This window comes from Centroberyx affinis, unplaced genomic scaffold (assembly GCF_046629955.1).
Source record: "Centroberyx affinis isolate AG114_WGS23_722 - 3 ecotype Tasmania unplaced genomic scaffold, CSIRO-AGI_Caff_v1 ptg001738l_1, whole genome shotgun sequence".
Taxonomy (NCBI): Eukaryota; Metazoa; Chordata; class Actinopteri; order Beryciformes; family Berycidae; genus Centroberyx; species Centroberyx affinis.
The window spans coordinates 543823-614565 of NW_027280142.1; the positions used below are offsets into that span (position 1 = coordinate 543823).

General features: G+C 43.0%; 4 protein-coding genes across 9 annotated transcripts in view; 3 read left to right on the forward strand and 1 right to left on the reverse strand.

Moving 5' to 3' along the window:
- Positions 1 to 8080: 8080 nt before the first annotated feature.
- Positions 8081 to 14078, reverse strand: LOC139652004 (keratin, type II cytoskeletal 8-like). Its single transcript, XM_071528918.1, has 9 exons — positions 13562 to 14078; positions 11523 to 11731; positions 11319 to 11379; positions 11081 to 11176; positions 10746 to 10910; positions 10382 to 10507; positions 9815 to 10035; positions 9656 to 9696; positions 8081 to 9236 (listed from the first exon to the last, which is right to left on the reverse strand). Exons 1-9 carry the CDS (start codon positions 14027 to 14029, stop codon positions 8902 to 8904), a joined length of 1722 nt encoding a protein of 573 aa, XP_071385019.1. The 5' UTR covers positions 14030 to 14078; the 3' UTR covers positions 8081 to 8901.
- A 6599-nt stretch (positions 14079 to 20677) lies between these two features.
- On the forward strand, positions 20678 to 25205 carry LOC139652006 (keratin, type I cytoskeletal 18-like). Of its 2 annotated transcripts, none has more exons than XM_071528926.1 (7): positions 20678 to 21196; positions 22833 to 22915; positions 23437 to 23593; positions 23756 to 23920; positions 24028 to 24153; positions 24464 to 24701; positions 24932 to 25205. In XM_071528926.1, exons 1-6 carry the CDS (start codon positions 20744 to 20746, stop codon positions 24686 to 24688), a joined length of 1209 nt encoding a protein of 402 aa, XP_071385027.1. In that variant the 5' UTR covers positions 20678 to 20743; the 3' UTR covers positions 24689 to 24701; positions 24932 to 25205. The 2 variants fall into 2 exon arrangements, with proteins under 2 accessions (XP_071385027.1, XP_071385026.1); XM_071528925.1 differs by having other exon boundaries at positions 24464 to 24684.
- Positions 25206 to 26635: 1430 nt separating this feature from the next.
- Positions 26636 to 39020, forward strand: eif4ba (eukaryotic translation initiation factor 4Ba). Of its 5 annotated transcripts, none has more exons than XM_071528919.1 (15): positions 26636 to 26673; positions 28904 to 29044; positions 29306 to 29511; positions 30412 to 30528; positions 30837 to 30891; positions 31157 to 31303; positions 32445 to 32603; positions 32934 to 33101; positions 33285 to 33555; positions 33848 to 33936; positions 34289 to 34541; positions 34791 to 34828; positions 35691 to 35820; positions 37641 to 37713; positions 38038 to 39020. In XM_071528919.1, exons 1-15 carry the CDS (start codon positions 26661 to 26663, stop codon positions 38113 to 38115), a joined length of 1938 nt encoding a protein of 645 aa, XP_071385020.1. In that variant the 5' UTR covers positions 26636 to 26660; the 3' UTR covers positions 38116 to 39020. The 5 variants fall into 5 exon arrangements, with proteins under 5 accessions (XP_071385020.1, XP_071385021.1, XP_071385023.1 ...); XM_071528920.1 differs by having other exon boundaries at positions 32934 to 33095; XM_071528922.1 differs by lacking the exon at positions 35691 to 35820.
- A 23725-nt stretch (positions 39021 to 62745) lies between these two features.
- Positions 62746 to 70743, forward strand: part of LOC139651969 (tensin-2-like) — a 13685-nt gene continuing 5687 nt past the window's right edge. Inside the window, exons 1-16 of the mRNA XM_071528876.1 lie at positions 62746 to 62778; positions 62886 to 62935; positions 63078 to 63261; positions 63726 to 63776; positions 64005 to 64127; positions 64224 to 64288; positions 64908 to 64991; positions 65154 to 65266; positions 65457 to 65517; positions 65807 to 65882; positions 66758 to 66887; positions 67820 to 67885; positions 68002 to 68118; positions 68255 to 69640; positions 69850 to 69973; positions 70166 to 70743. The exon at positions 70166 to 70743 is cut by the window's right edge and continues 357 nt beyond it. Coding sequence (XP_071384977.1) covers positions 63100 to 63261; positions 63726 to 63776; positions 64005 to 64127; positions 64224 to 64288; positions 64908 to 64991; positions 65154 to 65266; positions 65457 to 65517; positions 65807 to 65882; positions 66758 to 66887; positions 67820 to 67885; positions 68002 to 68118; positions 68255 to 69640; positions 69850 to 69973; positions 70166 to 70743 — 3136 coding nt within the window. The 5' untranslated portion in view covers positions 62746 to 62778; positions 62886 to 62935; positions 63078 to 63099. The remainder of the gene's footprint in view (positions 62779 to 62885; positions 62936 to 63077; positions 63262 to 63725; positions 63777 to 64004; positions 64128 to 64223; positions 64289 to 64907; positions 64992 to 65153; positions 65267 to 65456; positions 65518 to 65806; positions 65883 to 66757; positions 66888 to 67819; positions 67886 to 68001; positions 68119 to 68254; positions 69641 to 69849; positions 69974 to 70165) is intronic.

The following is a 70743-nucleotide window of genomic DNA, read 5'->3' on the forward strand; positions in this document are numbered from 1 at the left end:
TTCACTTGTCACAACACATGCAGCATGGCCAAACCTATCTGTTACAATAAACAAGCAGACCTGCTTGCAAACTCCCACCAGCAGCAGCATGTAGGTGTGTCTGTGTAGCAGAGGCTGTCACTCGGCCTCCCTTTAGTTTATAAGAACATAGATTCCTCTGAGGGACAGACGGACACATGGCTTGACACATGAAACTCAAAGATTCAAACCTTCCAGTGGTTATATTAGACTAGATTAAAGGGGTAAATGAGCCACATCTAAAGTAGGAAAGGTACATATTCTGACTGTTATATTCAAATTAGATAAATCTCCTGCTAAGTGTCCCTACCACATATGCAGCACTTCAGAAAATATTAAGTGTTGGAACAAACTTTAACAAAGGTGTTATCAATCATTTTACTGCAGAGTATAAGCCTCATGGACAAGAATGCTCAACTCAAAGAGCATGTTCAGAGCAGCAAGATAAACATGAATTTACATTTGTAAGAACTGACAGACATCTATTGTAATCACATTCTCTGGACACCATTGGCATGCATTTTATACCTTTAAGCTGAAACTGATACCAACATGGGCATCTGCACTGTTCATCAGCTGAGTAGTTAACAGTTTGAATGGAGTTTGCTTTGTACAAGTTGACCATATTATACCATACGAGTCTATATAAACTTTATTTATTTATTTTTATTTATATAGCACCTTTCAAAACAATTGTTACAAAGTGCTTTACAATAAATAAAAGCATGGAATAAAAACACTAGAAAAACAGAACAACAACAAAGAGTAAAAAGTAAGCACAAATAAATAAAATGAAATGAAAATCATTATAAAAAATGGCTACAGCAACAAGATCAATGGAGTAAAAAAAAAAAAAATAGAGCTAAGACACAAGGAATACTAAGAAGAACTAAGAAATAAAAATCATAGTAAGAAAGCCTTTACATAAAAATGTGTTTTGAGGAGAGACTTAAAAGAAAACACAGAGGCATTCCAAAGCTTAGGAGCCCTGACGGAAAACGCCCGGTCACCTTTAGATGCAAGCCAGGAGGTGGGAACGGTCAGAAGGGCCCGGCCTGAGGATCTCCGGCTGCGCTTCGGCTCATAGGGGATTAAAAGGTCAGAGATATAAGTAGGAGCCTGACCATGCAGCGCCTTGAAAGTTAAAAGCAAAATCTTAAAATCAATTCTAAATCTAATAGGAAGCCAGTGAAGAGAAGCTAAAATGGGGGTTACATGGTCCCGCCTTTTACTCATAGTTATAAGCCTTGCAGCTGCATTTTGCACTAGTTGCAGGCGAGAGAGGGACTTTTGGCTTAGACAGGAATAGAGAGTGACAGTAGTCTAAGCGAGATGTAATGAAGGTATGGATAACCTTCTCAAGGTCGGCAGAGGACAAAAAGGACCTTATCTTTGATATGTTCCTCAACTGAAGGAAACAGGACCGTACCACACTTTTGACTTGTTCCTCAAAACAGAGGTCAGAACCAAAAATTACACCCAGGTTCCTAGCGAAAGGTTTAATATTGGCTGACCAGCTACTAAGTTTACATTTAATTAGGTTGCCTGAGTTTTGAGGCCCAAATACCACAATTTCTGATTTGGTATCATTGAGTTGAAACTGAGGGCTGAATCAGTGAGCCCCACCCAGTTTTCCAGACGATCGAGTAGTATTGCATGATCAACCGTATCAAAAGCTGCGCTAAGATCAAGGAGTATTAGGATCGAGCAGAGACCTTTATCTGCAGCAAGCAAAAGATCATTAGTCACCCTTAGGAGGGCTGTCTCTGTGCTGTGGTGGGTTCTAAAGCCCGACTGAAATTTCTTAAAAATGTTGTTGCTATTCATGAAAGAAATCATCTGCACGGATACAACTTTCTCAAGGACTTTGGCTAAAAACGGTAATTTAGAAATAGGCCTATAATTGCAGAGGGCATGAGGATCCAGGTTAGGTTTTTTTCAAGAGAGGTTGAACAATGGCATGTTTAAAGTAAGAGGGGACCAGACCAGTAGACAGAGAGATGTTTATGATTGAAAGGATGTATGGGGCAACAGTACCAAGTATTTTAGCAGTTTTATTGGGATTATATCTAAGGTGCAGGATGAGGATTTCATGTGGGAAATAGTGACAACCAGGATCTCAAGGGAAATGGACTCAAAACAGCTAAAAAGGGTATGACAACTAGGTGGGGTGGACAGATCTTGCCCAGGGGGTGGGATCTGTCCACGAATAAGATCCACCTTCTCAGTAAAATATCTGAGAAAATCCTCACATCTTTCTGGGGAAGCCTGCATGGCAGTTTGACTTTGGTGTCAGAACAGAGTCTAATACTGAAAAAAGGATTTTAGCATTGTGACGATTGTTGGATATCAACTCAGAGAAATATGCTGCCCTTGCATCCTTAACTGCTTTTTGACAGTTTGACATGAGATCTTTTAAAATGTCCAATTTAATTTGTATTTTCTCTTTTTTCCAAATGCGTTCAGCATTTCTGCAGTCTCTTTTTAGAGGCCGAGTATGCTCATTTAGCCAGGGCAGAGCTTTCGGTTTTATTGGTCTAGCTTTGAGGGGAGTTATAGAGTTTAAAATGGTGAGACAAGTATCATTAAAAACAACAACAAGTTCCTCAACGGAAGAGTAAGGAAGCTGTGGCAGGCTATTGTAAGTGGCAGTAGAGAAAGCCTCACAGAATTTGGAGACAGAGGAAGTGTTGAGGATGCGAGAGTGGACATTGTACATGGAGTAGAAATGGCGGCAATAAAACATTAAAAAGAATGCATTTGTGATCAGATACAGGGACATCATCAAGAACCAAATTATTCGGGGTAAGACCAGCAGACAGCACTAAATCAAGTGTATGGCCTTTGGAATGGGTAGCACCTGTAACTGACTGAACAAGATTTAAAGACTCAATAAGATTGGCAAAATCATGAGAGAGAGTGAGGGTAGGACAGCACACATGGATATTAAAATCACCAAGAATGAGTACTTTGTCATAGATGGGCATAATAATGGAGAGGAGCTCAGAAAATTCTTCAATAAAAGTACTGTTAGGTTTAGGTGGTCTATACAGTAAAATACATAAAATAGACTGGCAACCAGGAAGCTTAGATGTTCAAAGGAGTTAAAATTACTAAAAGAAACTGGGGAACATTTAAACTTATTTTTATGAATGACCGCTAAACCACCTCCTCGCCCAGAAGGTCCAGGCAGATGGAAATTAGAATAACCAGGGGGAGTGGCTTCAATCAATGGCGCAGCATCTCCCTGACTCAGCCAAGATTCTGTCAGCATAAAAAATTCTAGGTCATGTGACATAATATTCTGACAGATGAAGGATTTGTTGGTTAAAGATCTGACATTCAGCAAACCAAACTTTATAGATATGTCTACAGAGACAGTTTGTAAAGAGGTCAGAGGCTGGATAGTGATCAGATTATTGCGAAAGGCAGCGGAGAGAGGCACAGGTGGAATAAAAGGTCTAGCAGTGATACGTACTGGGATATGGTAGGAAATGTAGTCAGCAAGAAAGTGGGGGGGCGGGGGAGGTAAACAATGGAAACCATTTCCTACCTTTCTAGGCTGTCATGCACCAAGGCAGTCACTGATGTTGTCAGACAGCATCCGAGCACCCATTCTGTTGGGGTGGAGGCCATCTCATTTAAGTAGGGAAGGTCTCGCCCAGAACAGGTCAAAATTGTTCACATAATCTAAACCTGTGGCTGTGCAATAATTTTGGAGCCAGGAATGGAGGGAGAAAAGTGTGGACCACCTCTCCATGCCTCTCCGATGGGTGGGGAGGGGGCCGAAGACAATGGTCCTAAGAAAAGTCTACGTCAGATTCATGACATGTTCTTAAACCGCAGAATTGTTCGCACCTGTGTTCTTATAATGATGAATCCCATTGTCCTCGTAAATTGAAAGCGCGTGCCAGGTGATCCTAATTAGCATAGGTAAACGCCCCGCCAATCCCCATAAAAGGGCATGAGACTGCAGGGCCGTGTGCACACAGAAATCACACACAGAAATTGAAAAGAAAAGTTGAGAGAAGTCAAGAATGCCCAAACAAAAGTCTAAAGAGGGTGGAGCACCGGACTCCAAACGTAAAAAAAACTTCAATAGTTCTGAAGTGGAGGTACTGCTGCAGGAAGTGAACACCAAACGAGCTGTCATATTTAGCAGGGTCAGTAGTGGATATAAAATAACAGAAAAAAAAGATGCATGGGATCCCAATTAACATAATTGATATTAATTGAAGTGTAAGTGTAGTGTTTATTTATTTTAAAAGACCATAATACTTTGTAAAATAATGAAAATAATTATTAAAAAATATTATAAATGATACAAATATTATTGTAATTTAAATCCTATAATATTATACAACTGTAGAATTGAAGGAAACGCAATAACCACTTATTTTGCACGAACATGTCAGCACTCAAATGTGCGTAAGTGTGCTCTTGAGTGTGCGTAGATTCTGTTCTTATCTAAGAACAAATCCCAAATAAGAAAACATTGGTGAATGTCAGAATCTTCGTGAAAACTGCGTAAGTGGGTTTTAAGAAGAAATTTATTTTTAAGAACGGTTGGTGAATGAGGCCCAATGTTTTTCTTTTACACAGACGGATTGCACAAGAAGGTTTTGTGCTCTGAACGGGCCTGAACATGAAATAGGGGGTGGTGGAGCTGCACCCAAGGCTATGGTCTCACATGAAGTCCAAGACACAAAATCCCACAAACCCACCAATCCCTCTCGTCCAGAAAACGCAGAAACAGCCTCCAACGCTGTCGACAGAACTGTGGCTCCTGGCATGTTACCTGTACCGACAGGCTGGGACATTCTCAGGTTTCAAGGGCTGATCGCCCAAAGACATCTTCTACACACACGTTTGCATACATCACGTTGTGCACACACACACACACGCGCATGTACATATATGCACACACGCATATGTACACACACCAGCTCCTTTGTAGGTTTACATGCAGTGCAGGAAAAGTGTAAAGTTTGATGCATCCTTCAGCCTAGCAAGGTAGATCTCCTTCATTGCAAGGTGTAGAAAGATGAAAAATTAATTCATTTCATTCCCTTCAAAGCTTTGTGGCTAATTGGGTGTTAAAGGAATAGTTCACCCAAAAATGAAAATTCTGTCATCATCTACTCACCCTCATGCCAAATGAAACACAGGTGAAATTTGTTAGTCCATATAACACACAGGGAGGTTGCCAGCACAACTTGGTAGCAGCCTTCTCCAAAACAACTGAAGTCAATGGGGACCAGTTCTTCAGAGTTCCAAAACAAAAACAGCCAAACAATCACACTGTAAATAGAAAGACCTATACACCATTATTTGTTGCAAATCAATCAGCTGTAGTTAAGATTTACACTAAATTATGGTGTAAATATACTGTAGGTCTTTTTGGAACTCTGAAGAACTGGTCCCCACTTACTTCAGTTGTTTTGGAGAAGGCTGCTATGGAGTTGTGCTGGCAACCTCCCTGTGTGTTATATGGACAAACCTCACCTGTGTTTCAGCTGGCATGAGGGTGAGGAGATGATGACAGAATTTTCATTTTTGGGTGAACTATTCCTTTTAACAATTTTAATGTAGACTGTGGAATTTGATGCCCAGTCTGCTATCAGGGGGAGTGATACCTGCAAGAAGGAGGAAGGAGGAGGGCACATATTGACTGTGAATGTGTTGGTTAGGTCAAAGTAGCTTCCCAGGTAGCTTGCACCCTCCTTTGATAAAAGATCAAACTCAAGATAGTCTTCCATGGAGCTTGCATCAAATGATAACAATTCCCCACCCTTCTTCAAGAGCAATGTTCGACCGATTGTCTCATAGATTGATGTGCATTGTTGCGGTGAGTCTGAACCAGCAGCGGTTTCCACTGTAATTCCTCCCTTCATTCATAGCACCAAGTTCATCCTTCCGCGTAAGATTAAATAGTTGATTGGCATCATCAAATCAAAGAGACCGGAGAATGTCTTTCCAAAGAACAATACCTGACCTGAAATGACTGCGGTAGCTGAAAGCTCCACCTCTAGACTTCCACCATGCCTTGAACAATTTAATAGAACACAAAATATTTAATAGAACACAAACCATGCACCTATGAAAGTAGGTCACAGCTGTGGAGGCTCACAATGACTCCACCTTTACTTCAGGAATCATAAAATACATAGTGGCCACTGTAGATCATAGACTCTCCCCCGGTCTGCTGGTTCATCGAAAACTCTCTGTTTCCCGGGTGCTCGGGTCTCGGATCTACAACGGAGACTCCCTACCATCCTGGAAAAACACCCCAACCTTCATGCCATCATCTTCCACATCGGCACAAATGACATCAGGTATCATCAGTCCGAGGTTTTAAAATCTGACTTGTTTAATCTGATTTCCCTTCTTCTGGACTCAGGTCTCAGGATCATTGGGCCTCATTCACCAACCGTTCTTAAGAAGAAATTTCTTCTTAAAACCCACTTACGCAGTTTTCACGAAGATTCTGACATTCACCAATGTTTTCTTATGACATGCTGACATGTTTGTGCAAAATAAGTGGTTATTGCGTTTCCTTCAATTCTACAGTTGTATAATATTATAGGATTTAAATTACAATAATATTTGTATCATTTATAATATTTTTTAATAATTATTTTCATTATTTTACAAAGTATTATGGTCTTTTAAAATAAATAAACACTACACTAACACTTCAATTAATATCAATTATGTTAATTGCATGCTAATTGCATGATCCCATGCATCTTTTTTTCTGTTATTTTATATCCACTACTGACCCTGCTAAATATGACAGCTCGTTTGGTGTTCACTTCCTGCAGCAGTACCTCCACTTCAGAACTATTGAAGTTTTTTTTACGTTTGGAGTCTGGTGAATTTCTGTGTGTGATTTCTGTGTGCACACGGCCCTGCAGTCTCATGCCCTTTTATGGGGATTGGCGGGGCGTTTACCTATGCTAATTAGGATCACCTGGCACGCGCTTTCAATTTACGAGGACAATGGGATTCATCATTATAAGAACACAGGTGCGAACAATTCTGCGGTTTAAGAACATGTCATGAATCTGACGTAGACTTTTCTTAGGACCTTTCTCAAGAACAAATTTAAGAAAAAACTTAGGAAGATATTGCTGAATGAGGCCCATTGTATTCCTCAGAAAAATTACGTATGTGTTACCACTATTTTGCCTGATTGTTCCACCCACAAGCAAACACACGTACACTGGTGTACACACACACACACACACACACACACACACACACACATACATATACATATATATACATATACATATACATATACATACACATCTCTACCTAACATGTATTGCTGTGTGGTATTGTATTGCTCAATCTTGGCTCATTTAAATATGTCTGATCAGTTTGTGTGATTGTGTGATTTGAAATGTTGCAATCATCACAGTAAGTGAATAAGGGGGTGGGAATATGACAGCCAATGACATTTTACAGGAATGCATGACCTTCAATCCATTTTGTCAACGACAAAATTACAAGTACTCTAAGAGTTGTGCTCTTGGTTTCTCACTCTGGCTCTGTAAGTAACCCTAAACTTCAGACCGAGGCAGGCTGGGACCTGTCAGGGGATCCAGAGATCCAGAGAATAGGTTGATTTTGTGGAATATCAACAGTACATTAGCTCACTTTGTGTCTGTGTGTGTGTGTGTGTGAATGAGAGAGAGATCTTGTGTAAAATTAAGGTTTATGATCTATCTTTCTATATATGGAATGCCTATCATATCTCGTGCCACTGATTGTGTCTCACACATCCAGACTAAATGGACCAGAATGTAATTATTAGGAAATCTCTCAGGCTGACTGGACCTAAGTGTTTTATTTTCATTTTTCATTTCAAAGTTTATATTAGCTTTTTTTTTCAAAGGTAAGGTGTTAATCGAAATTTCCAATTAGGAGATCAAGACTAATTGACAGATTACTCTTTTAAGATTTTCAGTAAAGTGCATTTGACTACAACTGACAAATGACAATCTAACATTTGGCATCAAAACAACCATGTACAACCATGCGACATACTGTTGGGAGAAGATTTATTGTTGAGCAAACAGGACACCAGATGTTGCCAACAGCAGAGCAAAAGCTTCTTCACAGTTGAAGTCATGGAGACTTTGCTATTTGTGTTTTTTTACACTCAACTGTCAACCTTTTGGTGCAGTCGGTTCAGCATAGCGATGATTTAATTTCCCCCAAATAAGTCACACTCAGTTCAGTTGACAGCAGTAGTAGGTCATTACACTGAGTATAAGAAGGTGACCTGTACTTACAGACACAGTGTAACAGCAGTGCTTTGCATTGGCCAAAGAGCAAGAGGGAACAGCAGAGGAAAACACATACTGCAGTGCCACCTGCTGGCTAAACAGGTGTGGTGCTGGTGCAGCGATAACTGACCCATCAGCAGTGACTGAGACTACATTTGACAGTAAATAACTGATTAACCTAAACTGGTTTTCAGGAACCTCAACAACAAACCATGCCAGCATCATCTCACCATTTAACTGGCTATTTTCGGAGGTGACAATGCTGAAAGAAAAGTAAGTGTTCACTAAAACATAGGCTCCCTAAATTTGGGTATGCATCTCATACAGTACGATCACACCCATTCTTTGGTGAAGGCACTTATGATTTGCCTGGTGTCCAGCCCCCATGAATTGCAGTCTTTATCACTTAAAGACTGTGATCCATGGGGACTGGTTCGACTGGACACCAGGCAAACTTATGATATTACAAACCTGAATGAAATGAGAAGCACTGGATAGTAAGCAAAGTATGGTTTACGTGTACTGTTTCTTAACCTCCAAAACCAAAACCATCAAGAAAATTTTCAGTGAATGGGAAGGGAAAGCTTCACTCTTCTGCCACCGCTTCTGCCTCCACTTGCTCCTGCTCCTGCTCCTGCTCCTTCTCCTGCTCTGTCTCCTGCTCCTCCACAGCAGCGGCACTGGCTGCGGGTTCCTCGGATGCTACCTGCTCCTCTTCCTCCTTCTCCTTCTCCTTCTCCTTCTCCTTCTCCGCGGTCTTGGCGACAACAGTGTCAACCTTCATGACTGTGGCGCTCTTCACTGCCCCATCCTGGCCACTGAGACAAGTGCCACTAACCTTGACTCCCCCAAAAGAGCTGCTGCTGCTGACGTATGAGGGGGTGCGGTTGCTCTCCAGGCTGTAGGCATTGTAGTTCAGTGCTGTAAGTTCAGCAGCGGTGGAGAAGTTGACAGTTGAGGGAATGCATTTTATTCAAATAGGACAGTTACATAGTTACATTTTGTATTGATTTGAATATACATAAGTGCCAGAAACGAACATTGGAAAAACCTATTCCCTAAAGAAAAATCACTTTATAAGTATTCCCATAGGAACTAGTGTGTTTGTAACAATAGTGAATCTATAGTGACTTTATCATACTGACATGTTTTATCTCCTATTGGGCAGTGTGCATGGAGTCTCTCCTTTCTAGGGACTTGTACAAATATGCTGTGATATTTGTATACTATCTTCCTAAAATGTAATATGCGATTGATATAGTAAGGGTTAAAATGAGAAAAAAAAATCTAGTTTAAACAGTTCAAAGGTTTTTTATGTTAGAGGAAGCGCATGAACTTACAAGTCTGTTTGGACACACTGGTCTTGATTCCAGTTGCTAACCTGTAAAGAGAGATGGACAAAGAAAGAGCGAGCAACATGACATAAGATACAAAATGTTGCTAAAAACAAGAAATGTTTCTCATCATTACCTGGTGCACAACTACTCCCAGCATCTTACCTGCTCTCCTCTCCCTCCAGCAGCTTCCTGTAGGTGGCGATCTCAATGTCCAGGGCCAGCTTGACGTTCATCAGTTCCTGGTACTGGCGGACTTGCAGGGCCATGTCCTGCTTGGCTCTGTGAAGAGCTTCCTCCAGGTCCCTGATGCGGAGCTTGGCGTCCTTCACTGCCATCTCACCACGCTCCTCGACCTCTGCAAGCTGACCTTCCAAGTTGTTTCGCTAACAGTGGAGAAGAAAGAGCAGAGTGAAGTGTAGTGCAAGCATTCAATAATCCACATATCAAATGATCCGTAACCTTGTCTGAGATGAGAAGACAAGTTGCGTTCATCAGCTGCTGCCAGGTATTAACTAATTGGGCCAAAAGCGCACTGTTTTCTGCTTTACTGATGTATATTGATGAGGAAAGAGATTGTGAAGTCAAATGATGGTGAAAGACAAACGACTAGACAAAAGCTGTTTAAAAATACTCAACAACTCTCAACTAGTCTCCTAGCTTAAGCTGTATAGCTTTGTAGACAAGAGCATTGCCAGTGGGAGATACCAAATGTTCCAAGATGGTCCTCACCTGTGACTTAACAACGTCAATTTCAGACTGGAGCCTCATTATCCTGCGGTTCATGTCGGCGATCTCAGCTTTGGAAGCCTTCAGGTCATCTCCATATCTACCTGCTGACTGCTGCATCTCCTCATACTGTCACAGATAGGGACAACTCATACTGACATCATCAAAACACAACACTGTGATCTTGGTATGTTTTGGTGGTCTTGTATGCCTGGACTCATTCATGATGTTGTGTTGATGTTTGTGTTTTCAGATGTTTGATAACAGTAAGCCAGGGTATCGCTGAGCTGGAGGGAATGTCCCCACAAAGGATGGTAAACTTTGGTTGTAGGCTTTAGTGTCTAATATTGGGAAGAGTGGGTCTCACCTTAGTCTGGTACCATGTCTCTGCCTCGGCTCTGCTGCGGTTGGCGATGTCTTCATACTGAGCACGCACTTCAGCGACGATGGCGTCCATGTCAAGGTTGCGGCTGTTGTCCATCTCCACCACGACAGATACGTCCTTGATCTGGCCCTGCAGCTCACGCAGCTCCTACTCCAGATAACAGAGGAACATGAAGGAAACAGGAAAAATGGACGTTGAGCAACATTATTTTGGTACAAACAAATGGCTGTGACTCTTTGCTTTTGGATGAAGTTAAATCTATCATTCATTAGCCTACAGCTGAAAAATACAATGAGATAATGGATAGGGTTCTTCACCGCGTCGTAGATCTGCCTCAGGAACTCAACCTCATCCGAAAGGCCATTAAGTTTGGCCTCCAGCTCCACTTTGATCATGTAGGCTGCATCTGTGTCCTGCATGGGAAAATACAGCATTGAGAATATTCATTGTTGCATGTGGCCCTGGCCTTAAGGTACAAATGGCCATTGTGTCATTGGCTCACTGTGCTTGGAATCTAATTAAAGTTTTGAGATGATGAATTTGAACTGAACAGACCTTCTTTATGAGGACAAAGTTATTCTCACACTCATTGCGCTTGTTGATCTCATCTTCATACCTGAGAAATAGAGGATATGAAGATAACATTGAGAAGAACAACATCACAGTTATTTTGTCAGTACTCCCACTGAATCACAGTGAAATGTTATGATTGGCAATATTGACAAAACTCTATTTTAACCTAGCTTCAACTCCACTTACTTGTTTTTGAAGTCCTCAACCAGGCCCTTCATGTGATACAGGTCTGACTCCAGCTTGACCTTTTCATGACCCAGGTTGTCTAGCTGCTTACGCAGGTTGGCAATGTAGGCTTCAAACATGGAATTGATATGGGAGCGGGAGGTGGTCTGGTCCTTCAGGAGGCCCCACTTGGTCTCTAGCATCTTGTTCTGCTGCTCCAGGAAGCAGACCTGCAGAGAGAGAGAATCAAAGTAAATGACTGGTCGGTCACAATGAGTGAAAGATACAATCCTGTAACTTGGTGCATAAATTAGTGGTTTATGCACCAAGTGGAAAGTGGTTGACTTTCAGAGTGGATGGATGGATTGATGGATTTATGGATGTGACCAGGCAGGAGATTAATGAATCAAAGAATAGATAGGTGATACTGCAATAATGACCAGTTCTTAATTTTCCCTTAGTAAAAAATACACAACTGCATAGTTTGGGGAGGGGGTGGCCAGATGGACATATGTGGTGTGGACAGAGAAACAATGTATGTGGTGTGGATAACTGCACATGGCTGAAAGTATGAATAGGTTCACTGTGTTTGCTGATGGACAAAGAAACACATGAAGATCAACTGAAAGACAAATGACTGATTGAAGTTCTTCCACCTCCAACTCACTCCAAAGGTCACATCAATTACTCCTCATTCAGTTCCAACCCATAATTGCTGTGTTTCAACACAGAGTGGCACTGTTTCCCAATCCTGGCACAAATCTTTCCTGTACAACTTTTCTGTTCAGTCCCCCGACCCTGGGTGGGGTCCTGCTTCCACACGGCAAACATGACCAGAAAAACACTGCTCTGTGTGTGTGTGTGTGTGTGTGTGTGTGTGTTTGTGTGTGTGTCTGTGTGTGTGTGTGTGTGTGTGTGTGTGTGTGTGTGTGTGTGTGTGTGTGTGTGTGTGTGTGTGCTGTATAACAACAGTGTGAGGAAGAGGGGGTGCAATTGGTCTTAGTTTTATTGATTTACAGGCTTAACCTGTGTCCTACATAACTTGTAGGTATCTCCTCAAACAAGGCGCCCCATTAAGGAAGTACAGTGAAAGATAACTAAAGAATTCAGTCATTAGGAGATAACAAGCATACAGTGCATGCTTCTGTCTGTTGACTGACCAGATAGCCGCTTCATACAATTCAGCTGTTATCTCTGATTGATAATGGATTCATAACACAATGATTTATGTCTTGCCCTCAGCCCTCAGTGGCATCATAGGTCATTAGACAGTGTCTAATGTTCAGACAGCCATGCTAGTTTTATGTATATATTTAAAACTATACTCAAAGATCTGCTTTGTTTAACTAGCTTGCCTTGCTTCATGCAAAACTTTTCCCCCTGCTACTCCCACTCCTTTGTGTAACTGCTCAGGGAAGGATAGGCTGTGGATATTCAGACAGGGTATTGAACCTCGAAGCTTTGAAAAAACACAATATCATCTCTGTGATTCTATCTAGCAAAACTTTAAGCTTTAGCAAGAATGAAATAACACACCTGGCACTTTGTCTACCTTCATAACCACTAAATACTATCTTATTGCAGGATATTGCTTGCAGGGAGATGCACCCCTTCAAGCAAAAATACTCTGTATCATTGCCCGGTATGTAGTCAGTATCCAGGTTGATCCACTCATCTGAGCTCTATGATCTCACCTGGTACTGAAAACATATGAGGAAGCTAAACCATTACTCGAAACAGCCAATATCCTTTTGGTTTGGAAGACGGCATACTATACATATCCAATTTTCACAGTGAATGTCCCAAGGAAGACCTGTATCGAATAAAACCCCTATCACATCAGGGCTTTTTGGCTTGTGTTACAATAACTTCTTCTCAAGTTCCTGAATTATGTTTCTACTCTATGTGAAATAAAATAGTTACATCTTAACAGTTACAGCTGTTTGTTGTCATTTTCATGTCCTTGGTGTTGCAGCTTCAAAGACAGATTCCACTGCAGGGATAATAAAGTTTATCTTATCTTATGTTATCTGATCTTATCTTATCTTAAATTAACCAACCTTGTCAATGAAGGAAGCGAAGCGGTTGTTGAGGGTCTTGATCTGCTCTTTCTCCTGGGTGCGGACTGCTTGGATGTTGGGGTCGATCTCCAGGTTCAGGGGGGCCAGCAGGCTCTGGTTGACTGTCACTGCGGTGATTGGGGCCGGTGCTACACTGACCATGCCACCCCCCATACCCATACCTCCGCCGATGCCCATGTAGCCAAACTCTACTGCACCCCCTCTTTGGCCAGACCCCCCAGCAGCGTACCCACCGACCATCTTGAACCCCCCCACACCCATGCCAGCACCACTGCTGCCCACTCCCCCATAGGAGCTGCGGACGGCGTAGCTCTGCCTGGCACCGCCCACACTGCGGCCACCATAGCCGGAGAAGGAGCGACTGCTGAAGCCCGGGGTCGGGCCCATGCCGGAGGAGGAGGATGACAGAGTGGAGAAGGTGGTGGTCTTCACGGCTCTAACAGACATGGTTACAGAGGGAGTCTGTAGCACTGAGGTGGCGTGTGTGGAGGCTGAGAGACTCTGCTGAGAAAGAGAGAGTCAGGCAGATAGACCCTCCCTGGTCCCTGGTGCTATTTATCTGAGCAGGGGAGGGACCCCGGCGAGGTGTGATTGGCTAGTTCCCTCAGCAGGGGAGTGAAGGATGAGGGGGAGAGAAAGAGGGCGAGAGATGAGGGAATCTCAGGGAAGAAAATAGCATTGTGTTACACATTTACAGCACACACAGTGTGCTGGAGAGAATACAAATCTTACATAATAGTCAGCGTGCCAGTTTCTCCAAACCTACAGTGGAAAACTGGTAGTGGAAACCAGAAACCAGAAAAGTTTTATTGTCTACCTTCACAATGTTGTAATTGTGTTTGCCGAACTTGAAGCATTAAGTTGTGTTTTGCTGCCTATTTTGCATTCATAAGATCATGATTTTGCATTTAACACTTTAAACAGAATCCAGATCTTGTTTTTTATTACTTTTACACACACACACACACACACACACACACACACAGTGCCAAAATATAAAGTCAAACCTTGGGTATAATGAACGGGCAGATCATTTTATGACCTCCTCTTTTACTTTACAGCAGTTCTCATAGACATGATATATTGCAAAGTAAATTACGGTTGTGCAGTGTGATATGCTTTATGTCTTTGTGGGCAGTGACTGTATGTCTCATAATTGTGGCAGAACCAGATTTTAGTGCCAACTTGAACAATATGTTCCACTAACTTAAATAAATCTTTTGTCACTCATTTAAGCAGCCGTGTTGCAATGAATCCTCACACCAAAACAATCACAGTAATGAGAAAAAGGAAAAAAAAGTTAATTACATTTTTAAAATCATGTAAAACATCCGTGTAACTGCCCAAGTCTTTAGAAGTCACAATTATTAGATGCATAAAGACAAATTATGTGGGATGGCAGGATGTTGCAATAATCAGCTATGATCAGTGGACCAAACGGCACTACATTCTTTCTGAAAAATAAATAAATAAATAAAAAACTGTCACATACACTATTGATCAACATTCCTCCCATATCAGCCAAGGGAAGAGCAAACAACGCTTGTCTTGTTCTGGAGAGAATGTTTAAGAGAGAATTGTAAACCCCACCTAAGTCTTCAAACACTTCCCCCACCCGAACATAAAAAGCTGTCCTTTCCACCTCCTGCATACTGAAACTGCACATCATATACAGACATAGATCGACACAGAGAGAGAGAGAGAGAGAGAGAGAATTCCTCTGTAGCATTTCACTTTTACAAGTTGCAAGAATGCATTTCAGATGATTCAGATGACCGATGGCAATAGTAAGCTCTTTGTCAAAGCAAGAAAGTAGCTCAAAGGCCTAATATTCTGACTTCCTGTGGGAAGGGTATAAGTGCATAGAAATGCTCCTATACAGCCTAAATCATTGTTGCACATACCAGTGGAGAAAGGTTTGCTTTGTACAGTGAATGTGGCAGAGTGAATTGACACAAGGAGGCATTTGGACACTTTATACCTTTTTGATCACCTTCTGTGCGTCTATTGCCATAGTTTGACATATTACAGCCCAGGCAGCCTTCTGGGAATGGCTTATTGTTTCATGATTATTGTGTTTAAAACATAAACCTCAACCACCGACTTGCAAACTGTGGAAAACATGATTCATTTGTCACACTCCAGTTTTATGACTCAATATCTTTTCTGTGGGGTTGGACAACAGTTGCCTAATTTACACCAGAAAAACCTCCTAGTTCCCTTTGCCGAAATTTTTACCACACCCGCACTTATTTTTGCTTGCCAGTTTTTAAGCAATGAAAAAAGTCTACACCTCATTACGAACTAATGAGTAGCCCCCAACCCTAAGGTATTTTGCTGGGTTGGAGACTAAATGTGAATAATCAGAGGGGCAAATGTCATGGAAAGTATCTCCCAACAACACAGAGGTGGATGTTAAGAGTATGAACCAATCGAATTATGTATGTTTTGCTTGGCTCAACCCAAGCAGTGACGTTTTCTATCCACATTGGGAATGCTGTGTGCTTGGTCGAAGACAACCATATATGTACAAGTCAACCAATGGCTTATTGTTTGACACAACATCTTGGACAAATGCACCAATTAAACGAACACAGCTGTATTTGATTAGTCTCCTTTGATGGCAGAAATATGAAGAGTGATTCTCTTTTTTTTTCCAAATAAGATAATCCTTCGTTGTGCCATTAGCACGAGGGGAGTGAGGGGGTAATTTAAGAACCCGACCCCCTGACCTAAAGCCTCTTAAGAGACCAGTGATGTTTTGGTTTGTATGAAGCTGCTATATGACACATCAAGTCTGGAATGTGCTGAGAGAGACACTTACATGCTATGAGCGAGAGAGGGGGGATTGAGAGGAGGTGGGCTAGAGGGGGAGAGGGGAAGACAATAATTAGCAAAGACAAGAAACAGGCCTATTTCACAATGACTGACAGATTAAACTCTGAGATGTTCAGCAGGAATGGGGTGGGATACACAAAGCTGCATAATGCAGAAGTAAGTGGATTGACATCTATGGCAGCAAATGATGATGTCACCACAGCATGTACCGTAACAGAATAATAAGGATTACAATGAACTTCATTATTGCAGTGCTCTGTGAATAAAATACAAGAAGAAATACAAATGAAAGACAAATTAAAGGCTAAAATCGACATGAATTTGAAAACAGAGAAATGCAATGAAAATAAACAAGGTAACAACAAACGATTAAAAAAAAGCCTGTTTGTATTTTCAGAAGTGATTTTAAAAGATGACACTGATTTCAGCTTTGTATGATCTTCAAGACTTTGGAGCGGTCAGGACTCAGGAGGATCTCAGGCTGAGAGGGGGTTCAAAGATCTGGGGTGTAGCCAGGCGCCAGACCAAGCCAAGCGTTAAAAGTTGTCAGTAAAATCAGTTACAAAACGCACTGCTTGCTGCTACATACATACAGAAAGGCTGCATAGCTGCCCCGTGATGCCTCTTCACACAGAGAGCCTCAAGCGCAGTCCTAAATGAAATCCACACCAAGGTAGCGATCCTGCCATGGACTTAAACAATGGCATGGTTCATGTACTTAGGTCAGGGGGATAGGTGAACTTGTGCAGCAGTGTGGACTGCCACTCCCACTCTTCTCACGCCACGATAGGCTTGTTTGCTTTGAGACTCACGCCCCCTAGTGACTTGAGGGTGGAATTGGATCTGTGCAGCCCCAGTAAACTACACAGGAGGAGTGGCACGATGTGATCCTATCATCGCTGTTCTCCAGGAGCATGGGATAATGTGCTTTGTGAAATTTGATCCATACAAAGGGATGTGTTGTGTGTGTCAGTCTTATGGATAGTATGTTTGTTATCATTGCATTCACTTTTGTTTTTTCTATTTTGTTTTGCTCATATTTCTTGCTTGTTAAAATATAATTCTTTGTCCAAACAAAAAAGTGTCAAAAGACATGCACCCTCGAAAAAGAGATCTTGTAATCTCAATGGGACTCACCTTGGTAAATAAAGGTTTCATAAAAAAATAGGTTATTTTTTCCCCCAAACCTGTTATAAAAGACTCATATGACCAATAAAAAAATCCATGTGAAGTGTTTTGAAAGACAGTCTATCTTGTATTGAAAAGTATTTTATCATATCACTTTCCTTCATTTTACCTCAGACACTAATAATTGAATTCCACATGAGAAGTGTGAGGACAAGTGACTCTTCACTGTAACAATTCTGTGTCACCACTGGTTTTATGACCTCCTGTGGAATGTGTGTGTGCTATAGATGGACATGGCATCCCACAGAGAAAATGTCTCTTGGTTGACACATTTCACTAACCTCTAATGTGTGACCCCTACACTTTGCCAATGTCAGCATCATTGCCCCTGACATAAAATTGGAATACGGACAGATGTAGGAATGCAATGGAATAAGCAAATTGTCTCTTTTTCACCATTTGAGCACCATGAGTGAGTGAGAGAGTGAGTGAGTGAGTGAGTGAGTGAGTGAGTGAGTCGGTGAGGGAGTGAGCAAGTGAGTGGGTGTGTGAGTGTGTGACATCCACATGCATGTGTGCATTCCTTCTTACATCAGTCAGTGTGTTCACAACCATGTGCATAAATATGCATATGCATATGCATGCATACAAACTAATTTCTGACTTATTATATAAGTGTGTGAGACAGCACTCATTTGGGCTCAAGCTGGCCGAAAGGAAAGCAAAGAAAAAGGGGAGCAAACAAGCCCAAGTTCATCCAAGGCAACATCAAGCCGGGAGCCTTAATTTTCTGACAGTTGTCCAGGATCTGTGAAGCACATAAGCTCCTGTTGTAGTTGCCCAGATTCCTGCTGTGAATTGCTATGACTCACAGCCTCCAGCTTCTCCACTTTTTCCTTTCTCATTCTTTTCCTGACTTATCTGAGGAAGAAGTCTAATCTGATTTATTAAAATCAGATGACTGCATATGAGGCAAAGATCCTACTGAAATTTCAGTTATAATGCATCAGAAAACTCCAACATGCTGTTAGCTGGAATGAAGCAAAGCCAAAACTATTTGTTCAAAAGAAGACAAAGGAGCCATAGACGTTATGCAAAGCTATCAGTCAGTGTAAAGATTTGCCTCTATTTCCCTGTCAATTTCTTGTCTTTCAAGTAGGTAATATGTCATCTACAAACATGTTGCAAGGTTTAACTAAACAAGATAGTGGAGGCACAGTCACAAGGGATGAGTCATGCTGATTCAATTTAAAGTTCCTCTTTATTTGTAAGAGTCTCAATCAGAGGCCAGACTCCTGGGTGTTTCCTTGGCATTTCTTTTGCTACTCTTCATATGCTCTTTTTGCTTGTTGCTGAATATTGGTAAAATAAATCCATAGTAAGGACTTAGCTACACAATGTGGAGCTGGGATGGTGGGAAGTGTGAGAAAGCATTGAAACTTGATCAACCATGAAGGTGAGGTAAGATCAGGGAAGAAAGGAACCAGGTTATAAGGTGTTTGGGCCTTTGCCAGTTTCCCCTGGGTGGTTCAGTCAGTTTTGTTATTCTGTTCTCTGGGGCTCTGGTTAAAAAAAATCCACTCTGACCACAACTTCAGCCTTAGTGTCCTATAATTGAAAGCTACACGAACCTCTCCACTTCCATACCAGAACACTGTATACTGAAGCTTGTTTTCATGAAAATAATGGTTTCTTGTAAAGTCCCTTGACAGTAAGACTCAGGTTTTTACTGGCTTCTAGCTTTGGGTTGAATTCTGCTCACTCTTTATTAGGCTACTTTTTTACCAATAATGAAAACTCCCTAAATCTATGTCTTGCCCTTTATTCCCCCATGTTTGTATCCTTGTACCACATATAGTAGGCACTAGGTCATTGTGGTCACAGTGACACACCAAAAACTGTACCAATTCAAATATTTTGCATGTATAATTTTCTTGGTGAGTTAAAGGGACATTCATTCTGATTATATATTCATCAAGATTTTGTGATAAATGTTTTTTTCTCGGGGTTTATGTAAGGTCAGTGAAAGAACCACACTTTGCATAGTAAGATACCAAAACACCTTTTTAAGAGGTAATTCTCATCATGGGCACCACAGATCAGGCTTCAAAGATAATTGTTTGAAATTGGCAGCAAAACTGATTTGTGCAGATAATTGCCTGTAGTATCATAGGTGAATGAGGGCGCCTATTCTTTCCTTTTGATTGTATTCTTAGGTTTAGGTAGTGAAAAGGTGGCATCAGCTTACCTTGGTTTTTTATGTATCACACCTCTTGTAGGGCCTTCTGGGTGTATTTGAAGCATGGGTGTTCCCTTTTGAATGTGGCAGTCAGGCTTTTAGTGTTTAGACTGTTCATTCTATTGACTCTGATGAAGCATCTAACTGTGAACAATCTATTGTCATCCTCAGGTGTTTCTACTAAAATTCATTTTGCATTTAACATGAGAAAGCAGTTTGTAAAGAAATTATGTCCCCCTCCATTTCTGCTGAAATAAAAGGCGTGCTTGCAGCAGCTATCTCTCTTGCAAACCAGTTTAGTCTAGCTACAGAGATATGGAGGCAAAATCTGTTTATTTTGGGGCCTAGCAGACCACATATTTAGAAAGCATGCAGCAAGTGGTAGGCAGTATGCCTTTTATGGGCAAACCAAAGGAATTTTTATGCATACTCACAAACAAACCTTATTTTGCCTAGAATATTCTACCACTGATCTTTTTGTTTCATTTCTGTTTCTTCTTTCTTTATTGAGGCATATATTTTCCCCAGTACAATATGTTTATTACTTTTCACTTGCTTTCTTGTTTGCTGCAAACTTTCTGTAATCTGTATACCTCAGTCAAATAAATGGATTGTTCTTGTTCCTCAAATGTAAATGTTTCTGAGAGTTTATGCAAGCAAATATGCGTCACACATTTGCCTGGAGACGGCAGGAAAATATAAACCGTAGTTAAAGAAAAAGGAACATGTGGGTGAATGAGAGCATGAGAGAAGAGGGAGGAGAACAGGAAAGGAAGAATGGGGGGATGTTGAAGTGGGCAGGGTCTGAGAGGCCAGCTGTGATTGAGGGAGAGAGGCTTAGGAGGAGTATAAGTTCCCCACTTCCCTCTGCCAGCGTCACTTTCTAAGCCGGCCAGCAGCGAGGCTCCATTTCTCATTTTCAGTCTCTCCTTTGTTGTGCTTAAACATCTCGAAAAATGAGCTACAGGAGATCCACCATGCAGACACCTTCTGCCCACGTGTCCTTCATCCGCTCCACACCCTCCCAATATACTGCCAGCATTTATGGCGGTGCTGGTGGAAGGGACACCCGCGTCTCCTCTGTCTCCCGCTCCGGCCTGCGTTCTGGCGCCCCCATCATCTCCTCCTCATCTGCCTACAAGGTGAGCAGTGGAATGGGTGGTGGCATGGCTGGTGCTGCTGCATCCATGGCAGCCGGCGGTGGAGCCAGTGGCGCGATCCTGGGCAACGAGAAGGGGGCCATGCAAAACCTGAATGACCGTCTGGCCAACTACCTGGAGACAGTGAGGAACCTGGAACAGGCCAACCAGGAGCTGGAGATGAAGATCAGGGAGGCCTTGGAGAAGGGGGGACCTGACATGAGAGACTACAGCAAGTACGTCCCCATCATAGATGACCTACGCCAACAGGTAAACATAAGGATCAATGATGATGATGATGATGATCATTTAAAGTGGATGTGTGGATAAAAGAAAAAGTTCCAAAGGAGGGTGGGAGGCGTTAGTTATGGTTGGAAAGAGGGGATGTTGGTTGAAGTCAAGAGAATGCTGAGACAGATAGATGAGAGGAGGAGGCTCTAAATATTGAATTAAGAGGGTTAAAGGTGAGAAATTTGAGTCTTTGGATGCTTTGGATAAATGCTTACAGAGACCTCTGATATGAGGATCCTAAAAGTCAATGAATGCATGTGATGCCTCGTCATCACAGACAATGTTGCAAATGTAGGCCTACTTGTGGCCAACTATTACACAATCAGTCACATCGATGTATTCATTTTTTTGTCTTGTTTTTACCAAAATATGGCCAAATGTTCCATGGTCTAATGCTTACATTACAGTAAGATTGATAACGCTACACTGAGATGGCCAGCAGCATTGCTTTTGTGGGTTATCAAATTTCTGGCAAGAGAATGAAGGGTGTGGTAGCTATCCTCTTACCCTCCCCCCAAAAAACTCCCTCTCATGCCACAAACTGGTCAGAACTTCCTCTGATGAGTCACCAAAACCAGGAAAACCATAAAGCTTCATGAGAGACAGACCCAAAAGCCTGCAAACAATCAGCATACAACTTTTAACAAACAAGAGCATTTCCACATGGTTCTGCTTGTGAATGGTCACCCTACAAGCATTCTCTGGTGTAGGAGGTTTCCAATGTGAACCAGATGTGTAACAACACACACAAAGGATCCCACACTACCAGCATGTGTGTATATGCATATGTGCACGCGTGCGTGTGTGCTGGTTGTATAACAATCAACTCTAGTCAGTAGAGTCAAATGTCACATTCTTTGCTAGATTCCAGTTCTTCAATGCCAGATAATGACACATTGATGGTGGCTGCGCTGTACTTCATTTTTCTCAGCACATAAAGGGACAAGTATTTCCCCTTTCCTGTGAAACAGGATACCATGGATACGCATAAAAAATATTGACTCACAAACACAAATACATGCACTCACCCACCCCTGAAAAAACTTATAGTATATGTGCAAGTACATTTGCACATTGAGAAGAGACAGAGATAAAGACAGACAGAAAGACAGACAGAAAGACAGACAGACAGACAGACAGACAGACTGAGCAGTTGGGTAAAAATATGAGGGAAAGAAAAGTCTCTTTATGACTTACTGGACAGGAAACCCACTCTTTCAACAATGCTAAAACAAAACAGATTCAGGTTTGGCACAGCAAGATACCATTTTCCTGTTCCTCAGTTTGTGGGTTCCTCTTTTCACTGAACGTTACCATGGATTCAGACATGTTGTGGCCCCATTGTGTAATCTGAATCTGGGGTTTCTTCGTTACATAAGACATGGTGATTCAAAGCATATGTTTTATAGCTCTATAAAAAAAATTGCAAATCTCATGGTACATATTTATTGGACCAGACCACTAATTGATATTTGGAATAATAAGGTTACAAATTAACCAATCACTTGCTCTCTAACCAGGAACATGTAGAAAACTTTTATTCACTTACATCAACTGTCTAAAGAATATAAGGTATCATAATGCTAATCTTCTAATAAATCTTTTTTCTGCCCAGATCTTCGATAAGACAGTGGACAATGCTCGTCTTGTGCTCCAGATCGATAATGCCCGTTTGGCTGCTGATGACTTCAAAGTGAAGTATGTTGTTTTGTTTTTCATTTCACAGTAAAGTATGTCATGTTTACATAGCCTATTTATTTAGATAGCAACCTCAGCCCATATGAATGAATCAAGCTTGAGTGTCGGGAGTTTCAGACCTTGCACACCAGGAGATAAGACCCCATTTGATCAATATAGAGGTGGTCATGTGATCTAATATCAGAAAGAGATAGCATATCTGTCAGATTGGAGTATCTTTTCAGAAGCAGGTATGTACATATCTGTTGTGTGTGCAACATGTGAGTGGAATCTCAATTGTGCACAGCCGCCAGATTTCAGTGAAATTGCCTTTGGTCAAAGAGCCGTTATCTCCCCCAATCTACACTCAACAATCTAAACCCTGTGGCAGGAAAATCAAACATAGACAAGACAATACAGCAACCATTTCAATTACCATTGCAGGACTGGAAGGTGCTGCCATTTTGTGCCGTTATTCTAGAGGGTACAATGTGAATATAGGCACTGTGTCTAATCGAGATAGTGTCTATGCACTCCTACAGGTTTGATAATGAGATGGCCATCCGCCAGTCTGTGGAGGCAGACATTGCTGGGCTGAAGAAAGTCGTTGATGACACCAACATGGGCAGGATGAACATCGAGAGTGAGATTGAAGCCGTGAGGGAGGAGCTCATCTTCCTGAAGAAGAACCATGACAACGTGAGCTTACATCCAGATTAATCATTACAATTTACATATTACCTCTGCATTCTATTATCTTACAGTAGTAAATAACATCACAAATCTTACATTTTAAGTCATTTTAACAGAGCATTTATGCGTTGTTTGCATAACATTTCTTTCTTTCCTTCCATCCTGCAGGAGGTGATGGAGCTGAGGAATCAGATCTCTCAGTCAGGTGTGCAAGTGGACGTTGACGCTCCCAAAGGTCAGGACCTGTCCCAGATCATGGGGGACATGAGGTCCAACTATGAGAAGATTGCTGTAAAGAACGCTGAGGATCTCAAGCTGTGGCACGAAAATCAGGTGATACAGTCTTATGAAGGGTGGTAATACATGAAGAGAGTTAAAAAGAAACCATTGTGAACTATGTTGTCAGCTAACATCTTTTCCCTACTGTATCCCTCTGTCAGATTTCAGACGTGCAGGTGCAGGTATCACAGAACACAGAGGCTCTCCAGGGGGCCCAGATGGAGATTAGTGACCTATCCAGACAGGTCCAGACCCTGGAAATTGAACTTGCATCCCAACAGAGTTTGGTAAGCATTTCATGGTCTATTTTCTTCTATAATTTTCAATTGAACATGAAAAAATCTATATCATCCCTACCTAGTGTGCATTTTATGTCTGCTGGTTTAAATATTTGAGGAAATTATTTATAAAATCATCACAACTATCACATAACACTCAATTAGCAGTAGCAGCATCTTCTGTAAAATGTATTCAAACAGGCCTCCTCTATTATACTCTTTTCACCACAAGTTGGAGCGTCCCCATGTTGTCCCAAATCAAATTAGAGTTGCTTGATTAAACATTCTTTGGCATTCCTTCTTCTCATTCCCTCAACAGAAAGCCTCCTTGGAGGACACCTTACGCAACACCGAGCTGCGTACCAACATGGAAATGGAGAAGTACAACGGCATTATTGTTCGCCTGGAGGAGGAGCTAGGCAACCTACGCGCTAACATCCAGCAGCAGGGCCAGGACTACGAGGCGCTGCTCAACATGAAGATGAAGCTGGAGGCCGAGATCGCCACCTACAAGACCCTGCTGGATGGTGAAGACTTCAAGTAAGAGTCAGGAAGAGGTGGGGAAAAGGAGGAGAATAAGGAGACGGAGGCACTAATGATGATGATGATGACAATAATGACGATAACTCACTTGTTATGCATCATCATGTTATGCATTGCTTTGCATAGTTTAGTCAAGTTTTATTACATCGAGAAGTGAGGTATCAGTTCCAGCTGGTGGCTATCACATGACCAGTTCAATGTGAATCTTTTGAAAGTGAAAATGTTTCATTTCTGTTTTGTACAGGCTCCAAGATGCGCTGGACGATCTGAAGGCCATAAGCTAACTTGGAACAAAGGATTTAGGCAACCATCTCAACAATGAAAGCAGACCAACCCACACCATGAAAAGATTATGAAAAAAAACACCTACTGTTTTTAAGCCACAATCCATAACTTGTATGCTATGCTATTTAAGCAATTCTAGATCCAGGCATAGTCCCATACCACAGTGTAAGGGATATGGCTATTTTAAAAGCAACCATCAACAAAATAAAAGTTAATAAAATCTCATGTTGGCCAACAGATGTTGCTCTTGTGCATGTATTTATTATTGTCACATGAATGTGTTTCATGTTGTTTTGTGAGGAATCCTGTCACTCAAATGACCCAAATGTGTGATCTGATCTCTGTTGACATAAAACTTAGAAAGAACCGTTCCAATGAATAAGGCATAAATGACTACAAATCACATAATTTGACAGTAGGAAACGGGAAATGTACCTGTTAGTGTTTGCTTGGGGAGTGCAGCGGTGGGAAAAAAAACACAAAATTGTTTGGTAGAGCAAAAGTAATACCATGGTGGAGTAGTGCTGAAAAACAAATGTCCTCCAATCAAAATTCCAGGATGCTTAAGTAACAAGGCAACAGTTAACATGAAGTCCCTGTCTGGGCCAATCTGTAACAAATATGCCACCTTGTTTTGAGGTGTAGGATACTAATCAGTGTAGGATACTAAAATGGAGCATGACAGGCATCATTCCCTCAAGTTTCACCAAAATCTGATCAGTGGCGTCCAAGATATTGCGTGGGTGGACGGACTAATGTATAGAAGGACCGCGGGGCCAATCCATAGTCCCTCCCCCAATTTTTTTGTGGGGAACAAAAACAAAAAAAGGCTTAATGATGGTTAAATGTAGTTAAGTATCAAAACTAATGCTAAATATGTGGTACGTGCACTTCATTGTTGTGGCATTGCATTTCAGTGCAAGGAAACATTCAATATTAATGCATTATCATATATGGAATAAGCTATTTAGAAGCTGTTGGTGATCCATTTATGCCTGCATATACCTACACAAATCTTTGCACTCACATTTTCTCGTGGAGAAGAATGTTGACTTCCTTCAAACTTCTTTGCAACTTAATAATAGATCAATTAACTTCATTTTGAAATGGACCTACCATGGGGCTAAATTTTGTTTCTTGAAGAAAACAAACAGGCTATAGGGTTAAATTGCATTTGAGAGTTTTTAATATAATAAAAAGTTGGTTAAAGGTGAAAAAGTTGACTGCATTTGAAAAAGTTACAAGTGTTTACAATTTTTCCAACAGATTCTTCCATCCATTAATTTGTGTGGGGAAAATTAAGAATAAAAAATAAATGCATTAAAAAGTGTAAAGCGCATTTAAAAAAAAAAAAAAAATCATATCCATGAAGTACCTGAACATTTAAAGTTCAGACAGAATGTCCTTGTAGAAGTGGTAAGACTCCAACATTTTGGACAGAATAATAATAAAGAAATGAAGTGACTAGCATGACAGTTTTCAGCTACTTCATTGATACATAAATAATGACAGAAATGCAGTGAAAAACTAATTTCCCTGATTGGTGCAGAGATGCAGGTAAACAAGAGGCAAATCACTGGGCTGCAAGGGTCAGAAGGGAAGACAGGCTCGTCAACGACGAAGCGCGCTCCCGATAATAAACCTCTGACGCCTTCATCCGGGAACCTAGTACGAACTCGCTCTCCAACATGGCGGCGTCAGGTGAGGTTTATGTGGGTGAACGATCTGGGTCGGTTGTGGGGAATTTAGGGTGTATTACTTCGATACAACTTAACACATAGAGTTTGGGAAATGTTAAAGCCTCGTTGTGTTAATCTGTGTCGCTGTCCCGCGTGTATAAATAGGTCTGTTGGTTGTTTTGGCCCAGTAAAGACGCAGCGGCCGAAGCAAGGGATATGAGCGAAGCAGCGACTTGCACAATCTGAATATTTTTGCCTAGACATCACGTTGGGTCCTTCAGTAAGAAAACGAGTATTGGGATGTTTGTAGTTGTCGCTTTTATTTTTTTACAGCTCTTTGTATATTGGACATTGTGTGCCATGTTATGAAGTGTTGCCAACTGCGGGCAGAGCTGCCACATTGTGTCCGCAGCTACAGCTCGCCGTGGCGCTCAGATAAGCACCGGGCGCAAGCGCGGAGGAGGGGTTGGGCCGAAGAGTCCGGGCTTCCCGAGGAATTCCCCACGTGTGCAGCTCGGGTCCCTAATGTCGGTGTTTGGCGAAGTGGGGCCGCTGTGCGGGTCGCATCCTAAACCCCCCTGGCAGCTACACAACTTTGAGCCGTCCGGCTAGCTAAGTCTTGCTCCGGTGATGGCGCATTTGGGTTCTGGCGCAGCGACGAGCACTAGGCCCTAAAACCTAGCCTGCTAAGCAGGGATACTTCCCCCGTCAGCAGTCCTTTGCTGACTAAGCCCGCATAAAGACAATAGCGAGCTACTTAGCTAGCAAGCCAGTAAACGGTATGTTTAGCCTACTGTAATGGGTTGACAGCTGCTTTGCTATTCTAGCGTTAGCCAAAGTCAACACAGCCAAAAGTTACGCAGCTCCTTAGCTTGCTAATGTCATATTGCCATGAAGGGCCGAGAGCGCTACCAACAAGTAGTGTATTATGTGTTGGTGTTGGAGAGCACAAGTCGTCAGGACCACCGTGCCTGGTAATTGTAAACAGTGAGTTTGCATTATCTACCGGGCAGGAGTTGTAAACAGACCGTGTGTAGGCTTTGTGTGTGTAGGTTTTGTGTGTGTGTGTGTGTGTGTGTGTGTGAAAAGAATGTCCTGACAGCTGGGATTTTCACAATAAGCTTGCAGCCAGCTTTGTCGCTCCCTTTCCGCCTCGGACCAGACCAAAACAAACCAAACCTGCTCTATGAGACGAGCCGTTTGAAGCCCCCATAAGCAGCTATTAACTGTTTGTTATTCAAACAGGCGTTATTAAGATTGTTATGCAATGGATGCGCTACTCATGAATTCTGACTGCAAGGTAAATTCCTCACACACGCAGTCAACATGCAACTTGAATGTTTGAACATGTTGCAGTGGTTATATCTGTGTCTCTTGAGATGGGCAAGTAGAGGCAATAGGCCCAAGTGTTTAGTGATTCGTGTGTTTTTGACCTGCTGCACAGTGGCAGTTGCACAGGCAGACCACTCCCTGTGTGGAGTGGATCAATGGGTGCAGGGCAGATCTAGGGCCTGTCCGGCTTTGACCACATGTTGGACCAGGAATCCTCCAATAGGAAAGTAAGACAGTGTTTTCCTTATCATGGCTTGCACATTGAAGTCCCCTTATCTGGTCTGGATGGACCACAGCTCACCACAACACTGCAAATGGAGTGTTTGTCCACACTGCATCTCCATGTAGCTGTCCGCACAAGTGGAGGCATGCACAGGCCTTTTCAAAACCCAGACACTTGACGTGTTGGTGTAGTCAAAAAATGGGGATTGTTGTGGTGTCTTTCAGTGGTGCAACATGTCATTACTTTACCAGGACTTATCTGTACACAATATACCCTTGTGATCTTGTAATGTTCAAGATCAGACAAGTTTATAGCTGGGTTCAAATCTAAGCCAAAGAAGACACATCGACTGTCACTGGCTTGTAGTTTGACTCCCAAAATGTCCTGTAAACATCAACCGCTTACACAAGGCATGTCCATTCATGACATCTGCTACTATTCCCAAGCTCACTGTTTTGTTTTTTGTTTTTTTACCATTTCTAGTTTGCAAACAAGTGGGTTCAATTTAATTTTCAATTCAATTTAAGCAATGTTTTCTAAGTTATTAAATGGCTCTAATGCCTCATAGTCTTGTATTAAAGAAAGGATGGAGGTGAAGATCAAGGCATTGAGGACTTTTTTTTTACCCGACAGACATATGCTTAACTGACCTGTGGTCTTCCGTGTGTGTGTGTGTGTCTGTCTGTCCTCCCTCCAGCTAAGAAGAAGAATAAGAAGGGGAAGACCCTTACCCTGACTGACTTTCTGGCTGAGGACAGTGGAGGCAGCGCCCCGGCCCCTAGCTACCCGCCCAAGTCCACCAGCTGGGCAGATGAGACTGACGACCTGGACGGAGATGGTGAGCACACCAAATACACACACACAAAAATCCATGTCTTAGATCCCTAACTGAAAATAATTGGCCGTTATATGCCCCCAAAACCCTGAAATCTAAGAAGAAAAAAAAAAACACTGGTTTAAAGAAATCCTGCTGTAATCATAAACTAGGGATCCAGTGGTGGTTTTCACCCTCAGATTCCTGTCATGGTCAATGGTAAATTTTGGAGATTAGGAGTAATTGTTTAAAACTCTCCCTCCTCTCATCTCCCCATCTCTCCAGTCTCCACTTCCTGGCATACGGAGGAGGATACATACCGGGCACCGCCCATTGACCGCTCCATCCTGCCCACGGCGCCGCGCTCGGCCCGCGAGCCCAATATTGACCGGTCCCGACTGCCCCGCAGCCCACCTTACACGGCCTTCCTGGGCAACCTGCCCTATGATGTCACCGAGGACTCCATCAAAGACTTCTTCCGTGGCTTGGCTGTAAGTGTCACAAACTGTCACAAATATGCAGCGTAGAGGTTATAACGCCTGTATTCATAGCACTTACCGCTGCCACACCTCACTGTTTTGCAAGGCACCACCAAAGCGCCTCTGAAAGTGAAACCCAGCTGACTGTTTCAAAATATTGTTCTCAACAGGAACTTTGATCAGTGCACTTATCTGAAAATCTAGTCAAGTTGCCTGTCGTCCGTAATGTGAATGTTTTCTTACTGTGTGAAGTGTTTTGGTCCCCACTGACACATTGCCCTTGGGACTAGTTTACACACTGGAGGAGCAGTTGAGTGATAAGAACAGGCCACACAGGTCACCCTGGTTCACAATTTCCCTAAATCTATAGAAGGAAGCTTAAGGAGGGCATAATGTTGCTCAGCCTGTTTGGCAGTGTGCTAAAACATTGCCGGGGCTTTATGCTTGATCATGCCTTCCCTGTTTTTCAGGGGCTATTTAGTTCGTCTTGCTAGTTTGTCATTTACTTTTCCTGCAGATCGCCCAGTGCTCTCATATACTGTTATATTGCCCAGTACTCTCATATACTTATCATATAAGAGTTTCCCAACAGCATTTTAGCGCTAAGATAATTGTTGCTCTGTGAGACACCAAGTCCCAGTCAATGGGACATCATGGTAGCGATGGACCTTTTTCCAAGTTTAATTGAAATTCTCTCCACCGTGTTTCTTCATTCCCTTATTCCCTTCATTCTTTCATCACTACCAAGTCTACCAATTTCTTCCCTATTCTCCACTTGTATGCATACTATGCTATTTTCTCCTCCTTTTAGGGTGCTGCCTTTTAGGGTGCTGCTGCGTCATGTTTGGCTGGTCTCAGATCAGTCCTGTCCCCCATTTCATCAAGTTGTTGTGTCACTGTCTCCGTCTCCAGATCAGTGCAGTGCGTCTGCCCCGGGAGCCGAGTAACCCAGAGAGGCTGAAGGGCTTTGGCTATGCTGAGTTTGACGACGTGGATTCCCTCCTGAGGGCCCTTAGTCTCAACGAGGAGGTGAGAAGAAGCAACGAGAACCTGGTTTTGTGTTTTTTGCATAACGTAACTAGACCTGAATGAATAGATTTAAGATTTGCACCATAGTTTTATTGCACAATAAATCATGTTAGGATTTGCTACATGGCTTCATTGCTTAAAGATAGATATAGAAATTTAATGCAATGGGAATTACATGGTAGCACAGTCAAACAGCTTGCTGCTATATGTAAATAAATGAAAATGTGGTGTCATGTGGTCTATAATGAGTGAATTATACTGGAAAATGACTATTCATATTTGCTCCCTCTACTTGTTTGTGCCTGTAGAACCTGGGAAACCGAAGGATCCGTGTGGATATTGCTGACCAGTCTAATGACAAGGGTACATTACTACTATTCAAAATTTATAGGGAAGGCATCACATCTGACTAACAATAACTGTCCTTTTTTGGTACTGTTTTTTTTTTTTTTTTTGGGGGGGGGGGGGGGGGGGGGGGGGGGGCAGTAGATTAACAAGTACCTGAAACAAACTCTCATGTCTGCCTCTCAAGTGATTGAACAAATAGCAGTCTGTCTTTTACATCCCCATAATTAGGCTAATACACACTGTAACAAACAACACCTAACCTCTCTTCTGCACACCTCAGAGAGAGACAACGGACCTATGGGCGGCCGAGACAGGGGTGGACGCATGGCAGACATGGGTCCCGACAAGACAGACAGTGACTGGAGGGCCCGGCCCAGTGCAGATGCTGATGATGGACCTCCCAAGAGAGATGATGCCTTCGGAGAGAGTGAGTCACACCCAGCTTTGTTTATGCTTTATCATCCATAGTTGATTTGCATATAATCCCAGGGTAGTTCTCAGTAGTGGTTTTGGATAGATGGCACCTATTGCTTAGTCTCAATGATGTCAGTCCTAATCCTAGATTTAAGAAAAGACCAATGATACATTCACATCCTATGCAAATTTTGGTTGGAACAGTTTGTAAGATCAGAGTAATCATTTGGATAAATGCATTCAAACTTGTTGGAAACTGTCTGAGCAAGATGGAATGTTTTTTCCTCCGACTTTTTTGCCAAACTAACTTCTCAGCTGTAAAACATGAACTCAAACACTTAACATTGCAATGTCACCCACAAGAAAATGACAAGTATCTTGGGCAACCTTTGCTTGCCTGCCATAACATTTTACATGTCCAAAAGTGATAACTATGTATTGTTTATCTAAAATATTTTATTCCTTGTGCTGACAGCAAAAATGGGTGCATTGCTTCAATTTAGTTTATTTCTGCTTTTGTTGCTTCAGATTTCATAAATTGGGGTCTACCAACACATTTGCAAGTTGTATGTGTGGCATGTAAGCAAATCTGAATGGTTTTGTCTTCCGCCACCATGGTACTTGCTATGCGGGCCATTATGTCATCGTGGGGCTGTCTGTGTATAGACACGTTCTTGTGAAGATAATAACTCAAGAACAATACAAGATAGAGACTTCATACTGGCACCACACGTTCCCCCTATAAAGTAGATGATTGATGAGATTTTGGAGCCCCTTGCTGCATAAATTAGCATATTAATAAGGAAAAACGGATTTTCTTAAAACCACTAACTCTTTCATGCTTAATGGAGTTCATATTCATATTGCCATTGTGTTGTGTGAAGACAAGTGTGTTGACATAGAAATATTTGCTAATAATGCATTAATTATCTTAATTAATGACCTCATTAGCATAAATGGTAATGTCTAATATATCATGGTGATATGGTGACAAGTTAATATTTTGAAACTCCTACTTATCATGTGAAACAGGATAAAGTTTACAAAGTACCTCTTGGCTCTTGGTGAAGGACTTCTTGGACTCTTGATCCGGTGCAGTAGCACGTGTGGTTGGTTCTGGTGTATTGATGATTGTTCTCTTATGATGCCTGCAGGATCTCGAGACCGCTACGAGTCAGACCGTTATAGAGATGGGCCCCGGCGGGACAATGACCGCAATGACGGAGGAAGAGACCGCTTCCGGGATCGCTATGACGACAGGGATCGCAGGGATCGCTATGACGACAGGGACCGCAGAGACTACGACAGGGGAGGTGAGTTGTTTGGGTCCCATGTTGGGTGGATGATGAGGGCTTTAGATCCATCTGGCTTTGTCACAGATAGCTAGGCTTCCCAATCTCAAAATCTCAAAAAGTTTTTCAACATACAAATTATTGGTTTACATGACAGAATAACAACTGGTTTCTGTCAATTGCACGCGGCACAGCAGAACATCCCCAGCCCGATTGCCCTGCTGCACACCTGAACCTTGATTAGGATTGGGGCTGGTGGCTGCATTTCAAGTTTCCAATATCTTATCCATTCTGGTTTCATCTGTTCCTCATTGTCTTTGTGTCTCTCCTGTCCTCCCTGCCATCTCCCAGGTTACGACTCTCGCAGTGGTGGGGGTCGTCGTGCCTTTGGCAGTGGCTACCGCCGCGACTATGACGACAATCGGAGTAGCAATGACCGTTATGGAGACCGGGATCGCTATGGCGAACGTGAAGACCGGTTCGAGAGACGGGATGAGAGGCGCGAGGAGAGAGGTGAGGGTAAAGTGAAATCTATAAAATACTCCCATCTTTCAATATTGTTTATGATGTCTTGATGAATTCTTTTCTGATATTCTTGTTTTGATAGTTTCACAAAATAAATTGCCTGAATTCACAGTTTGAAGAGGAGAGTATACCATAACCACACCATATTGACCGTATCTTCTCCTCTTCTCTCCCCAGCTCCCCTGCAGAGGCCCAAGTTGCAGCTGAAGCCTCGCAGCGTGCCCAAGGAGGAGGAGCAGGGCGGGGGTGGTGGTGGTGGTGCCCCAGCAGCCGCCCCCAGCTCAGGCAGCAGGGCCTCGTCCATCTTTGGTGGGGCTAAGCCAGTTGACACAGCGGCCAAGGAGAGGGAGGTGGAGGAGAGGCTGAAGAAAGAGCAGGAGAGGCTGCAGAGGCAGCTGGAGGAGGACAAGAACCGAGGCCCCGAGCGAAAGCCCCGAGACAGAGACAGGTGAGAGGTTGACTGCTAACATTTAGTTGTTGCACTGTTTATTAAGCAGGTAGATGTGGCAGCATGTTGATTTAAAATTGCCATGCCCAATGACACGATGGGCCATGAAGACATTTTTGATCTAGGTGGAAGCAATCCAATTTGGGTTATTTTATATAATGAAATGATAATCAGAATAAAATTATGAACTTTATATTCCATGTTCTCAGAGGAGTTGGTTGCAGTTAATCCTGTCAATGAGTAGAATATATTTCAGGGAAGACTTTGGTAACCTTTTCTCTTCTGTTTTCAGGGACCCAAGCTGGCGGAATGAGGAATCCCATACTGAGCGATCTCGTACAGGAAGTGAGTCATCACAGCAAGGAAGCACTTCTGGAAGAGGTGAGATATCTGCATTCAATCAGTCTTTATTTCTATAGATCATTTTATTTAATGATGTAATGTAATTCAAGGTACCTAACAGAGAAATTGAACAAAGAGCTTGAATAAAATGGACTATAATAACAAGGGTATAAAAAGTTATACACGATTGAGAAAGAAAAGAAGACACACACAGAGAAATGTTGGTGTTGAAAGGTTGAAGCAAAACATTGAGATATTAATGGAATAAGAAAGATGGTGCTTTTTCATAACCCATTTTACTGTGTACAGGCAACCATATTTAGTCTGTTTTTAGACATTTCTTCTCACTACTACCTTACTTAAACTACGTCCTCCTCTTGTCCTCCACCAGTCTCACGCCGTCGAGAGAGTGAGCGCTCAGTGGAGAACGAAGTGTTCAGTGGGAGGGAAGATGAGCCCTCATCCCCTGGCTCCTCCCCGCGGCCCCCCTCTACCAGCTCCTCCAAGGAGCCGCTGAAGGTGATGCCTGCGCCCCCTCCCAAGGAGAACGCCTGGGCCAAGCGCAGTGCAGTCAGTGCAAGCTCTAGCGACGGGGATGGCCGTCCCCCAGTCTCCCCGAGTGGCACAACGCCCCCCAAGATCAGGTCAGAACACAACTCAGATGTGTCGGCTAGTCATTTCAGGAAAATGCTGTTCAGAAGTAGCCATTTTCATTCTATTTGAGGATTTTCTTGAGGGAGAAACAAGTGCTTTTTAAGCACAGATGGTTGAACAGACACTTCTCTGCGCATACAAAATGTAACCACCATTAGCTTGTGATCCTAGCTGACATTTTTAGGTTTTGTATTAGTGTTTTGTGTTTCTTTCTCTGACTGTTCTTTCTTTCTCTTTAGCTCCTCAAGTTCTGTGGATGAAAAAGGATCTGGAAAAGGTAAGGTCCACTAATGAGTGGTGTGCACGCTACGATGGGGATTTTTCCCTAACCGAACCTCAGTGCTGACCAATTAAGCCGTATCATCTCTGAGTGGGACTCACAAATTAGTCTTGTGTTCTCTCTCCAACCCCCGTGTCATAGTACCTTCCATAATTTCCACGTTCTTGCACCCTTAAGATTGTGGATTAGGTTGAACCTTTTACACAGTTTCCTTTTGCTCTTATTTCTAGGGAAATGGTACAGTTTTTATTGCACTGTTTAAAAAGTTGAAGAAGCTAGGCCTTCATGCAACCAAAAAACTCCTTGCTGATGCAATGACAAAATATGAGACAATGGAGACAGATTTGAATCTTTAAATTTAAAGTTCCCTCTTCAACTTGAGTACATGTTTTCTGAATGTGTGCATTTATCAAGGAGATAAAGTCAAGGTAGGAATGGACAGCCCTCATGGTAGGAGCCATGGTCCACAAGGGACACAGGGTCTGCTTGTTAACCCTGGACTTGTTCGATAGATCTATTAGGAGTGGCTATACAGGCAGAAACCTGCTCACTAAATCTGTCTGCTGAACGAGAACAAGGCCTTCGTTCAGGTTTTTTTATATCAACTTTTTTCCCAATGAAATTTCATTTTTGTTCAAATATGAAGATATTGGGCAGCAGACTCCGCAGCCATTGAGGGAAACTGGATTCCACGTCGCATTCAAGAAAGTGTGAACCACGCATTTGACCCTGCATCAGTAACTAAGGCTTCTTGAATCCAACCCAGTGGCTTTTGTATGCTCCAGTGTGGTGTGAGTGTAGTCTACTGTAGAAAGTCCACCAACCTCCTCTTCCTCAACTGTCTGGCCTCTCCTTACAGATGAGAACAAGGCTGATGGTCTGCGTCGGGACCGGGGCGCCCCAAGGGGGCGAGGGGGGGCTGCAGGGCCTGCAGCGGGGCGGGGCCGAGGAGAGGGGCCCAACAAAGACCGGCGAAGGGAGGCAGACAGGTCAGCCAACCAAAGCTAGCAAACTCCACATTAGCAAGACTTAAAGGAAAAATCCACCCTAAAACACTTCAACACTTGGAAAACAGCCAAAGGTGATGCACCTTGCATTTCTGGGTCCATTTTGTTGTTTGGTGGTGTATTTTTCTCTTTTCGTGGATAATTGGCCAAACGTAGATGGCGACGCTGCAATGGAGTTTAATAGGGGAAATAAATTCTTCTAAAATGTCAACAGTAAACATCAGATTTTGGTGTCAGTCCCTCAGAATCAAAGAGCTTCTTTCTAGAGCTGCCATTGTGAACCAACGTTCAATAGTTACATAGGAGAAATCCATCGCAGAAGAGGCAGAGAGACCAATTTCTCCATCGAGACTCAATCATCCATCATGCAAGGCATTTGCACAAGGGGCGCAACTCTCACTTTTTCTCCACTGGCAACAACAGCTAGCACCGGTTGGGGGTAATGGGAAAACACTTCATCACAGAATAACGCTTGGAATGCGTTGAACATCACAGATTGGTGATGTATGAGTGTTGGAGTATCCAAAGGTGGATTTTTCTTTTAAGACTGATTCAATAGTTAGAGTCAGGGTGGGAAATTAACCGTTTGATCCACTAGCCACTGTGTCTGGTAGATTCCTAAATTCTACCAGCCACTTTTTAAAATAATAGTGGAAGACTAAATATGACTAAAAAAAACAAAACATAAGCCACATGTTATAGGCTATAGTTTTTGTTTTTATTGAAGTATGTTCACAATGATGCAACACTTAAAGCATGACAAAAAGACGCTGCTTAAATGTAAAATAAACTCGTTCAAGACAGCACAGAGAGCACCACTTAACTGCTTTGAATGTTATTACAGTCTTGCCTTGCTCGTCATGGCGCCACTTCATTGAAATATCGCTTTTTGTTCTTTAGCCCCAATGTCTCCTCATTCGCTTGCTGCAACGCACCACCTCTCTTATCTGTATCTGCTGGCCTCTTAACTCCAACTACATGTTGCCACACTGCTTCCAGCCGGACAGTCGTACCTAGTCTCAGGTAGACTAGCTAACCTGACATGGTGGGCGGTGAGGCTGCCCTGTTTAATATTTTCCTAGGTAACGAGATGTCATTTCAAAACAGTTTGTTTTGAAACAAAGTTGCAAGTGTGGTGCCTGGGAGTATCCATGGGAAATAAATAAAGGCATATTTTGGGCGTAAACGGAGGGTAGTGTGTCACTGTGGGAGCTTCATAAAGGGTTTATTTACCAGCCACAAATTTACCCACCACATTCGTGTGGTGGGTGTTAGTTTCCCACCCTGGTTAGAACATGGGCTCTAATCTTAATCATTGGTAAAGTTATGGCATTGTTGTCTTGATGGTAAGAAACAGAACTATGAAGTAAAAGACTTCGTCTTTGCTGTGTGTGGCCTGTGGTTTCTGTTGTATCTGGAAAAATAAGTAATTGATAAGAGAAGTCTTTAGGGTTATGCTTTGAGTTGAGCGTTTTTGAGGATTTGTTATGTTAATTCAGATTTGTGTGTTGATAGTTCTAGTTAATCTAGGGTCTAGGTGCCTAGATTAAGGTGTTGACCACCGTGTAGATGTTAATTTACAGATTATGGAGGGGTGAAAATTTATAGTGCTTTTGTTTCTGTCCTGTTTGTTTTGAGAATTGGTAAAAATCCAACTAAAACGGCATAGTTTTTTGGGTCCAGTTGGTGCTTTTCTTTGATCTGTGTTGGTGTTTGTGCACTCACAGCAAGCTGCAAGCTTCAACCTCCCAGTGCTCAGCCTAGCCAGTAAAGTTTAACCTCTGTGTCCGTTCTGATTGTAGAAAGGACAACAGAAGAGACCGAGACTCGAGACCCCCACCAGAGCCAAAGAAATTCGAAGAAACTCCAACCCCTGTAAGTCCTGGACTCGGTGACGTCAATGTCTGACTCACCCTCACCCCTCCACAGTATAATTCTTCAGTACAGTCTTTTGCTGAAGCACATAGAGCCTCCCCTGTACCGATGTACTTTTCCAAAACATTTAGTTTTGTATTGGAAAAACAGCCCATCTTCAATTGGAAAACCCTTTCCCCCAAATGTCAATTCGCGTTGGCTTCAGTCCTTCTGTAAAGCTCCTCATGGTTTCATCTTTCCTCTTGCATATACTATGTTTGCTATTAGCATCTTAAGCTGCTGTATTGATTCTCCTCTTCTCTTTTATGCTCTGTCTTTTTTTAGAAGTTCAGCTCAGCCAGTAAATACGCCGCTTTGCTAATGGACGGAGAGCAAGGAGATGACGTCGAGGACGTTGAATAAAGAGAGAAAATAATGAGAGAAGACCTGAGAGAAGAGGAAAAATGGTGAACGAAGAAAAAAATCACATAAAATAAGAAAAAATCTCCTCACCTGGAATAGGCTCCTGGGAGGGCATCACTCCTCCCTCCTTTCCTCCTTCAAACCTATCCCCCAGAAAACCACCCATCCTTTCTCCCCTTCCCCACCTTCAGGACTTTTCAGTTTCTAAAAGAATAGTCACATACTGGACTTGTTTTAAATGGAAAAAGGAGTAGCTGACACATGGAAAAAAGATGGATAAAATTGAATTAATTGTAATAAATAAATGGAAAAAGTGGGGAAAAAATGAATTTGTATATTTGTGCATCACGGGTGTGGTAAAGTTAGCTACAGAAGTTGTAGCTTACTAAATGGAAGTTCTTTTTTTATTTTTATCAAACTTATTAGACTCATTGACTTGCATAATTCAGTTCCACTGCATAACTCCTATTCATTATAAGCCCTTTTTATTCATTACTGAATGATTTAATATTATGAAATGATTTGTAATTGATTTCTTGGCAAATTTATTCATGCAAATTGGTAGAGTTGTCTTCCATCGCTAACAATCATGAATGTTGAAAGTGGCTATTCATTTACAAAATATTTGTCAGTCATGTATCCATCATTCAACAAATTGTTGGTTTTCTGATGATTTAATTTGTTCTGAGCTATAGGATTCAGACAGTGTTACACAGGACTGTGTAACACACAGGAGTGACTTGCATATCAAGACTCTGAAAGAAACGTTTGCCGTCACCGCAGGATTCTCACCCAGAGAATTAATCCAGTGCCATCACTATTATCCCCAATCATGGTACACATGTTCCAATGTTTCTACACCTGCTGATGAAATGATATCAATTAAAGGGTCATATGGTCTCGTTTCCAGTCACCTAATATTCACTACAGCTGTTACAATGAGGTGGAAAAGCTAAACTTTTGGGGAAGGTCTAGAGTTGCCTATGGGAGGGTGTGAGGATTACTATGAGATTACATTAACTTGTCTTCCAATTTGCAATAAATTGGGGTCGTTATGTACATTCATAATGTATGTGGTCATTGTATAACTGTGTTATTGGGTGGCTCCAGGCCATGGGTTAAAAAACCTAACAGCAAAAGCACATGTGGCTCAAATTGAAAATTGCATTGTTATTCTAGCTGAAGACCATGAGATATACAGTGCAATACTATTTTTGCTTAACGGAGTTATGTTTAGACATTTTTCATAGGGCTTATACTACAATCAACATGCCACTCTTTTGCTGTATTGTTTCAACATCCTGCAGGAATTAACCTGAGTACATTAGACACTAGTCTATCTCGTGAATAACTGCCAATTTACTCAGTGATCCCTGTGTGCTGTATGAAATAACAATTTCAGTGTCAGGGTGGGGGATTACATCACCAGACACGTCACCTCTATGTGCAACAGCAAACTATTTTTCTCCACTTATTGTTCTCCTGGTGTGGTCCCAGAGAGAGACAACTTCCACAGTGTTTCTTCAGTGAGATCATTCTCAACCCCCTGCTGAGGGCTGGACTCCAGGTGGCAGCTGGTCAGGGTCCTGCTGAGCCTCCCATCTCTCTCTCTGTCTCTCTCTCTCACACACACACACACACACACATATACAACATTCACTCTGCTTTAGGACAGGATTGTTCCAGACCCCTTAACAGAAACGGATATCAGCATGTTTGACTCTAGGAATGCTGACTGACAACAGGTTCAGCTTGCCTAAATGTGTGTGTGTGTATTGGGTGGTGAAAGGCTCAAAGACCCGGAGTGTGTATCAGTCCCACTCCCAAGTCACCCACACCAGCTAATATAGATTTACCTGTGTCTAATTAATGTGCGTCAACCATAGACTCAAGGTGTCAACATGTAATAAACATCACTCTGATAATTATGCGGATGCGTGTGGAGGCTGCTTCTGTATGCATGTTGAGGCTCTTAAGAGACCAGCTGTGTTTGTGATTGCGTGCCTGTGTTGACTGCATCATTACCTTGTGGATAGACACACTGATGGGGTCTTGTGTTTGCAGAGTGTGCTAATTTGAGAGTTTATTACCGTTTATATTTAACTGACTTCAGTTGCCACTCGGGCTGCATCAAGTGTGTGTGAGAGAGAGAGACCGAGAGTTGATGCGTATTGGTATCAGTGTATCAGGTTTACATTCAACCTGTATGAATGAACGAGTAAACATAAGGGTCAGATAGTGTTTATATACATGATATTTAATATTGTCCTGATATTGAGTTTTGCACAATCCACATCTCAATTGTCTCAAAGCTTAAAAATACTTCTATAACTTGTCTGCTTGTCTTTATATACATTTCCTCCTTTTATGATTGGTTTAGAATTATTAAGGGAAATCAGTAAGGGATAATGACCTTTTCCTGGATTCACCTCATCGGTGTACTTCATGAAAGAAGTAAGTGTCCTTAATATTTTGTATGTTCTGCGTAGTAGATGTTTAGATCAATGGGGCAATTCTCTTCGTCACCAATCACACTGCATGTGAGTGTGTGTGTGAAAATGGAGGGCTGCGTCATGGAGTGTATGTATGCACCCTACCCCCCCCGGCCCCCACTCGCCCCTGTCTGAATCACCAGCTGGTTCTCCCTGGAGGTCCTTTCTTGTTCATTTACGAACCACAACCTGGCTCTGATTTCTGTTGTTTGGGTCTCTCAGTAGATGATGTACTATGAGTACTACTTTTCTCCATCTATTGGTGCCTTTTTTTTTCTCTGCGTTCTCTGAATTTTTCATGTTCTTGATATTTGAGGTATTTCATCTGTTGATGCAGAGAGTGAAAGCCATGGTCAGCTACTAGTGAGTTCTGATGTCATGCAATGGTTGCATTGCTGAAACTGGGATAGGGAGGTATCTCTAAGTTCTCGGTCTCAAATTCCTTAGTTGCTAAATTCCTAATCCCAAAAGTTATTTTCATGAACTGACTTGAGACGCATGTGGAAAGTTTGTCACCTAATTTAGCCCGTGGCCATGGATTTGTCTCACTTTGTTTTGTAGGGTCTAACTGGTGGCTACAAACATGGTTTTAGAAAGATCTTATTGTTCAAGATTTTCCCCTCTCAACCCTAAAACCTTCTTCTTAAATGGGTATTTTGTCTGGAGTTTGAAGAGAACCCAGTTTGAGGAAACACAAGTTTGCGTGTGTGAGAGAGTTGTAAAGGAATTTAACGAGGGGAGCAGAGATCTAAGATTTAAGTACAGAGCCTATCATTGTTTTCATTTCAGTGGAGAGAGGGGAGTGAGCAACGAAGAGAGGGAGGAGAGGAGAAATGGATGACAGCAGTGTTGCTGTCATGAGTCTGTTACCTCCTATCAAACAGGGTGGTGGAATACATTACAGCTAGCATTTCCACACCCAAGGGAGATGCAGACGGATAGGGAAATTAAGGCTGACAAATGGAGATCTATCCACAGTCGCGTTTCTGTACACAAGAGGTCTTGTAGAAAGGATTGAAGAAACAAAGCCGAGAACTTGCACCATGTGCCAGGTTGCTTTTCTCAACTTGTGTATTACAACCCATGCGAGTAGAGTAAGAGTCTTGGACCACTATCCAAGCACTTCTTCACGAGACGAGTGAGAAGAGGGACAAGTGGGATCAGTGCTATCAAGTGTACGTTCTCTCCTCTTGTGCAAAGTTGCACAGTCTGGGAGGGGGGCGACGTGTTGGAAAGAGGCACTATCTAATCACTCCCCCATGAGGACGAGAGTGAGAGGGGCTGAAGTGAAGCCAAGGAAAGGGGAAGGGCCTGACATCAACAAGCCAAAACAGCTGCCCCCTTCTCCCCTGTGGAGAGAGAGAGGAGCCTGATGGAGTGAGGGAACGAGGGAGAGGAAGAGTGGAGGGTCTGTGAGTGTGGAGCAAGAGAGATCAGTGCGTGAGAGGTTGGAGGGTCTGTAGAGGCTGAAGGGGAGCGAACGAGGTACTGGCAAGTGGAAGGGGGAAGGGAAGAGAGAGGTGGTGAGTGCATGCCTGCATGCTTTCTGAGTGAGGATAGCCAGAGAGCGAGGGACAGGGAAGGGTGTAAGAGGAGAGGGGGAAAGGAGGTAGAGAAAGAGTGGAGGGTCTGTGCTGGAGAAGAGAGAGAGGGAGTGAGCTGTAAGAGGAGAGGGGAGAGAAGGAGAGCTTCATCCTGGGTGCTTTAAAAGACAGGACAGGCTGTCGGGGAAAGAAGGGCAGGGGGGTGTGAGAGTCACTGGGGAAGAGGGAACATGTTGGAGGGGTCTCCAGGAAGACGTTAGCTGTCACAGAAACATAAGGAGGCGCTTCTAACATGAAGCACTGAAGTGCAGAGGAGGGAAAGAAGAGGGACCTTCTGGAGACGAGAAACTTGTCTGGAAGAAGAGGCAGGACGGAGCTGTCTTGTGGATAAGAGGAGAAGAAAGTGAACCTAGAAGACAAGAGAGGAGTCTGCTGGAACTATGGGCTGCATTCAAAGTACAGGGACTCGCAGGACAAAGAAGCGTGAACCTGATACAGACCCAGAGGTAATCCCCAAAAAGGCAGACCCTGCGGTGCATCCTGAGATCCTTCAACTTGCTGAGGTAAGTGAATAACTGCTCTTTAGGGAACTTTAAACATGGCTGTGGGCAGCAGAATTGTGTTGCTTAAGATCACATGTAGTGTCCATCAGTAGTTATTTAAGAGGGATGCCAAAGAGCATTTTGTGTATGTGGTTATATATTGAAAGATCATGAGAAGACCCATACAAATCAATTTGAAACAACCCTTTGTATGCTGTAAGACTCGCATCTTAAGGGTCATTTTAACCACATCATTTCTACATACTGTGCATGGTCCTGTCACACTTATTTCAGATGGTAGAAGACAATGCTCAGTGTTGATAAGCAGACCCAGGAGGAGAAGCTGAACTTTGTTGAACCGTTACAGACTACACTCTTGTCAGATATTGGTCACATGGATGTCAACCAAAGGAATCCCAAGAATTACCACTATTAAACCAAGCCTGGACCCCGAGGCAATTCTTTCTCTCTTTCAAATTGTTCCTCTCCTCTCTGTATTTTTGTCAATGCACTACATAGAATAGAAGCATCTCATGTTTAGCCCTTAGGTATTTAAGCATGTGGGGCATGCATTTCGCGCCATGTACATGGTCCCTTTTAGACCTGCATCGGAAGCTGGAGCAGAGGTAACAGACTGGATTGACTCTCAGCCTGTGTTCAGTAAAGGGCAATTGATTTGCAGGTAGAGTAACACAGAAATCCATGACCAGTGCAGGATTTTTGGATCTGATATTGATATTTAGATCACAATTTTTTTGATTGCTGATATAAACTTTATATGAAAGTATTCAATTTTCTTGCATTCCTCACTTGAATTCAGCTTCGATTTAATACAGTCATTCCATTTTAAAAAATGATTTTGATTTGGTTCTATATCAATTAATACAACAAATAATGCTTTTTTCATGAATATGATTATAAATGACATGCACTGGGAATATTTGCAGATATGTCATTATTATGCTGAAACAAAACTTTTGAGAAATATCAGGTAATTGTATTGGGATAAGAGGCAATGAGAAAGGAGAAAAAAAGGAACAGACAGCAGAAGAAAGCAGACGATCAACTTGATCACTGTTAATCATGTCCCCAGGGTCAAGGTTCAAGAGGAAGTGGTGTAAGTTACTGTCCGGTTTCAACCCGCCGTCTGTCTGTCTGCTGGCTCTAATTAGGAACAGCGCACATGTATGGATTTAGGAGCGAGCCACACTGCTACATGCGTAAAGCCTCCGGTTGGCTTTTATAGAGTCTAAAATAAAAAGTGCCTGCTTGACAAGTTGGCTTAGCACCAAGGCTATACAACAGAATGTGTCCTTGCTCACAGATCATAGTAAATCTACAAGTCACACTGCAGCATACTGTATGTCAGAGTAATAGAACAAAGAGATAAAGAAAAAGAAGTTGAGATAAGATACCAATGTCACTTTATTTTATTAAATGGTCCAATACATTCTGTGCTATCTCTATGTGCAAAAGTGTACATGTATTTATAGAAGTGCACTTGAGTTTGTGTAATGTTTGTATGGGAGCTGCTGCACAGTGGACTTCTGGTTATTATTGGAACAAAAACATAATTCAAATCACATAAGGCTTCAGATCTCCTCAAGCCCGAACTGTGTGTGTCTCTGTCTGAGTTTCTGTGTGTTATGTGTGTGCATCTGCGTGTGTGTCTGTCCATGCCAAAGCATGACATAGTCCCTACTGGATGGGTGGACTCTGCAGTGGAGAGGAATGAAATGTGTCATACACACACTCTGGGAGTCCTTTATTTTGTTTGTAGTCTCTCTGTTTTCTCTCTGTTTCTCTCTCTCACACACACACACACACACACACACACACACACACACACGCAGTAACTTCTTCCCGTACCTATTCTCAGCATTTTCATGGCTGTTTAGAGGTGACAGCCCCTACTCATGCAGGGACACCGCTATAAATACCCTGCCAGAGTTGGAGCATACCCCTGCCTTGCCACCTGCTCCCGTCCCTTCCTGGCTGGAACGTGTGTGTGTGTGTGTGTGTGTGTGTGTGTGTGTGTGTGTGTGTGTTACCAAAAGCCAGGAGTCGTGGCTCCTGCTCTCCAGCATGTCATCAACAACTAGCTGTCACTGAAAAAACACTCACACAGACAGAGGCATTTTAGTGCCAAGGGGGTGTGTCACTGTCCTATGTATTCATTTACCTTCTGCATGTGACAGAAAGTACATTCACAATTTGTCATTACACGGGTGTTACAGACTATTTTTCTGCATGCAAGCTTAAACTTGTTACGGCACATTATCAAAGTTATTAGCTCTCTAGGTTTACAAAACAATATTGTGTGGGGGCAGATTTTTTGGGTTATAAACATTAGGTAACTCTTTTCTTAAATGGGTGTGGTGTTTTGGAAATGAATCCTTTTAATCTTGCTGTTGCTGTTTCCACACAAGAAAGCTCATGCAACCATCCAGTCAGTCATAAAGAAATCCATTATGCATCAGTCGGTGCCTGACCCGCTCCCCATCTCCATGTTAGAAGTGGAAGTGCTTTGGGCTCTGGAGCGGTCAGAAATGCCTGGAGAATGACATAGACTTTGGCTGCAAAAACCCAAATGGGGTGGGGTGCTCGAATACCGCCATTACCATAACAGCCACGGGAGCCTCTCTGGGGGTGAGTGTTCGCTCAACCCATATCCCTTGTACTGGTTTCACTGATACATATACTAACTCAATCTGTCACCTTCTCCTTTTACTCCTCCTCCCTCTCCTGCTGCACCGCCTAGTACTCTAGAGAAACATAGAAATGGAGGGAAACGACACAACCGGAAAGAAGGGGAAGACAAGACACAATGTAAAGATACTTCCCATTGATGTCAATGTTAAATTTAGACTTTTCCTCCATTACATTTACATATTTTATTATATTTGACAAATGTATGCTTGTGTTAAACCACTAAAATGCTAACTACAGCTAACAAATTTGGTCTGTGATGTAAGCGCATATTTACCCATGTTTTTAGAGAGTTGTAGAGCAGAAAGGTGCACAGCTACTTTTTTTTGTTTTTGCTCAAGGAGTTTTACACAGAACAAACATAAAATGCAAATAAAACTGGCTGCACAAAGGGCACAAAGACTAGCTACCAGGTGCTGCTAACGTTAGCTTGTTAGCTATCATTTTGTCTTTTTGACGTCACAACTACGCAAAACAATTCCTGATCTTGGTTGTTTTATTTCATTTTATATTATTTTTTTGATTTCATTTTATTTATATGAATTTATTTTAATATTTATTTACTCAATTCTTAATCGATATAGTATATATATTTATTCTTTTTAGTTGTATTGATAGATTGCAGATGATAGTAGGCTACAAATGTTTTTACCTTTTGGCATTGTACATTTTTTTGTACAGCAGTAGGCTAAAATGTTCCAGCTTAAGATGTAAACTTCTATAGGCTATGTTGTAAACATTGAAAATTGAAGTAAAAAAAAAACTGTTAGCTTTTTGTGACCCTGATTCTAGTCACGCTTTCATGGCCGTCCAGTCGACAGCTGTCTGACAACAGTACAGAAAGATATGTGAAGGATACAACACTGGTATACGTGATGACAGACTGTCGGAGGTGACGGAAAGGCTTCTGCTTCTCCTTCGCCTCTCTTCCGGGTTGCAGCGCCACATGAGGCCGAGCTGCACTGCTGCTGTTCCTCCACCGGGCGGCGCCCCAGGCCCGTCCAGCATCTGCAGTTTGAACTTCAAACTTACACACTGGCATTAAAAGATGAACAGCAGTGGCGAAATGGCAACATGTAACTAATGAAATGTCATACATTTAGACTGAAAAGTTGACGCTTGAGGCCGGGTTTCTTCTCAGCTGTGAGCAGTAGGTAGCTGTGTGCCTGACCGCCCCCTGATGCTGACCGACAGCTTCATGTAATTACAGTCCTGCTGTGGCTCGTTTCAGCCTCGACTCCGCCTACCTGGACTGTCGAGGCGCACATCATTAATCTCTGGACAATTATGCATACGATTATTCTGTGATGATTTTATGATTTATTGATAAGTTACTTAATAGAAAATGGCCACTTTTCACCCATTTTAAAAGGAGACTAACAACAGGGGGAAATGAGTAAGGTAGGAAAATCAGTTATTATGCCATCTCTTGTCAATTTAGTTTCGCCTCGAAAATGTAATTGGACAACAGAGTTGTCTCTATAAGCCATTAATGCGTTTTATTTACTTTCTTTTATCTATATTGATCTTAAGTAGGCTAATAAATGCAAAACTTTGTTCAGACGTGCAGGAACAACAAAAAATCCCTTTTTATTCTTAAAGGGACATGTAGGCTAGTGTGTTTGTGGTATGCAAGAGTAAATTTACGGTCACATTATCGTACTTTATTGTATTTTTAACTCCTACAGTATCATCATAATATTAATATAGCCTAATATTGCTCCTGTGTTTGTTTGTTTTTTTTACTGTGATATTTGTCCAACCTATCCTTCTCTATTATCGGATTATTATGCTTATTTTTTTTATTTTGTAAAGCTAAATCCCAGTGTTACTACTGTCACAGACTACTGTTCATCCTGTAGGTGAAATGAGGTCGGGTTAGTGAAGGGACTCGGGGAAAATACATACAGGACACCAACCCACTGGCCCGTTACATAAGTCCGATTGATCCTATAAATCATGAGTTATGTAATAACATTTTAAGCATAAATGGCTGAAGGGGGTAATGCCCTCCTCTTCCAGGTATATCAGTCTCTCTCTCTCTCTCTCTCTCTCTCTCTCTCTCTCTCTCTCTCTCTCTCTCTCTCTCTCTCTCTTCTTTCACACACACTCTCTCTGTCCTAAATCACACACACACTCTCACACACAGACAAGACAGAGAGACCCAGGATCCACGCATTCAGATAGCAGCAACCATTCATCATGGCAGTGGAGTAGACAGCAGGGGACAGATGTCAATACGCTGACCAGTCACTTCTCACTCTGTTGCTTTGGCAATGTGAAGATCAATACACAGAGCATACAGCAGCGTGCCTGTGAGCATCTAGCAGATCAGGCCACAGACCAAGGACCGCCACACAGATACAAATTTGATAAGATGTCCCACATAGCCTCTATCTGAGAGGTTTTGTTGTTAGATATGACATGGAGAAGAATTACATTATGTGTTGATATTATCATTAAAACAAATGAATGATGAGATCTTATGAAGAGGATATGGCACAGTTTGATGGTGATAGCCGCAGAGTCGCAACATACACAAGTTGTGTGTTTATTCAGTGTGATGAAAATTGCATTTCTCTATCACATGATATTGTTTAACAAAGGGCCTCTTAAAGTGAAGATACCCAAGATATTATAACTGTCAGTATTGTAGAAACTTCCTGGCTTAGCTATTGTCACCAATACTGGAATGCTCTGATAGGTTGACTGTATGTATAGTTACAGTAGTGGTCAGTATAGACAGATAATGAGGTGCCTCATGGTCTGCTAGCTGCTTGGCAAACTAGTCAAAATCACCAACCTTTGCTCATGGATTGTGGATGGGTGCTGAAGTTTCAACACTGGACATTTATTCCTAAGAATAAAAATATTGGTATGGAGGATGGCTCACTTTGTCAAGCTTTGTCTGTGCTGACTATTTTAGGAAGGAAGACTTCAGCAACTGGATTCAAAAAAACAGATTTATTAGTACTCTGATGTTGATTAAAGGAGCAGTAACATTGTTTTTAATGGAGTCAGGTCACAAGTTCTTTGTAGATATTTTGTTGAGGTTTGTGATCAGTGATTTTACATATCCACAGCAGTAGCCAATCAGTGATGTTAAAGTTCATGTTATGTAACCACACAAAGCTCATGGTAGCGTAGACCTTCAGTACATAACACACTTCTAATTTATACATTTTCTATTCATAAAGCATTTAGATGGTTTGCACTCCACTTGAGAGACATGGTTGCTTTAATAATATCGTGGTTAGGTGAATGAGTTGGCTCCCACTCAGACTGTGTGATGGAGTCCATAAATAAGTGTTTGTGAGAGTGTGTCCAAACCTGTGTGCGTGCGTGCGGGCACACAACACGGCACCTTCACTTCCAGAGTTAAAGTCAATGCCCCTCCTGTTTGGAAAAGCGAGGCATTGGAAAAAGTGAAAATGCCCAAGCTGAGAAATGTTTTTTCAGGACCGGAGAAATGCATCAAGCCATTTAACAGGAAGAGAAACACCAGTGTGTGCAGGTAGGGTGTTGGTAGCCCCCTGCCTCTCCCATTCCCTCCCACACCCACCTACACTCACACACACACACACACACACACACACAAACACACACACACACACACACTGTCTCCCCTCCGATCTCTCCAGGCACCTCCCCCCTCCTTGCTCAAGGAAAGATTTAATGGTTTAATGTGCATCACATGCTGTCAGAAGGCGTTGCCACAACTTTCTATAAACATTGTCCCACTTCTTTTCACTGGGACAGTTGAGTGTCTGTTTATAAAAAGTCAAATCCCTGGATTATGAGTCAGGGGAGCGCATATATTTGCCTTTGGCTTGACGCAGAGCCTTGCTGGGGCTGTGTGTGTGTGTGTGTGTGTGTGTGTGTGTGTGTGTGTGTGTGTGTGTGTGTGTGTGTGCAGAAACATGCATGTTTTGGTCTTTGACTTTTTCCTACGAAAGGTGGCGTGTACTGTGAAAATCAGTGTATTTGTTTGGCTCATGTGCCGTAACATTCATGTGTCTGAGGCCATGAATGTAACTTTGCTGCTGGGTGGAAGCTCTGTTTTCATATCTGCTCTATTGTTTCAGTTAAAAGTATTATCAATTATCAGTCAGTTTAATTAGGCTGCTCTTGGTGTAGTCAGTATTATCGTGCACCCTATTAACATGAGAGTGTGTGTATGCGTTTGTATTCATAAACTGTGCTTTAGTGGGGTGACACCTCACACTGGGCATCTATTAATTCATTAGCAGTGTTTGAGTTTATCATGTAGAGAGAGAGAAAGAGAGAGAGAATTACCTTCTTCTCTGTCTGACTGCTTTGCCCACAGAAGCTTGTGTGTTATGTTTACACAGCTGCCATGATGGCCCAGTGTCGTACCACCTTGCAGTGTTGAATGGAAACTTATAGTAAGCCTAGCACTGTCAACAGGGCCCAGAGACCCCAGCTACTTCAGCCAGACTAGACTGAGACTCTAAACAAATGTTAAATATTTGCAAGTCTACATTGTATTTCCAGTTTTGGTTTGAAACCTGGTTTAGGTTTGTTCTGTTTGTTCCAGTGTTTCGTTCCTCTTTGGCCTTAAGTCAAACCACCTTTCCCCCTGAGTGGTTTGTATATACTAGCTAATTACTGTATGTCAAAAGATCGGTCTGTAGGGTAGTGGTGTCCAATATATTTTAAATTATTATTATTTATTTTTTATTTAACCAGGCAAGTCAATTAAGGACAAATTCTTATTTGCAATAACAGCCTGGCAAAAGGCAAAAGGCCTCTTGATGGGGAATTGGGGGAAAGGAAACAAAAAAAAACAGGGAGACAAGATAAGAAGGTTTGCAGTTTACAGATGGCAAGAGAAAACACATAAAACAGCAATGTTGAAAGAGACAGTAAAGCAGCACAGGCATAAGCTGGACAGACACATTATAAGGACTTGCCAACAGCGAACAGCATAACAAATAACACCAACAACAGGACACCACAAAAAGCAATTATAAAATGTGCAGCAGAAACATATGGCAGCGCCGATAAACTAGTGCAGTCATTTTGCTGATAAATTGAGCGTTCAGTTTGGGTATGTCACAAAAGTTGGGTATCACTGATGCAAGGCTTTTTGAAAATTGCTTTAAGTCCATCCATCCAATTACCCTCAGCTTGCCTGCAACCATGCAATACAGTGGTATGGGAGCATAGAAACAAGCTAGAGTCCAGGCTACTGTTTCTTCATCCTCTTAGCTAGAATAAGGGAAAGTGGAGAAGGGCGAGTTGAAAGAGGAGACAACAGGATGCCTTAAAACACACTGAACATAAAGCATACACTGACAATTACATTGTCTGTTTACTCTTGTCTGAATTGTAGATGATCAGTGCACATTTATTCTTTTGAGCTGTAGCCTTTCTTGTCTTGAGTCATTTTATTTACATTGTGTGAGAATGATCAGCATGGGCTCTCTCTCTCTCTCTCTCTCTCTCTCTCTCTCTCTCTCTCTCTCTCTCTCTCTCTCTCTCTCTGTGTGTGTGGTTGCAGCTTGCCAAAGCAGGGAGCCATGCCTTCACAGAGAAGAGCTTCAGGAGGAAACGGGCGTGCGATGTGTGTCGACAGAACATCGACAACCCTGGGGCTTTCTGCAAGGGTGAGTCCACGTCTCCGTCAGCCAGCAGACCCAGACACACAGCCAGACTGACTTGCATGGATGCTCTCTAACATACACATAGACCTGGCACAGACAGGCAAGACCCTGACTGTCTCTGCCTGTCCGACTGTCTCTATTTTCTGCTTTTGTCTCTGTCTCTCTGTCTCCCTGTCTCTCGCTCAAAGCTGATTGTCAGAATGAAGCATGTACCGCTCACCCCCCCTCACCTCTCTCCTCCCCCTTCTGTTTGCAGAGTGCAAGGTTGCAGTTCACAAGAAATGTGAGGCCAAGGTAAGCCAAACGTTTCCTCCTGAAATTCACTTTCCCTCCCTCTCTTGTTTTGAGCAAATTGTGTTGCGAGGCCTGTGTCGGAGGTTCCTGGATAATGATCTTGATATGATGTGAGCCCTGAGTGGAGTAAGCCATGTGGAGGGTGATGTGTTCACTGACCTAGATGTCTGCTTAAAGAAGGCCGCCCCCCTAAACTACAACCAGCCAGGTTGTTATGAGTAATTCAGTGATCTAGTAATATGGCATGGCACGAGTTGTTGGGAATGTTCCAGACCCCAGGAAGGAGGATTATGTTTTCACAGTGACTTTAATAAAAGCTTGAGTTGAAGCATTGTCATTTTGTGCTTATAAAATAATAATAATATATTTAACACAATACACTGAGAGTGTGTGATTATATGCATACGCAAAACTAGTAAAATTAAGAAGTTATTTGTGACAGGCTGTTCATGCAAAAAGCAGCATTATCTTTGACGTTCCCACTCTACCATTGGCGTTCTGTTTAAGGAGTAGCCTCAAGCTGGTCAGTGGGGGGCAGTAGTGAGCCATGAGCTGCTTCCAGACTGGGCGGTCTGTGGGTGTGAGTGTTCAGGGTCAGTGGGTGCAGTCAGGGGTCAGAGGATGAGAAAGCACAGGAAGGAGCAGCGCTTAGGGAGAGGGGCTCCTTGGAGAGAAAAGCTCTGTCTCCTCTGTCTTAATAGCTTGTTAGCGGGGCTAGTAACAGTGTGTTATGGAAATAGGAGAGGAAGAAGCACACAAACTCTGTGCTTTCAATTGTCCTTTTTGATTGTTTGTGACAGAATCGGTTCAGTCCAGTGAATTCCCTCACAGTGTCCCTTACAGCCTAATTCTAATAACTGCCGGTGAAGGCGATACATATACGCAGGCTTGTACACTGCAAACTGTCCATGTTAACAAGTAATTTAATGTTGTATTGCATCAGAAAATCCTATTTTTCTGGGAACAAGTGAGAGAAATTTTTGAGATGGGATGGGATAATTTTATTTGTTTCAATACAATTCAGCTTCTATCAAGAATCCATTAGAAACAGGAAGCAATGTCTTAAGTTAAGGCAATTTCAATATGTTGTAAATTGCCTCTAGCAAAGTCTTGAAACAAGCTGAGTTGTATTGAAACAAGTGAAATCATCTCCACCCCTTCACTTGGTCTAAGAAAAAAAATTGAAATTAAGATACACGATTTTTAAACATCCCTTCTATCTCTCTCCTCAGCTCTTATTCTGTTTCTTTTCTTAGCACTTTGCTCTTACATGATTGTTCTATGGTCACAGAAATATTGTCAGGGCATTGTGGTTCAGACATAGACGACGTGACGTCACATCGAGACATTTCCACGGCTACAATGGAGTTTAATAGCAGAAACATTTTCAGCTGTCTGGAACATCAAGGGTTGGTGTCAGTGATTCAGAATCAAAGAGCAGGGGCTTCACCATGTTGCACCAACATTCAGCAATCATGCATGGAGAAATCCATTGTAGAAGAGGCAGAGATATTGATTTCACCATCAACAGTAGCCTCAATAGACCAGAATGCAGTGACAAGACATGTTGTGTTTTGAGTATAGGGTGTGACTCTTGCTTTTTCTCAACTGGAAAACCTCTCGCTCTGCTATTGCTATCACTATTGCACACTCCATAACCCACAGATGAATGGAACAAGCTCAGGCCCGTTCTCTGGAGGTTGTTGAAAGACATTCTGGGAAATGTAGGAAAGTAGAAAGTAGATGAGGCAGGTTGAGGGAAAGTGTAAATTACATGTTGTAAATCACAGATTGATGACATCTAACAGTGCAAAAGTATACAAGTGTGCAGTTTTCCTTTAAGGTGGACATTTTTGCAGTGTGTAAAGCAGAAACGCTCCCTCTGTCCTCAGCGTATGTCAATCCCCTGGCAGCAGCCTCCTCATGCTCTCATGTGAACCCACTCACAGCAGCTCAGTATCAGGCATCACCGAGCGAGCTCATGACCTGGTGGTAACTGTGCTGTCGTACCTCTCTGCCTCTCTGTGTCACAGACGCACAAAGAAACACACAAATAGCACATTTGCACTCCGACTGGCACTCTTTTGCCAAACACATATGGACCCAGCTTCTTTACTCCGCACTTCAGTTCAGCTCAAATCCTATGGGATTTATGAGGGGGGGGGGAAGCTTGTCTCGCTGCCCCCTCCTCCACACACACACACACACACAGACTACATATAACAGTGTACGACTGGGCACTACCAGCTGTTGTGCCATAGCAGCATGTATTAAAAGAGGATTATTATTTTGGTCGTATTCTTCCCTGATCACCGTGACGATGACCAAAAACAACTCTCGACGGTCAGCCGGTAAGCGGAGAGGCAGGCGCCGTGGACGAGAGTGGACATCGTCACACAGGACGATGATCAATCTGGATGGGAGAACTGTAAGTGGGTAAATATAGAAAATAACACGAGTGCCGTGGATGACTGCCAGTGAGTGATCAGTGAGGGGACACAAATAAGTGAGAGGCAGCTGGGGAGGCAGAAAGTGTGTGTGTGTGTGTGTGTGTGTGTGTGGAATCGCTCCCATTTGGGGGCGTTCATAAATATAAAAGGGGAACTTAGGGGCAAGGCTGTAAATTGCTCCCTGTTACATGGCACGCTATCTTTCGATGTTTCTTCTATTGGTTCTATCTTCACCTCTATCATCTCTTGCGTCTCGTCGTCATCTTTTTACCTTTAATCCCTCTTAGACTTCTCATTCTCCTGGTATTTTATGATCACAGTTTAAGACTTTTCCACCCTATCTATAACGGGATGATTTTTTTTTTTTTTTTGCTATTCAAGTCCTTAATCCTTTCAGCAGTGTGTTATGCTATCTTTGTCCCTTCCATTCTGATTCCCCTCTCACAACATCGCTATAATAACAATCATCATTAAAGTCACAATTTCTCTCCTGTCCCTTCTTGTATCCATTGTGCAGTTTCCTATTTCCGTCTTTCTATCTCATCATCCTTATTTCTCTCTAATGCTATCTCTTTGTCCTGCTCCCACCTCTTCTGTCTGTCTGTCTGTCTGTCTGTCTGTCTGTCTGTCTGTCTGTCTGTCTGTCTGTCTCTCTCTCTCTCTCTCCCTCTCGCTGTCTCTCGCTGTCTCTCGCTGTCTCTCACTCTGTGTGTGTTTAGCCTCAGGCCACTGAAGAGGGCACTAGAGATCGGAGCCCTTTGACTTGGCAGGGCTGCTCAGCGCTCAGTGTATGTATGTGGTGTGTTGGTGTGTGTGTGTGTGTGTATGTGTGTGTGTGTGTGTGTGCATGTGCATGTGCTAGCGAAAGTACTTGCACAGTTGACGTGTTTTACTGTCTCTGTGCGTATGAGAGGGACAGAGAGGGAGGGGTGGGAGGCAGAGCTATGTTGCGTGTGCTGCTGGCACAGAGGGACTGTGTGTGTGTGTGTGTGTGTGTGTGTGTGTGTGTTGTAGTGAGAGAGGGAGGGAGGCAAAGTGAGTTGGTGTGTGTGTGAGAGAGAGAGAGAGAGAGAGAGGTACTGTATCACACTCCTCAGACAAGACTGCTCAGAGGCAGAGAGAGGGAACTGAAGCTGCTTGTTGAAAGGTAAAAACATGTTCTGTGCTTTATTTACTAAGTAAAGGCTTGGGCTTTAGTATACTAGTATATAGTCTGGATGCTCACTCAGACTCAACACATCAGTTTTGACCTTTCAGATACTTTCATGTATGTTTCTTTTCTACGGAGAAGCATTTAGCACTAATCAGATTAATCTCCTTAAAGCCTGCTCATAGTGTTATGATAATGCATTATGTGATCGTGTATATTATTCCATTGAATCTGCAGCCAGTGTGTTCTTGCCTTGCCCAGTAAGAGGATTTATTTTAGTGAGATTAAGACAAGTACAGAAAATCAAGAGGGGAGTCCTGCTGTGACCTACAAAAAAGACATTGAATTAAATTTTTTATACAAGAGAGTGAATTCACGTGTTTTACTTTTTAATGAGACAGTTGTGGCTATGGGCAGAGGGGCTGGGGGATTACAGAGGGCCGGAGTGGAAACTGAACCTACAACCCAATGCTAGATGCTAAAGACTCATGAATTTTAGAAAACTTGCAGCCAAGTGGCATCAGTCTATATTGGCATAGACATTGGCATAGGTGTTTGTGTGTGTGTGTTTGTATGGGAGTGTCTGTGTATACATGTGTGTGTATCTCTGCACCTATTTGCATGCGTGCTGTGTGTGTGTGTGTGTGTGTGTGTGTGTGCATCTGTGTTTACATGTCTTCTGTTGAGGTGTGTGTGTGCATGTCTGTATGTCTATGTGTGTGTATATATTCTGTGTGTCTAAACAGTCATGTTTGACCGTCAAGCGGCTGGCAAAGACAAATCGCTGTGCTCTGGACCCAGTCAGCTGTCCTAACATCATCTGATCTGCCCTAATGTTGCATAGTGAAATACAGATGGTTACGATGTCTGCTCACTTACAACAGCTGTTCTGCTAATGTTTCATGCTGATTTGTAAATTGATGTAGAGATTATGATGCTACATGGACTCCATGCTGGTGTAATAGGCAAGTGTTATACATAATAGAGTTTTGCCATTTATCCTAGTCAGTGCCAGTGGAGTTGGTGCAGATGAACAAATGCCTTGCAAAGTTGCAAGCATCTTCTTGCTGTTGTGGTTCAGTGGCTTCTCTCCTATCAAGTATTTTGAGCAACATGGCAACACAAGCCTCATGCTTTTCAACCTTTGGAGTTGTAGTATCTTGCCACGGGGGACCAGATTGACATGCTGTCCTTTAGTAGCTCTAAATGTCATTGGAGATCAATTGGAAGGGAGAAATAGCTAAGTCGGTCGAAACGGCAAACTCAGTGGGAGGGAAGTTGAAGTGGATTTTTGTGGATAGAAAATCTTGTCAGACAAATCGCAGAGCTGCAGTGTTGAACATCTGTGTAAGGTGATTGAGGCTGGAGTCATCAGTCTCACATTGCTATTTATACCTGTCACCTGCATGTAACTCCTTCCATAACCTCTGTGATATGTGCTGCGTGCATGCAAAGTGTACTAAGTGATCAGGATTAATTTAATTAAGTCGCTCACCCTGCCCTCTCAATAATAAAGTAATATAGGGAAAATGCACACAGACCCACACATGCATGCACAGGCACACAGTGTTTATATTTACCCATCGTTTTTTCATTTCCTGTGAGCCTGAGCTTAGTGATAGCCACTACAACAAGCCTCGTTTAATATTTCAGGGATTATAGGGCTGCTATTTTCTGGCATGGTCATAACAATGCCTCCAGACCCATTTAAGCTTAAAGGATGTAACTTTTCATATTTCCTCTGTAAACAACCATGTTTTTTGGGGGGATATAGAGAGTAGGCTATAATATGTCTGCAATAAATTTGTTATTGCTAGCACTTATAAATTATTGGGTGTTAAATGTTGTGAGGCAAACCTAAGCCATACACAAAGTAGAACTGTGTATGTTTGTTCACTGTAACCACGATGTAGTCAACAACCTAGTGGCAAGATCTCTTGAAAATGTCACTGCTGTTGCAGGGAAAGCAAGTGGATTTGTGAGGTGACTGGTGGACAAACAGCCAAAATGAGCCTTTAAGTGTTCAGAGGAACGTACGATCTAAAATAAGGAGCTCTATCAAAATAGCTCTGTGAAATCTCTCTGCTCTCTGTCAGTGGTCAGGAGGCATGTTCAGCTGTTGACATCTCTCTCCCTCTCTGTCTGCCTCTCTTGTCTCTTGTTCCTGCTCTCTCTCCTGTCTCCCTGATGTCTTTCCTCCTCCCTGTGTTTCCAAGCCCTTTCTATCTCTCTTCTCCCTGGATGCTTTTTTCTTTTTTGCGTTGCCTCCCTGTTCGTGCTTCCTCTTAATCCCTTCTTCCCTAGCCAGTTACTTGCCCCAGCTATGCATGATGCTTATCTAGGTGTCCTTTGTCATCTGACGTTGTTTGTTCAGGGGGAGTACATACTTGTTTCTCATGGCAGGCATGATTGTGGTCATCCTGTCCCTAGGCACTGTATCCTATGGGATAAGAGAGAGAGAGAGATGAAGGGAGAGTGGGAGGCAAAAGATAGACCAAAAGGAGTGACAGGCAGCAGGGGGTAGGAAATGGTGAAATGAGGGATCAAAGAAGAGAGAAAAGGGGAGAGGCAAAGGGATAAAGAGAGAAGAAAGAGATGGGATAGCATACTTTCATGTGAAGCTTTCTAGCTCGTTATTAAGCCTTAGCACAACCACTCCTAAATTTGCCCTCTGCTGCCCTGGGTGAAATGTTGGCAGTCTGTGTAAAAAAGCAAAAAGCCTCTTTTTGACTCAATTAGCGATTGGAAAGAGGAGGAGAGAAGCAGTGGCTGAGATTTCAGTTGACTTTGAGCAATAGAGTTTTTTTTTTTTTTGTAAGATTATGGAACGTTTGATGCTTTAATAGGCCTCGGTTATTTTGCTTTTCCAGTTTCGAACGGGAAGGCTTACTCACTTCTCCCTCTCAGAGAGTGATGTCAGCTCTGGGTTTACTGTCAGAATGAAACTCGGCCCTCTTGGATGGCACACTGACGCCTGTGTCTCAAACAGTCACATTTATCTCCTGCTGCCCCCGCTGAGTCAGCTCTTCCGGCAGATCTCAGTGTTTGATTTCCTCTCCCCGGAACAGGACTGATGGTTCAAGATAAAGCAGTGAAAACTTATAATATCTGTTTCGCAATCACCGTGCTGTGGGTGGGGCTCTGTGCCGGGGAAGTCCTCAGGAGTCCTCTAGAGTCAGTCAGCCATTCACCCAGTCAGCCAGTCAATCAGCCAGCCTCTCCCTGTGGGGAGCGTAGGGTGCAGGCGCAGGATCTCAGTATGTGCTACATGATGAACAAGGCAATCTGAGCCATTAAACAGGCTAGCCAGCCAGTCAGCCAGCCAGTCAGTCAGTCAGCTCTCAGTCCCTGAGGGTGGGACAGGGTGCTGTCATTGGCACCTCAGTAAATGCTAGCTGATGAACAAGGGAAACTGAACCAGATGGCCCCATTCCCAGTGGCTCCAGCATACGGTCTACATGCACTAATGAAGACCCTCCGGCTTACCGGGCTACCATGGACACGTGTATACACTGTGTGTGTGTGTGTGTGTGTGTGTGTGTGTGTGCATGTGTGTGTGTGTGTGTGTACCTAGGTTGACCAGCACTGACATCCTGTTCTAAATTGCTTCCTGTTGACTTTGGTGTCTTCCTCCTATGCCTGTATGGTGCATATCGGTGCTGTCTGCTTCTGGGTCCAGCCCAGTGTGTGTATGTGTGTGTGTGTGTGTGTGTGTGTGTGAGAGAGAGAGAGAGAGAGGGGTTCATGTGTGTGTATGTGTGTGTAGTGTCTCCCACTGTTCCTTCCTGGGGCCCACCACTTTATCCACTTAACCACCATTATTAAACCTATTAAGAGGAGCTTCCTCCCCTATGGCTCAATCCCCATGTTCCTTCATTTCCTAGCTTTTATAACATGTGCATGATCCGTCCCATACCCTCACTCACTGGAAAGCACCGAATAGCCTACGCTGGAACTGTGATGGAATGTGAACAGAATTGATCTGTTCAGGCAAAGTACGAGTGAGGTCATCAAGATATGTGAATAGAATAATTCAGTCCAGAAGCCACACTTGATCCAGCCGATTCTAGATAGTAATTTTTAAAAAGACAGGACAAATAAGAAATGTCAGCATGATCTATGTATGCATGTCCCGGACAATATTTATGCGAAACAACTTGGAATCAAACAAAAGGTTTTGTTGTTGTTTTGCTGAATGAGACATTGCTGTAAACTATCAAGAGACATGGTCTGATTTTGATGCTCACTGCACTTTTTTAATCCTCGCCATGACGATAATCTCGTCATAGTTCAGCAGTTACATGTTTTGCTGGCTCTCTCCCCTTTTCTCCTCCCTTTTCCCCTTCATCCTCCTTTTATTCATTGCTCCCTGGATCACAAGATGTTTATGTTTCTCCCTATGTTTTCTCCTTTTCTCTGTCATGGTCTCTTAAACGGTCTGTGTGTGTCTACCAGAGGCCAAATGTATCAGATGTAATGTTCCAAGTCCCACCGCTCTCGCTTTGGAAACGCACAGCGCCGAAACAAAGTGAATCAAACTGAGGAGAAATGGGAAATTGCGTTCTATTTATCTAGACAATAATTCAGAGAAGGAATAGTCTGTCCACAATGGGTGTGGCTGTGTTTTTGTCTGTGGTGCTGACATTAGTCATGGCCCGTTTTCGCCAGTCTAGGTCTGTGTGTTGTGACGTATAGACCTAGATCTGGAGAGTTTTCTCCATTCACTGACGCTGATGTCAGTGTCACTGACGGCACTCAGCCATCATCAGTCGGCCTGACGATATTGACAAAATATCGAATTGCGATTATTTGACAGAATATTGCAATTGCGATTTAAACTGCGATTGATATCATCATAAGTTTTTCTTGTCATACATTTTTTAGAACTTTAAAATTGTTTAAAGAAAAGTAATACAAAGTTTATGTCAGTGTGCAGGATTTACTGAGTTTGCGTATGATGAAAGGTTTTCACCAATATTGCACTTGATTCATGGACCAGAGATGACCTGGAGCTCTAAAACACCTTGTTTAGAAATGCAGTTTTGGACTCTGTGATTTGGAAATTGCAGAAGTTCATATTTCTTAGAAGTTCAGTTTTTTTAATTAATTGTTGAGCTCTAATCATCAGCCATTGATTTTTGTAAAAACTGAACTGAAGTGAACTGTAACTCGTGTGTGTGTGTGTGTGTTTGTAATCTGCAGTGCACACGTGGATAGCCACATGTGTCATCTACGCATCTTCATGCACTGTGTGTGTGTGTGTGTGTGTGCGTGTGTGTGTGTGTAGAAGAACCAGGAGGCGTCTGGAAATGGCTGTCTAATTGGCGGCCAGGGAAATGTAATCTGCGGTGTGTTTATGTTGGCCCTGCTCCCTCCTTGTCATCCCTCCGTCCTTCGACAGAGCGAGGGATGGTTTGGTGCTGTGGCATCTGTCGAAGCCTCCGGATGTGCGAGACATGGATGTGAACTGCTTGTTGAATTCCTCTGAATGTGTAAAGAAAGCTTGGAGAGGTGTTCAGTTTGTGGAATTCCACACTTTAACTGAATAGTAAGGTCATTCATTTTCCCCTCACAGGTTTCAGATTGACATTCAGTGATGTATACTCTTAAGCTAGCCTAAGGTGCTGTTTTTCCATCATACCAATTGATTCTGACCAAAATCTCATCAATTGCTTCACTGTAGAGCTACAGAGTGAGAGTCAATATATTGAAAAAGACATGCTTTGGCTTCTGGCCTTATAGAACTGCATTGGAGAGCAGCATCCAGGCTACAGTAGCTCTATGGTGAAGCAATTGACAAAATTTTGGTCAGATTAAATTGGTATGATGGAGAATTATGGGAAAATAGGGTCCAGGTTGAATATATGCTTTAAAGTTAGTATTCTGTATTTTGAAAAGCAACAGACAACATGAGTCTAGTTCAGATATTGTTAAGCCTCTGTGCTATAGCAGAGAATTAAAATTCCAGTATCTTTGATTTGATAGGACTAGAGGATAAAGCTGTAGAGCCCTGGGGGCAATTTGACACCGTCAACAAATAGGAAAAGAAGATACATAAAACATCCAGTGAGCAAATTGCTGCTACAGTTGCTGTGTCTGTCCTGAGGTTGTTTTGGTTGTAGATCATTATGTTGTTGTCATTTGGCTTGTGAGCCTGTTGCCTGACACCTGTCAGCGTTGGCTGGCCCTCAGCCACAGAGGTCAGCTCAGCTGTCTGTTAGTCTCTGTCAAGGCATAGTTGAGAGGTCAAAGTTGACACGGTGACGCTTGTCTGTCAGAGTTTACAGTAGGAGCCCCTAGCTGTGGCCTAATACTTTGGGCTTGGTTCCTTCCTCAGCTCCTTTCCTTTTGTAAATGTGGAGTTGCTATCAATATGTTTTCTTTTTTGTTTTTCACCTTGGTGTTTTTATGTGTTAGTTTTATGAGATTTTAGTCTTAAATTACTGCATCAGCAGAGACAAGTTAATGAGCTGTAAAAACAACACACACCCTCCCCAGGACAACTTGAGCTGATTGCCATCCTCTACTAGCTTGTCACTACAGGGTCAGTTATTATCCTTTGGATGAATTGTCCAGAGTAGAAGAAGGGACAGAGAGCTGTTCAAGTCCATTTGGATATCGCAGTGGCTGTAGCCATGACTGTTCTAGTGACCTCATCTCTGAATGTGTTTTATGACTCTGTGTGTGTGTGTGTGTGTGTGTGTGTGTGTGTGTGTGTGTGTGTGTGTGTACACGTGTGTGGTTTGGCAAGTTAGTGTTGGCTCACTGGCTGAGTACAAGGACTGCGCACCACATGTGAAGTCTTCCTTCAATAAACTATGTCCGTCTCTCCTCTCCCTCTTCTTTACGGGGAACAGAAACACAATCCATCATTTTTATTGACTACTTCTTATTATAGTGAGCACCACTACTTGTTCAACTGCCTGATCAAAAACACAAGTCTGTTCTTCATTGCAAGAAAGAAGAATTTAGATCGTGAGTGGAAATGCGTAGATCTGTTGAAGTTACAGTTAGTGTATACATGAAGAGTTCATTTTATGAGATATGAAAAATAATTGATAGCGCAAGAAAGAAGAGAAATGTCCTTGGTCGACAAAATTATTACACTTTTACAGGCTGGATCCTCTATACGTATTTTAGAGATATTGAAGGTGAACTTCAGGTTATGTTTTTTATGTTTTGGAAATTAGCTCAAATATTCTGTGGTTGCACTTGCATGCTTGTGTGTGTGTGTGTGTGTCTGTGTGTGTGTGTGTGTGTGTGTGCGTGTGCGTGTGCGTGTGCGTGTGCATATGCGTGTCTCTTGGTGCGTTTGTTTTTTGTTTGTTTTTCTGTGTGCATGCATGCATGTGGGTGCTTGTGTTTGTCTCTCTGTCTCTGTATATCCCAGTCTGTGTGTATTTGTGTGCGTGTGCGTTCATGCACATGTGTTTGTGTGTGTGTGTGTGTGAGTGTGTGTGTGTGTGTGTGTTTGCACGCGCGCATAGTCTGGCATCACGCCTCGCTAGCCCATCATGTGGAACGGGTAAATCTCTGCTGACAGCTTCCTCTTCAAACCAGCTGCTGCAGATGACAGAAAGAGAGCGAGAACGAATCTTCCTATCCTCTCCATCAGCACTCCTCCATCCTCCTCATCCCTCCATCCCTCCATCCTTCCATCCCCTCATCTCTGTAGCTGGAGCAGAACCAAGAGCATTAAACCAAACACATGACTTGGCATGGGCTGGTTCAGTCCCTCTGTGTGTGTGTGTGTGTGTGTGTGTGTGTGTGTGTGTGTGTGTGTGTGCAGCATAGACTAACCCATGCTTGCTTTCTCTTTCAGGTGACGACCACCTGTATCTCAGCCCCAGACCTGGTGGGTTTGTACACACATTTGTTTTTCAGTGGTTTTCTATTTTGTAATGTGATTGATCGGTTTCAGCAAAGTCGCTCTCTCTCCCTCCCTCTCTCTCTCTTTCTCAGCACGGCTCCACTAAATCTACATCACAGAAAAAGAGAGGCTCCCTACCAAGGTACCGCAAGGCCTCAACAGACCACATCATACCATCACATTCGGTTGTTGTCAATGTTTTCTGTAAGCGTGTGAAAAGTGTGATGGAGTGAATGATAGGCATCAAATGTCGGGGTCAAATGATGGATTCTCTCCTCGTCCAGGAGTAAAAGTGTGGAACGAGTGATGGAGCATGTGATGGAGCAGCACTACGACTTTGACCTCACCTACATCACGGAGAGGATAATCTCCGTCTTCTTCCTGCCAGACCTGGAGGAACAGCGCTACCGCAGAAACCTGCAGGAAGTGGCCGCCATGCTTAAATCCAAGCACCAAGACAAGTTCCTGGTTAGCTGCAAAAATTGAAAAACCGAAGGCTTATAAACTGTTGAATTACAAAATTTATGATGCAATTTGGTGTCTTGCCATGTCATAAAATACTGAATGAATGTGAAACAGGCTAACAGATGCAGATAATGGTTCTTATTAAAACTTTTATTCAAGCAAAATAAAGGGTTTTTGTTTGCATATTGGCATAACTATCCAGAAATGTTACTGTTTTCAGTCTTAATCTGTGAGTGATTATGGACTATTGAACTACCGACTGCTTCCCTCCCCTATTTGTTTATAGCAACCAATAAAAATGTATTGGTTGCTATGACATCTCAACAGCATGTCTATGAATGCATTCATACACTGTGAGTGGGCAGTGATTTTAGTAAGTGGAATCAATTTTGCATTGTAACTCTTATTTTGCTGATGTGGAAAAAAAGATCTGTGCTAGCTAATAATGGTAATTCTGCCTCTTCCAGCTCCTGAATTTATCAGAGAAGAGACATGACATCACCAGACTTAACCCAAAGGTACAGTCAGAAAACATAACAGATCACACACACTGTTCAAGGTACTGGGACACAAACCATTGCATGACAGTAGGTGACAGTAAAAGGAAACAATGCTGAAGCTTTCATTTACCAAAGAGTTTCACAATTCAAGGTTCAAGGTTGATGGAAAGTGTCGACTCAGTTGAAAGCCATCACAGTTTGAAAGGCTCTAAAACCTCTCCTCCTCCATCCTCCTCTCTGGTTCAGGTGCAGGACTACGGCTGGCCCGATCTTCACGCTCCGCCCCTGGACAGGATCTGTGCTGTCTGTAAGGCCATGGAGACCTGGCTGACCTCTGACCCCCACAACGTGGTGGTCCTCCACTGCAAGGTCAGTGCATAGGGAGGGCCTAAATGGACCTCTGCTTGTTTTGCAATGAAAGTATGAAATACTACTCCACAGTCACTTTGATCTTTACTCTAACAGGGAAACAAAGGGAAGACGGGGGTCATTGTGGCGGCCTACATGCACTACAGCAAGATATCAGCTGGGTAATCTGCATCATTATTAGTATGACAAGGCCCCTTTATACTTTGCATTAACATGTGTCTCACATCCAAATAGGATCCAGATATGAATTATCCACACTGAATTTACACCACCACGCCATTAAAGATGCATCTCAGCCAACCAAGTAGAATTGGATCCCTCTCTTGCAACATGCCAATATGCATATGACCAGTGTGACAGATTTCTCTCACGCTAAATGCAAATCAGCATTGCAACCACAGAAACTACTTATGTGTCTCTTCATTTTTCATAGTTACACTTTGTTATCATTGTGGCAGATGATACACTTGATGCAGACAGAAGTTCTCTCTGTGACACAGATGCAGTGTGTATAGTTCACCCAATCACTAATATCTAACTCTAACTCCCCTAACTTTTAGAATAAGTTTTAGAATAGGATATACGTTTCAAATTATGGTATATGGTTTAGAGTAGAGAAAATTACCAGCAACAGCCAAAGTTTGCTGTGTAGGCTGGTGATACATGCCATCTCCTGCACAAGGCACAGTATGACTTACTAATGTTTGCAGACATTGCAAAGCATCGCAAATCTGCACTATACCAGGTAATAATCCCCTTGTGACTGTTGTGTGTTCACAGAGCGGACCAGGCTCTCACCACCTTGGCCATGAGGAAGTTCTGTGAAGACAAGGTTTCCTCTTCTCTACAGCCCTCTCAGAACAGGTGTGACACACTAATCTTTTTACCGCTTCATATCATGTCGGTGTCATCACCTCAGTCGTTTTTTACAACTTCTTTTCTTTTGCTGTTTTTTTTCTTGTGGCCTCTGAGACTGAGGTCCTCTCAACTCATCTTCTCCTCATTTTCCCCACCTCTCTTCTTCAGGTACATCTACTACTTTGGCGGTCTGCTGTCAGGTTCCATCAAGATGAACAGCAGTCCTCTGTTCCTCCACCAGATCCTCATTCCCTCACTGCCCAACTTCCAGGCTGGGGGAGGTCAGTCCTACCCAAACTACTGTTGTACAATACTGTAATGGTGCAATGCTACACAGCTTTGTAGAATAGAATGCTGAACAGAAAGTGTTTACTCTGCCATAGAAAAAAAATACAATGAAGCGTTTGTCTTTCTGCAAAGTCCTTCCCCCTTTTTTTTCCCTCTCTCCTCATCCTCACTCTGTGTCTGCAGGCTACTATCCCTTCCTGAAGATCTACCAGTCTCTACAACTGGTCTACACCTCAGGCATTTAGTAAGTAGATGGTCAGTTGTCCAGTTGTATCATCGTGCTTTCTTCCCTTTCTTCCCTTTCTCTCCCTTCCTTCTCTCTGTCAGACATGTCTATACAGGCTGCTGTCTGTGTTTAGGTGTAGGGTGGTCTGTGCTTACTTTAGAGTTAATGTTGTTTACCCATGTTTTACGAGATTGGGACATGTTTTGACTGGTTTTATGTATGTTTTGAGCAGGTGTGCCCATATATCTGACTTTTCACACTCTGTGTGTGTGTGTGTGTGTGTGTGTGTGTGTGTGTGTGTGTCCAGTGACCCTCAGAGCTCCAGGGCAAGGAAGCTGTGTGTGACTATGGAGCCAGCACTACTGTTGAAGGGGGACATTATGGTGAGAAACCCCATGCTGTGTTTGACGCCAACTTGACGGCCTATTACAATTTAAATCACATCCATGTTCATGCATACATCACTGTAACCACCCATTCACCAATTGTTACAATCATACCTAAACCATACTCATTGGCATTTATTTCGGAGGGGTGTGTTTATTTACTGTTGTAATAATTATTTTAATAAATATACGTTTTACTTTCCTCACTTTGAAGCACTTTGTAACTTTAGGTTGAAGTTTAAGTTTATTACGTACTCACATGGCAGCTGACAAGTCATCTGAAATACGTGAGCATCACAATAGTGTTTAGTTTAAAGGGTACACATCATGATAAAAATGAAGAAATAATAAATAGTCACATAAATTATCAAAACATTGAGAGATAAAAAGACATTTCAGCACATAGCCATGTAAAAAAAAACTGCACCAAATTATGAGCAAGAATACTGTATCAATATATATGTTTGCATATATACACACATATACACAAAAGTAGGTGGACAAGGTGGTGGACATAGTAAAAGTAGGCCACAACTTTACTTTTGAAAATTGCTGTACAAATAAAGCTTATGATGATCATGCTTAAACCACCTGAGCTACTAATACTCTTGATTATTTTCTTATGATGTCTTGCATTGTAAAGATAAAAATAACCAAAGCACTTAGAGAGCTAGATAGACATGTAAGTATATTTATATTGCCACAGCAGCAACACACACTTAAGACACAATACGCAACATAACAACACTATAATAAAGCTTTATGTCCTCCTTTACAGTCACCCAATCTATTGACATATCAGCATTTTCAGACATTCCTCCATCACTCTCTTCACCTCTGTCTGCCTCCCTGACCTGTCTCCCTCTCTGCAGGTGAAGTGTTACCACCGGCGGACCCAGGCAGCAGAGAGAGAGGTGGTGTTCAGAGTCCAGTTCCACACCTGTACTGTTCATGGGGCCCAGCTGTGGTTTGGCAAGACTGAACTAGACCTGGCCTGCACAGGTAGAGTTTATGGGACAGTCTTTTATTTTTGGGACAGTGCAACTGGTTCCATCAAGGCATCTTACAGAAGTATTAGAAAAGGATTAAAGGGAAGGCAGGTATTTATACTAAAGAATGAAGCGTAAAGATAAGTAAACAGATAAAGGACAATGGCATATCTCTCCAGTTTGATTGTTTAGACTATATTATTGTGTTACTACACTAAAATCTGAATGTACAGTAAACAATGGGACATTGTGTAATCTCTCAATGGGCAAGTATTGTTTGTCCTAGAAGAAGAAAATGATCTGTTTTAAGAGGAAAACCTCTGCTCTATATTTGCATTCCTTTTCTTGGAATTGCTTACATGGCTACATAATTCAAGACCCTCTTATTTCAGACCATCGCAGTGTGCATGTGTATTTTGAAACAAATAACAAATGACAATGTTGGTTGAAATGAAACAGAAATTGTACATGCCTCAGTAAGCTGCAGTCTCATGACAGTTGAACCGTGCTCTATATGTTACATTCTGGTGCATCCACATAATGTGCAATGTATAAATAATGTTACCCACACTCATACATGAAAGTATACAGTATCAGAAAGAAAGGAGAGACTTGCTTCATGTGGGCTATATATAGAATTATGTTTTTGCTCTTTGCTTGTTTTCAGATGATAGATTTCTTTGTGAAGTGCTACTTATATGTATCTAATTCATGTATGTCTATTTTATGTTATGTACTGTCGACTTAAGCTTTTATCTGTCTCACTGCATATTTCCTCCTGTTGTAACTGCACACTATATGTCTTACACTTTTTTATATTATAAAAAAGTGTAAGAATAAGCATATTTACCTCACTGATGAGATTTTCTTGTGATGCACAATGTTTCATTTACCTTCCTGAGTATGGGTGTTTTAGTCATTGTCTGTCTGCTTGTCTGTCTGTAGATGACAGGTTCCCCCCTGATGCTACAGTCGAGTTTATCTTCTCCAGCGGTCCAGAGAAAATGAAAGGTCAGTATCATCATCTGTCTTTGTTTCATCATCATCATCATCTGTCATCTGTCATCTCTGGTGAATGTGTTTGATTTGTCAAATCATGCTTCATATCAAAATGTCTGCTTTCCAAGGCCGAGAATACCGAAAGAACGACGCTTCCGTCAAAGTGGACTACAACACCTCAGACCCTGTGGTGAGATGGGATTCCTATGAGAACTTCAACCTGCACCATCAGGACAGCATGGAAAGTAAGAATTACACACACACACACACACACACACACACACACACACACACATACATATACACACCGGGACTAAAATCTATATTTTGAGATGGGACAATCAAACATAAACATCACACTCTCTTCTCTTTTTCCCCCAGATATCTCTCACACAAGGGGCCCTCTGGACGGCAGCCTGTATGCTCAGGTGAGGAAGCGACGTGGGCCGGGCTCCACTGCCTCGGCAGCGTCGCCCAACGGCTGCCTCCCCGGCAGCCCTACGGTGAAGCCACAGGCTCCCAGCCAGCCCCAGCCTCTCTCCTTCAGCTCTGACTCCTGCCACTCCTCGGCCCACTCCGATCATCCGGAGGACCCTTCTCCCTCCCCGCCCCGCCCTGACAGAGACGATACTGACTGTCTGTTGAGGAGAGGAGAAGGAGAAGGCAAAACAGACAAAACAAGGGAGAAAGAAAGGGATAGGGAGACGGCAATTTTGGACGACGGGGACCCATCATGTCCGGGGGGTTTGAGGCGAGAGCGCTCGTGTTGCGGTCGAGCAGGTGCGAGGTGCGGGGAGGGGGGGTGGGAGAGGGAGAGAGGGCCATGCCTTTCTAATGGTCATTGTCTCGGCCGTTGCAACAGCACAAAAAACAATCCCAAAAGTCGAACTTTGCCGGCTTTACCATCCAAACCTGTGTCCCCTCCCCCTCATTCACCCCATATGGAACTCTGCCATCGCCATAGCGCCCATCCGTTACCAGAGTTGCCATGGGAACGTCCGCCCCCACCCCTGCCCTGTGTCCACAGGCCCTTCTACCCTTATTCCGCCCCTGAACACACCCACCCGCACAGCCACACCCTCCCGGCCTCAAATAGACTCTGCACCGGGGAAGAGTGCCATCTCTTCCATTATTCTAGCCATGGCCCATCCTCTCATCTCTCCCATCAATCACTGCCCTCCAGCCCCTACAGGGAAATGTTCTTCAGCACTCCAACATCGTCCTCTGGTTGCCCCTGTAGGGACTGCACCAGCAGGCGAGAGCACCAGTCAGCTTCAGTCAGAACGTTCCACCCGCTGCACCCGGACCAATCAGAAAGCTCGCACTGGGTCCGAGATGCGGGGATACAACGAACAAGAGAAGGGCCTCCGCTGTGGGAAGCTGAAAATCCCTGGGAGGTGGCAAGAGAGGCGGAGTTCTGGCAGTGCAAATCAGCCATGCCGGCGTATCGTGTCTGCCACTCCCCTTTAGAGCAGGCTCAAAACCCGGACCAACCTGGGTTTGCCCTTGGCCCTCACCAGGGCCCCCAGTCTCTAATGGATGTGCGGGACGGAGCCAGCAGCGGGTACCACACCCCTCCACAGCCCCGCCACTCTTGCCCCTGCTCCCCCTATCAGTCGTCCCCAGCCGAGAGCCATGAGAGCCGGGGTTACGTCTCGGGGTACCAGTCTGGATCAGCCTCTCCTCTGCTCCCAACTAGCCCCAACCCTGGTGCCTCTCCTGGGAGAGGCAGGCTGCCTGAGATCCATCAGGCTGAGCGTCGCACAGGTGAGTGAGGAACAAACCAGTGGATTTGTCTTGGACATGAAAATAGTGAGTGCTTTGATGAAATGAAAAGGAAACATAGGACACAACAGCAAGCATTCTATTTATGATATATACTTATATATACTATACTTCTTCTATCGCTGCTCTCATTTTTCACTCATTTCTTTGTCATCCCTTCCTGTCATCATTTTGACTCTCACCTCACAAAGAGGAAATTGCTAAGGTTGGTGTGGAGAATTCAGATTCTAATGGACAGCAAGGCTCCCCTGGACTGGGCTCCGATCCTGACTACACACTTATTGGTAGCAGCAGCCCCACACACACTGAAGATAGGTGGGTACCCATCAAAACACATAACGTATTGTGTGCATCTCTGTGTTTGTTTTCAGCAAGAATACTGAGGCTGTCACGCTCTCACATTGGTTCCCAGTTTCATATTTAAAAATACTGATAATGCTGAAAAAACACTCATCCCTACATACACAGTGTATAGTCCTATTTTCTCATGCTTAGTCTCTCCCTCAGTGTAATAGAGAAGCTTGCTGAAAGCACTCCCCAAAGCACCCAGGGGACACCAGAGCCAAGCCAAGGAACCTCAGTCCCTGTACCTCTGGAATCCAACACGAATGGCAACAACACTGTCACACAAATACCAACAGAAACAACAACACACGCCCAAAGTTCCAACGAATCCAGAGACTCAACACAAACAGCAAGTGAGCCGTCCCAGAGCTTGAGCTCTGCCGCCAAGAATGGACAAGCCAAGGAGGGATCTAACCAATCAGAGACTTCAACCCAGACCACTGTCATCATCCCCAGCTCCATCCAACCAATCACCCCAGTCCAAGTGCAGCTCAACGGCTCTGCCCTTCCTGGCGATACTCAGTCAGACAACAGCAGAGGTGTATCCCTGAACCCTTCCTCCAGTCTCAGCTCCACCCCATCTTCACCAAATTCTCCTGTCGGCTCCCCAGAGCTGCGATCCTCTCCTCAGTCCTCCTCATTGACGACAGACCCATCAGGACAGAGACTGACCCCCGACAGAGACAGCACAGCTGACACCAAACCGCCATCACCTGTGCCCGACGGATATCACACGCCAA

Bases quoted from the DNA above. Each gene is read 5' to 3' on its own strand.
- LOC139652006 (XM_071528925.1), top strand. From the start codon at position 20,744: ATGAGCTACAGGAGATCCACCATGCAGACACCTTCTGCCCACGTGTCC. The intron at 23,594-23,755 runs GTGAGCTTACAT...TCCATCCTGCAG, and splicing joins TGAAGAAGAACCATGACAAC to GAGGTGATGGAGCTGAGGAA. The intron at 24,154-24,463 runs GTAAGCATTTCA...TTCCCTCAACAG, and splicing joins TTGCATCCCAACAGAGTTTG to AAAGCCTCCTTGGAGGACAC.
- LOC139652004 (XM_071528918.1), bottom strand. From the start codon at position 14,029: ATGTCTGTTAGAGCCGTGAAGACCACCACCTTCTCCACTCTGTCATCC. The intron at 10,911-11,080 runs GTGAAGAACCCT...TATCTGGAGTAG, and splicing joins TGAGGCAGATCTACGACGCG to GAGCTGCGTGAGCTGCAGGG. The intron at 10,508-10,745 runs GTGAGACCCACT...TATCTGTGACAG, and splicing joins AGACATGGTACCAGACTAAG to TATGAGGAGATGCAGCAGTC.
- eif4ba (XM_071528919.1), top strand. The intron at 34,829-35,690 runs GTAAGGTCCACT...CTCTCCTTACAG, and splicing joins TGAAAAAGGATCTGGAAAAG to ATGAGAACAAGGCTGATGGT. The intron at 35,821-37,640 runs GTCAGCCAACCA...TTCTGATTGTAG, and splicing joins CGGCGAAGGGAGGCAGACAG to AAAGGACAACAGAAGAGACC.